At 39.9% G+C, this 72089-nt stretch overlaps 2 protein-coding genes across 11 annotated transcripts in view; one reads left to right on the forward strand and one right to left on the reverse strand.

Moving 5' to 3' along the window:
* Positions 1-3623: 3623 nt before the first annotated feature.
* On the reverse strand, positions 3624-45850 carry LOC115746582 (protein NTM1-like 9). 10 transcript variants are annotated; one of them, XM_048278880.1, is made up of 5 exons: positions 14284-14715; positions 13931-14196; positions 13383-13523; positions 13078-13265; positions 3624-3982 (listed from the first exon to the last, which is right to left on the reverse strand). In XM_048278880.1, exons 1-5 carry the CDS (start codon positions 14456-14458, stop codon positions 3907-3909), a joined length of 846 nt encoding a protein of 281 aa, XP_048134837.1. In that variant the 5' UTR covers positions 14459-14715; the 3' UTR covers positions 3624-3906. The 10 variants fall into 10 exon arrangements, 6 of the variants coding, with proteins under 6 accessions (XP_048134837.1, XP_030538267.1, XP_048134838.1 ...); XM_030682407.2 differs by lacking the exons at positions 13078-13265; positions 13383-13523; positions 13931-14196; positions 14284-14715 and adding exons at positions 4266-4397; positions 4741-5006; positions 5127-5331; positions 5427-5477 and having other exon boundaries at positions 3624-4143; XM_048278881.1 differs by lacking the exon at positions 13078-13265 and having other exon boundaries at positions 3624-4143; positions 14284-14631.
* A 25581-nt stretch (positions 45851-71431) lies between these two features.
* The window catches only part of LOC115746613 (serine/threonine-protein kinase/endoribonuclease IRE1a-like), a 6731-nt gene continuing 6073 nt past the window's right edge, over positions 71432-72089 (forward strand). The window contains exon 1 of the mRNA XM_030682445.2: positions 71432-71729. Coding sequence (XP_030538305.1) covers positions 71432-71729 — 298 coding nt within the window. The remainder of the gene's footprint in view (positions 71730-72089) is intronic.

The raw sequence follows: 72089 nt of genomic DNA on the forward strand, positions 1-72089 counted from the left end.
GCATTTACTATCGCTCACGAAATAATCTCTCCATCTCACAAAGAAATTACACAAATCTAAACATAAATTTTTTATAACTTCAAAGACTCGGGATGCAATTCAAGAGGAAACACTCATCTTGAGTGCTCACTATGAAGAAAAACCACTTCTTGTATAAAAAAGAATTTACTACAATATAAGAAATCTATTCAAATTAAGAAACCTACTGACTTTATTTTTTATTTTGGTCTACTCCCCTGAAGGTGGGGATTCAAATCCCCCCACCTCTCCCTTCTCAAATTAAGAAACCTATTGAATTAGAAAAATATCATTTTCGCTCGAACCTACACATCTTACTTTTATTGTCATATCGGGAGTTACTCCACATATTGCTTGACGCAAAACAGGATAATGGATTTGTTTATGTCTTTTATTGAATCGTTTTCATGATTCGATAGATAATTCATAAGCCAATAAGTTTTTCCCGTGTTTCGGAATACGGTTAAACAACATGTTTACTAATCTATTACGAGTGAGGTCGGCCCTTGCCCGAGGATAAAAGTTGTTGAAATATGTCTCGAGTTTAAGCCCAAAGTGAAAATCTATCTTGATTGTGAAAGTTATCTTAAAGATAATGGATATTATTTTGAAGGTGCGATCAAGATTGGATAAAGTTTGTTTGAAATTTTTTGGGCTAATTCGGATGTGGAGTGAATTAGCAAAGTCCATATTGGACTTCGTATCTTGGAGTCTGACTTTTTAGTCAAAAAGAAAATTGGCTTGTTGCAGAAGTCGGATAAGGAAAGCCAACATGCGCCGGCCAAGAAAAAGGAAAAGAAATAAAATAAAATAAAAGGGAATCTTGGACTTTGCACTTTCGTTGACCGAATTCTTTGGAGATATTGGACGTGGATTCTCTTCTGATTGAGGGGTCCAAAAAGTTAACAGTATATATATATATATATATACACACACAAGAGTCGGGTGATGTTGAACGTACGAAGGTCTTGAAGCACCGCTTATGTGAGTGCTTGTGCATGTTTTTGTGCCGTTCATCCGACGAGTGAAGTTTTTGTTCTCGGAATTACATCAAGAATTCAAGTATCGAAGTCGATTAAATCTTGAGGGTGTCGAAGTCGATTAAATCTTGAGGTTAGATTTGTGTAATTCCTTTACGAGTTTGAGAGATTGTTTCGTTAGGAATTGTGGGGCTAAACACCGTGTGCGTTCTTGAATGTAATTGTGGTTGGAAAACACCGAGAGTGTTTGAGTTACTCGAGTGTGGTTACGTAATCTCCGTGTATCGCTCGTTCTATAGTGAAATTTGTTGCTGCTCTCCCTGTGGACGTAGGTCTCTACGACCGAACCACGTACATCCGGTGTCCGATTTATTTTCTTGTTCTGTCTATTTTTCGTTCGATCGCTTGTTCCGCGCAACAAAAGTAGAGAGTGAGGCTTGTGATACAAGCAGAGGAAGAGAATAAAAACAGAGGAAACAGAGTTTACTCTTGGCCTGGCTTTGCTGGAGAATGTCCCCTCCAAACCCCTCCAAGTGGGTCACTTTATAAACACACAAAAAAACAAGTAATTTTCTTGAACCTTGCTTGAGAAGGCAAACTACTGTTCAAGTGGATCCCACCTCCAGCTTAAGACGACGGCGTTTTCACTACCAGCAGCTTTTTTTTTTTTTGTTTTTTTCAGCAGCTTATTCAAAGGCCACAAAGAGTAGTGTTTCGTCAGCAAAGATGATTCTAGAATGCCAAGTGACATTGGACAGTTTTTTGGGTAAGGAAAAATAACACAAATGATCCCTAAACTTTGATCCAATACGCAATGTGATTCCTAAATTTGTAATTTGTTCAATGTGATCTCTAAATAAATTGAAAGTTTAGATAATCACGTTGCACATTGAATGAAAGTTCAAAGACCGTTTGTGACATATCTTTTTGAAATTGAAAGTGAGAGATAACAAGATTCTTGTTAGTACGATTCCGAAGCACAATGGATTCTCTTTATATATCATTTGCTTATTACTATTCAAGAGGAGATTGAACTTTGGGGGAAAAGAAATTCAAGGGCAGACTCGTATACAGTAGCGAAACCTAGAAGCATGTTCTTGACTGTAGATTTTTCAGATTCTTATGAATATTTATAACCTTTATAAATGTAAAACTGTCCGATATAGTCGCCGTTGGATGTGATATAAGTGCAAATGTATAGTTCGGTAACTAATTCTTATGTACATACGTCGCCTTTTCAATGATCGTCACAAAAAGCCGCCACCCAGAATTCCGATGTGTTGAATCGACAAATTTGCCTCAACGGTTACTTGAAGGAATTAAGTACACCGGATCGAGTATTTTTATGACTTGCTTAAAAATTGGACAAATAGTTAGGACTTTTGGTTCAGTTTTCCCTTTATAATACGAACTACACTGGTGAAGTATATGGCATACTTATTCTTTTGCACGTATAAAATCATCATGGTAAATGACTAGCCATACTTGTTGCAAGAAATTGGTAAGTTACTCAATTAATGAGATGTTGGTAAATTCCCTATAGGAATGATATTTTACTAACCATACATGTTGATAAATCCATCATAGCGTTTGTAGTTTACTAACCACACTTGGAAAATGGGAAAGAAGTTGGTAATTGACTAATTCATTAGCAACGGAGCCATCATAGAATTTTCTAACTAGGGTGCTGGGTAAATTCGTTTTAAGGTTGGTATTTTACTAACCACATTTGAAAAATTTGCAAGAAGCTGGTAATTTTGGTAAATTCTCTATAGTGTCGGTAAGTAACTACTTGAACTTGTAACATTTCAAAGAACCGATAACTTCGTAATGGAATGTTGGTAAGTTTCTTATAACATCAATATTATACTAGAATGTCAAAGAAGTTAGTAAATTATAGAGATGTTGGTAATTTTTCTTGTACTGTTGATATTTTACTTACTGCATCCGTAAAATTCGCAAAAAGTTGGTAACTTACTAAATATTCTGATGTTGGTAAATTTTGGTAATTGGCATTTTGCTAACTACACTAGTAACAATTTGAAGTTGATAAGTTACTAAGATACTGAAATGCGGGTAAACTATTAAAGTGTTGCGTGTTTTATAACTTCATTACGGTCGAAATCATGCTTGATGTTATGGATAAGTGGCATCTAGATGCCACTTGATAGCGAGGTAGTGACTTGATTATGTTTGAAACCATGCTTTATTTTGGGAGAATTTGTTAGAAATCCTACCATCTAGATACCACCTTACCCATAATCAAATCATACGCCTAACAAACAACAAAGGCCGCATGTTTGCCTTTTTTTCCTTTTTTTTTTCTGCTGGCGGTGATGGCGTGGGGTCGCCAATTGAGGAGAGAGGAGAGTCAGAGAGAGAGAGAACTACTTTGCCATATCTGTCGTCATGGTGGGGCGGCACCACCATTGCGGAAAGATATGAGGTGGTGAGCACGTGTAAGAGGCGAGAGATCGAAAGAGACTAATGCCGCGAATGATAATTATTTTGTGCTGGAATCGATTTCTGGTCAAAAATAGATTTTTCTATCTCTAGTTTTTGAACAAAAAATAAATGCATTTGATAATCACGCAAAATTCCTGTTCTGAAATAGAAATTTGATTGATAACAGCGTAAAATTTCTAGGGTTGCCGGTAATCGGCGAATGGTGGCCATTAATCAGTACAAGATCAATATAATGGCCTAACCTGCTGTTTCTGCAAATCACTTCATACCTAAAAATCACAAGTCCTAAGACAAATACTCAAATTGTAAGGAAACAGGTAATTGTACAATATACCCGGATAGAAGATTGATTCAATGTCCTAACCTCGGACAAGCATAGTTGGTACACAACATTATCGCTGACATAGTAAGGCAAGGCGGAGATTAACATGTATAAAGGACCTCAAACACTGGCATTATCACTCTGGTTGGGCATACTATCAGTGCCCTCGTCAAAGTTCAAGAGATCCACGAGATTGATGCCGTCGCTTGGAGAATACGGGCGATGATCATCATAAGACAAGCGTTGCTCTTCGCTCGTCTGAGGCTGCTGATCAGGAGCAGGCACATTCCGGTCTGGTAAATCAAAATCCGACGTCTCGTCCGGATAGGGGAATTCAGCAGTAACTCCGGGAGATGCCTGAGCGACAAAAAAAGAAGAAAAGGAAAGAACGAACAGTAGTAACTCAGAGCTTTAGTATAGTTAGTTGTATCTCTAGATCAGATGCTGCTTTGCATCAATCTAAAGCAACATTTGCTCACCTGTGCACTGATTTCTGGCGTTTCTGAATCATCCAGATTGCAAGGGCCACTTAAATCGGTTGAAGTACTCGCTGTTGCCGACTTTGCTCTCTCGCTTTTCCGGTTTGTTATGTGACAGAGAACCAACGCCATCTGCAAAGACAGAATGGGATGAGTTCCAAGAACAAATTGGTGCTTGAAAGTACTTCGTGCACAAGATACATCACGCATCACTTATCAAAACTTAAGTAATTCTAATTTCGAAGAACAAATTGTGCCCTTTGTTGCTGCAGAATCAGTCTACTTTAAAAGTAAATCGAGCTTAAATCACGGGACAGGGGGAGGAACTAAGAGAATCATGAACTCAGAAAGCCAGAAACTTCAATAAGCTGAACGAGGAACATATGCAGAGAAATGATGCTATCAATTTTACCTGCGCTTGCAACCATGTTAGAGATGCTCAATCAGGGTAAGCAAAAGAAGAGAAGTCGAGTACCGGGTCCGGAATCGCACTGTCCGAAACATTCGACTTTAGGTGGTATTCGTACATGCTCAAGTTGGTCCTACGGGCATTTCTTTGTCTACCTGTGTGGTAAACCAAGCTCCTCCTGAGCCCTATCTCTTCGCCGGTGTCTGGTGCTTGGACAACCCGTTTGGTACACGTCTCTTTCCAAAATCCGCACTCGGTCTTCCTCTTCCTCTTATGACGATGGGGACAAAAGAAGAAACACTCACTTCCATCCGAGGGGATACTTGACAATTCTACAACCAAAGATTGGGACTACAACTTTACCAAAAAAAAAAAAGATTGGGACTACAACTTACCATCCAACCATAAGGAAATGGAGAAATAGAGAACACTAGGGACTAGATGTGAGTTACCGTTGTATCGTGCAAATAGCTCCGGAGGCTCCCAGTCGTAGATGTATAGCTCGGGAATTAGGCAGATAGCTTCCATTTCTCCTCTGAGCTTTTTCATCAAGTGATGACCGACGAGCTCGTCCTCCGTCGGCTTGAATCTGAGTCCCACCGGCCACGCCTCCACCCATTCTCCCATGCTATATGCCTGCTTGTCTCACATTCACTTCTGCAAAAGAGAAAAAAGAGGAGAAGAGTAGAGAATATGGCTATTGAGATAAGCAGAGGAAGAAGAGAAGGAAAAACATAGGAAACAGAGTTTACTCTTTGCTTGGCTTTGCTTTGAGAGTGTTGACTGCAAAACATTCCAAAGCTCATGAAATGTGTAATTTTCTTGAAGCTTGTTTGAGAAGGCAAACTACTGTTCAAGTGGATCCCGTTTCAATCTCAAAACGACTGCGTTTTCGCCAGGAGCAGCTTCTTCGAAAGTCCACAACGCGTATTCAACTCGGTTCATGGGACCCATCTGGTTGTTTTTAGCCAAAGGGAACATATGACAGATAGCTTCATGACCTCGTAGATTCATGTATAAGCAAATGATGGTATGAATTTGAGCAGTGTTTCCCCAGTGAAGAAGACTCTAGAATTCCATGTAAGTAACCATGGAGGTCAAGATGCGAAGTTGTCTCCTCAGTGAAGAAGAGTCTAGAATTCCCCGAGTGACGTCGAAAGTGAAAGAGATAAGAAGATTCCTCTTTATATATCATATGCTTATTAGTTGGGTGTGAACTATGTGGGAAAACTACGTGGGAAAACAATTAAGAGGGCAGACTCGTATACTTTAGCAAAACTTAGATGCATGTTCTTGACTGAAAAAAGTTCAGCTTCTTGTTGGAATTTAGAATTTTTATCCGTCTGAAGCTGCTCGATGTGATATAAAAAGCAAATGGTTAGTGACACAACTAATTCTCATGCATATGTGATGGGCCGAGGCATGGCACGACTGGTCAATCATCTAGCCGAAAAGAACCCAAGACTCGCTGTGTCTTGGCAAACTAGGTTTCCTAAGATTCTCTAGGACTCTCTAAAATATTCTCAAGGGGCAAGCGATACTGTAATTGTCCCTCTCTCTAGAACTTTGCTATTTATTGTCGGTGGTTAGGAAGATTGGACATGCGATCTTAGCCATCGGATCAAATATAGGTCGATGATTGTAATCCGATGCCCTTTATTATATAAAAGGGTGTCCTCCTCCTCATTTGATCAATCAATAAAGAATACAAAAGCATTCCTCCTATAGTTTCTCTCTAGAACACTCTCTCTACGCGATCCGGTCCGAGTAAATCATCAAGAAAAGGCCTAGCTTTGGTGCTCCATTGATCAAAAGAAGCCTAAGTCGCCGCATGAGTCAACCCTTAAGCTATTGACACATGACCCATAAATGCCATCTTTTGGCGGTCATTGAAATAAAAGTTTGATCATTGTCGATGGGTTTGATCCCGTACCGATTCTACTCGACATTTGATTACCAACCTATGAATTAGTAGGTGTTGTACGAAGGAACGTATTAGTAATTTTTCCGTTAAAGTGGGTAAATTTGAGATCAAGGTAATAAACTATGAATATTATATCTTTCTATAAATCATAGTTGATTAGATTACTTGTTTAAAGTTAGAAGAAGAATGATAAATGTTCAAAGAATGCATATCTATATGTGTATTGATTCAAATTGTTAAAATATGTCTCGGGTTTGACCCATTTAAATGAAAACCTAACTTAAAATATAGTTTGTGAAAGCCAAGAAGTTCGAGTTATATTTGTGTTTGGTAGAATTCTGTCGTACTATGCCGAAAATCCATGGGATATATATATATATATATATATATATATATATATATATATATATTGTTTTGGGCCCGAAATTATAGTGCCGAACTATACTGATGGCAAGATCGAGACTTGATTGCACATATTTCATAACCTACACGACTTGATTATACATTTCTAAATCTATGGACTTGTTCGCACATATCATTTGCAAGCATTAAAAACATTTTCCTACTATTTCTTGTGTCTCGTGGTTCATTATGTGTGCAACGCGGTTCACGATCAAATCAATTAGTAATGAAAATGAAAGAGAGAAGAAATCATATTACAATAATTATAGGTTACATCAACGTATATAGTGGGCATTATGGCTCACAAACATTTTGGAAAAACTCTTTCACCTGAAATGCTTTGCATTTTCTCATAAACTTTCGTCAAAGTGTTTGCAATTGGAAAAGGACCCAATGACTTCGAAAGAATTGAACGAGGAGTCGTATGAGGTAAAAATCTCAAACCTTCATGGTCCGTTTAGCCTAGGTAGCCTAATGTTAGTTTTGAAAATGAGAACCACTTTAGAAAATTTGTATTAGTTTTATTATTGATTTTTCTAGAAATCATGGGATTTTCATAAACACATATTGTTCTCTCCCCCAAAATCTTGCTGCGGATGCATATTGACTGTTTTTTGAAGTGGTAACAGCTAAAACTTCCGCAATGGATAAATGTTGACACAAACATACATACGTAACATGTATATCTTTTGAAGTTCTGATCATGCACTAAATATTATTGAAAAATAATTGCGTTTTGCTTACAGAAATGCACAAACAGATTTTCAAACTTGTGGAGACGCCGTTCATGGCTATAAATATAAATTATCATATCACTAAGATCTGAACTCGGGATCCATGAATGCGCGAATATGGTTTGCGGCTCACCGGTTTGTTGCGGTCGCAGTCCATTTAGCCTATTGAACCCATTTTTGAAACTCTGAAGCTATTTAGGATAATTCAATTAGTCATTAATTTTCAGGAATACTAAGATTTCGTCTTTTGTGTGAGATTTTTTGGGTTTAGTGCCAACCGTATTCTAAAATCTTAAGCTGTTAAATGAATGTGTAATTTGATATTATATTATTATATCACTAAGATCTGAACTTGCTCTGCTCATATGAGATTTTGTGGGATCATTACCAACTATTCTAAAAGATTAAGCTTTTAGATGAAGATGGGATTTAATGTTTAATTATTATATAGATCTCCCGCTCTAATAAAATACTTACATATTAAACCACGCCTCTATCAAAAAACTCAAATTTTTAGAGTAGTTGGTAAAGGTCCCACAAAATCTCTAGTATATGAACAGGAGGTCCACTTTAGACCAGGCTAAGTATGGGGAAATGATAAAATAATTAAATATTAAACCATGCTGAGGGTTGATCTTGATGCTATTCACTCGCGATGACCACATCGTCCAGCATATTCCAAAGTACTACAGAAAGGGAGTAGTGGAATCCTATTCGTTCTGTTCTTTTCCCCTTCCTTTTCCAAAGTGAGAGAACATTTATTAATCGAACTGATTACAAAGTTACAGACATTGCAGACCCACTATGCAACAGACAAACAAGCGCAAAGCACAAAGACTGAGGAACCACATTCATCTACATATATCATGAGTAATATAAGACATGTTCCTGGCTTACAGTGGACGAAAAGAAGGAGCGTATGACTAATTCTAGGGTTTGCAAAAAGGGGTCTTCATTTATCAATGTTTGGGCTTAGAACCCTGCGACTTATATATGCTTTTGTACACAGTCTTTGGAGGAGATGAAGCACCGATTAGCATATTGTAGGCAATCTTCAAATGAGAATGAGCCGTTGTCTACTCATACTTACTGTGTCGCAGATATGGCGTGATTCGGGCTGACAAATCGATTGATGGATAAAAAGAAAGGCAAATTTTAAATGAGGAACATGCCCTCTTGACGTGAAAGAAGGTTTCTTTGATGATATTTGAAAGGTTATTTGTGCTCCACAATAGCCGAATGAGAACTCGGTCGCATATGGCTTCACAAGCTTCTCCAATTACCTAGATCGCCTTATCTTCTACTATTTATTAGAGATACATGGACTGTAGGGTGCGCGGCCTTGCTTTGATATCACTTGTAGGTTTTGCGGAAGCGCTGTGGTGGTAACACGAGAGAATTATAATAGACCACTCAAGACACTTGTAATGCAAATTGCGATACCAGTATAACATTCAAAAAATTATCTCACACAGCTATTGGAATATGCTTGGCCACTAGCTTATACAGAGACCCTACGTTGACTCTATTTGTCTACTTAGGCTGCTTTGCCTCTTTCTCTTCGAATCTCACCTTGGCATCCGGTGACTTCCTCTATTCTGAAGCGCTCACGGCTGGAGGCCTTTTTGGAGCTCACACCTTTGCTCTTGACCTCTCACGCTGCGCCTACCTTTCTCTGAAGCTCACCTATGCTACGGTGGCTTGAGACATGTGAACACATATCTTCAATTTGGACTTTTGTTGTTTCCCTTTTTTGACCAAAAGTTAGACTTATCCGAGATGCAGTCCAAGTTCAATATCGACTTTGCAAATTGGCGCCCACTTCTTGGCTGCAAACGGAGAGGTGTTGAATCTCCAGCATGGATCACCTATTTTGAGACATCTTGACATTCTTAGAACTGTCTTGATTGAGGTATCACGTATGTCGATGCAGAATAACTATCAGCCTTCTCATCTTGTATTCCTTCCAACATGTTGAGGGCAAATTCTCTGCTCAGGGTTTAAGAACCCAACGTGGGTTAATATGAAACATTAGCAAAAGGCAGCAACAATCAAAATCCTCACAGAACTGAGGTGCACACTGATGTATCTTTAGAAACAGAGGCTCAACAGAATGCAACATCAGATTATCAGGAACTCATTGTCTAAACCTCGGCCTAGAAAGCCAACAAGTGCATAGAAATCAAGTCTTTCAGCTGTCGCTATTGTTACACATGGATCAAAATGCTCATAAACAGCAGTCATTGACAACTAATGTTGTGCACACTGATGTATCTTTAGAAACAGAGGCTCAACAGAATGCAACATCTGATTATCAGGAATTCATTGTCTAAGCCTCAGCCTAGAAAGCCAACAGGTGCATAGAAATCAAGTCTTTCGGCTGTCGCTATTGTTACACATGGATCAAAATGCTCATAAACAGCAGTCATTGACAACTAATGTTGTGTCTACCCAGCAAAGCTTAGGTGGTGAAGAATCAAGAAAAAAACTTTTGGTCTTTGGGATCTGAACAATTCAATCGTGGCGAAAACAAGCACGGGAAATGGCACCAAAAACCTACATACAGTAATCAATCTGGTATCTCAATGGCAAACAGAGATGTGCTGCACCTGTACAAGAACAGAATTAAGAATGAAGAGGAAGAAGAAATTGATTACCTGGCCTCCTCAAGCATATTAAAAGAGAACGGGTTTAGGTGATATTCGTGCATGACCCCGTCCACCATGTTCTTAGCGAACACCAGAACTGATTGGGGCACCAATACATAGCCCGTCCTTTCAACTTCAAGTAATGATTGGCGAGTACTTCCACAGCGGGCTTCTGCTCCGAACCCTGTCGGCCAAGAGTCCAAGGTTTTATGGAAAGGTTTTCCATATCTCGTGGTCTCTGCGCCTGAAACACAGTAGCGCAGAATGAAGTTTTTTGAGCTTCTCTTGTTTGAGAAGGGATGTCAATATATACTGCACTCATATGAAGTTGGAGCCATGCCTGTTTTGTCTTGACCCTCTGGTGGATTCCACCTGCTTTTCCTTAGCTGTCCTTATCTTCTTCTCTTTTTTCATTTTCTCCTTCAACGTGATTCTCAAGTGCTCACAACTTCATCAGGAAGTTGAGTTGATGGAGACCCAATTGCTGGTCCTACCAGGATGCTTCTAGTCCATGTACTCGCTTTCTTTATTTGGGTCTTTTTTCTTTTTCTTTTTTCTTTTCTATTGATAAAAAACTTAACAAGAACTTTCACTAGAGGTTACACCACTTTTCTTATGGCTTGGAAGACTTTAAACCTCCTAGCAAGACTTTTTATAGCTAAACAAGAACGTTCCTGATTTCATCTGGGGCGCGTTTGTACATTTGAAACGCATCCTCTTGCCAAAATTACAAAAAAATAAATGTTTATTCCTTTCTTGAGTTTGAATGAGATTTGTGAATATTTAATCGATGTCATTTCCTCAAGAGGAGAAAACAAGTATCTAATCTTAATTTCTGTTGATGACTCTTCCCGGAGTAAAACAATGATGTCGGTTCAATGAAATACTGAAGACGATGATTTTGGTTCTTTTCCAAGTTACATCTTACTCGAGTGGAGTTTTAGCCAGCCAGCGAGCTCGAGCTTTTATTTGTGACTAAGTTTTTCACTGTAAGGGTTTTTATTTGAGATAAGGTCGACTTTGGACCTCATTTGTGAAATTAGCCCCTCTTCAAGTCATTATTCAAATTTTTCCAACAAATGGTTGACTAGGAGAGATTAGAGAGGAAATATTTTTACCAAAACACAGAGCTAGAGGCCAATTTAATATTACAAAGCTTATACACGATTGAGAATTTTCACAAGAACATGATAAATAACACTGGAATATTTATAGAGTAGCATGACACTGGCAATCCATGGTAACGACTCATATCTACACCACAATCTCTTCCATCGTATGACTTGCAATAAGGTCACCAAGTGGCCACGCCTTTTCTATACACGGACGACGATAAGGCATGCCAGTTCGTGCTAGTCAAATCTCCAGAGAGATGAGTACCATCGACCGGAGAACAACACGGCGCATAATGTTTTTTTTTTTTTGGTAAGGTAAGGTATATATTGAATTTTCAAAAGTGATACATACAATAAAACCATATACAATCCTCGTACCTGTAGAAACACAGACATGTGTCATCAGGTGCAAAGTTGTATTGGCAAAAAAAGAGAGCTATACAAAAACAACACTGGTCGAGCCAGAGAAACAGCCTACACAAACAACTAGATACCGGAAAATATGTATCCGAATCCGAAAGGCCAAAACAGTAGCCAAATCCCAGCAAAAAAGATACGGGACCGTATATTAAGACACCACCGACTGGTCCATGAAGATGGAAGCAGCAATACCCCACTTCGACTGGATACACCTGTTGCGCGGATTGTCCTCAATGCAGTCAAAAGTGAGACCTTTATCCCTTACTACCTTTACTAGATGTTTGATGATATCCGGTATAAACAGCGTCTTCTGTCTAAAGATGATGTTGTTTCTTTCCGTCCAAATGAGATAACAAAGCGCTCCGAGAGATAATCTTGCAACGCGGTGAGGGAAAGTACGACCACCCAACCAAGGGACAATCCAACGCCAAAAATCCTGCCATGGCTGGTTGACCACGATATATTACATTTAGCAGCCCAAAATAATGCAAGTGAGGATGTAACAGAACATCCAAAGAATAGATGGTCTATGGAATCTGGAGTAAGATGGCAAAAAGCACATAAGCCTTCAGAGATTCTGTGATAACTGAGCAGCATAACTTGCATCGGCAATCAATTACGAGTTGCAAGCCATAATAGAAAGGCATGCCTCGGTGTAATGGCTTTATCCCTGATTGTCATTTTTGCATAATGTTCATTGCTAGTTCCGGCAACAAACCAATTGTCATTTTTGCGGTGATTGCAGAGTCGCCATTTGAGGAGAGAGGCGAGCAAGACAGAAAGAACTAGTTCACATTATCCATTATCATGGTGGGGCGCCATTGCCATTGCCGAAAGAGAGGCGGCGAGAACGGGTAAGAGGCGAGAGATCGAAAGAGACTGAGAAGCCCATCATCGGAAGTAATCAGGGCATTGATGAGGAACAAGTCTTTACCTTAAAATCACTTCACAAATCCAAACATAAATACACAAGTTGTAAGGAAACAGGTAATAACACAATATTACCGGGTACAAGATTAATATATTGTCCTAACCTCGGACAAGCATAGTTGGTACACAGCATCATCACTAACATAATAAGGAAGGCTGAGGTTAACATGCCTAAAGGCCCTCAAACACTGGCATTATCACTCTGGTTTGGCATGCTATCAGTGCCCATATCAAAGTTAAAGAAATCTGCAGGATCGAAGCCATTGCTTGGAGAATACGGCCAATGATCATTGCAGGAAAAACGATGCTCTTCACTCGTTTGAGACTGCTGATCAGGAATCAGCACATTCTGGTCTGGAAAATCAAAATCCGACGTCTCGTTCGGATAGGGAAATTCAACAGTAACACTGGGAGATGCCTGAGCAACAACAAATGAGGAAAGGAAAGAACGAACAGTAACTCTAGCTTCAGTATTGTTAGTTGTATCTCTAGATCAGATGCCGCTTTGAATCAATCTAAAGCAACACTTGCTCACCTGTGCACCAATTTCTAGCGTTCCTTCGTCTTGGGAATCATTCAGATCGGTAGGGCCGCTTAAATCGGTTGAAGTACTTGCCATTGCTGACTTTGCTTTCTTGCTTTTCCGGATTGCTATGTGGCAAAGAACCAACGCTGTCTGCAAAGACATAACGATACCCAGGGATGAGTTTCATGGTTACATAACCGAACCGAAACTCCATTTTGGGCGAGAGTACTTCATGCACAAGACACATCAAGCATCACTTATCAAAATCGAAGTTATTCTAATTTTCAAGAACAAATTGTCCCCTTTGTTGCTCCAGAATCACTCTACTTTTGGAAGTATATAACCTTCAGTAGTAGTCCATGAAACTAAAGCACCAGCCAAGAATCCATTCAGGGGACAGAGGGAGGAACTAGAAAATCATGAACTCAGAAAGCCAGAGACATCACGAAGCAGAATGAGGAACATATGCAGAGAACTGATGATATCAATTTTACCTGCTCTTGTAACCATGTTAGAGATGCTCAATCAGGGGAAGCAAAAGAAGAGAAGTCGAGTACCGGGTCCGAAATTTCACTGTCCGAAATGTTCGAATTTAGGTGATACTCGTACATGCCGAACTTGGTCCTGCGGGCATTTCCTTGTTGACCTTCGTGGTAAACCATGCTCCTCCTGAGCCCTATCTCTTCACCGGTGCCCGGTGCTTGTACAGGACGTATGGTACTTGTCTCTTTCCAGAATCCACACTGGGTCTTCCTCTTCCTCTTACGACCACGTGGACAAAAGAAGAAACACTCGCTTCCATCCGACGGGATGCTCGACAATTCTACAACCAAAGATTGGGACTACAACTTACCATCAAACCATAAGGAAATGGAGAAATAGAGAACACTAAGGACTAGATGTGAGTAACCGTTGTATCGTGCAAATAACTCCGGAGGCTCCCAGTCGTAGATGTATAGCTCGGGAATTAGGCAGATAGCTTCAATTTCTCCTCTGAGTTTTCTGGTCAAGTGATGACGGACGAGCTCGTACTCCGTCGGTTTGAATCTGAGTCCCACCGGCCACGCCTCTGCCCATTCTCCCATGCTATATGCCTGCTTGTCTCACATTCACTTCTGCAAAAGAGAAAAAAGAGGAGAAGAGAGGAGAATGAGGCTGTTGAGATAAGCAGAGGAAGAAGAGAAGGAAAAACAGAGGAAACAGAGTGTACTCTTTGCTTGGCTTTGCTCGAGAGTGTTGACTGCAAACACTTCCAAGTGGACCAATTTATAAGCACAGAAAAAAAGAGTAATTTTCTTGACACTTGTTTGAGAAGGCAAACTACTGTTCGAGTTGATCCCATTTCACTCTCAAAACGACGACGTTTTCGCACCGAGCAGCTTCTTCGAAGTCCCAAACGCGTATTCAACTTGGTTCATAGGACCCATCTGGTTGTTTTTTAGCCAATGGGCACATATCACAGATAGCTTCATGACCCCATATATGCATGAACAAGTAAATGATGGTATGAAAGAAGACTCTAGAATTCCATGTTTGTAACCATGGAGGTCAAGATAAGAAGTTGTCTCAAGTGTTTCCTCAGTGAAGAAGAGTCTAGAATTCCAAGTGAAATGGGTAGTGGGATCAACGACGTCGAAAGCGAAAGAGATAAGATAAAGATTCTCGTTAGTACGATGCAAAAGCACAACCAATTTCTCTTTATATATTATAATGCATATTGCTTGGATGTGAGCTGAGCAAAGCTTAGATGCATGTTCTTGACTAAGAATAGTAGAAAAGTTTAGCTTCTTATTGGAGTTCAGATTATGAGCCTAAAATTGCTTCATGAATTCGCCGTTGGATGTGATATCAGTGAAAATGTTCAGTTACGCAAATTAAAAATGACCACAAAAAAAAAAAAAATCAAATTGCTTCCTTTGTCAAAAGCACAGGTGAACAGATAGATTATCCTTCTACTTGCCAGGTCAATGAGTTATTGACATGTGTAATCCAACTCAGCAATTTTATGATTAAAATTGACTTAATCTAACAGAGGACAAAAGTGTCACGCATGAACCAATTTGGGATTTTTAGCGACCCAAAAATTATTTTGGGCTAAATTTGTCAAATGTGGTGACACCTAAATTTTGACTAACCTTTTTAGTCATTTAATTCTTACATAAAAATTAGAACTAACCTTAGTTCTTGCCAAATATAATCAAATCATTTCATTTGTCAGCATTCATGCATTGCAGTAGCATTCATTTGAATTGGCGGTGCAAAAGTGAGCTTTAGTCGACAGGCGATTTGGACAATGAGCCCCTCACAATTTTCGACAATTAAGAGGAAGGATGTACCAAAATTCTCAAGGTCATTGGGACCAATCTTAAGCTTAATTCAATTCATCTAATTATTAATTTGGGAAAAAGGCTTAATATAAATGCACATTCAATTGGAAAAAGCCTAATTAGAGCCCAAAAGTGCGCAAATAAACCCACAATGGAGAAAGAATTAGGCTAGCCCATTCCATTTAGGGTGTACTGAATTTTACTATGGTGATTGGACCTATTTTCAGATTTAATTTTGCCCATAAGGTCTTTATTTAATTATTTTTTAAATAATTAAAGCCCGATTAGAGCCCGAAATCGCACGAGATGGCCCACAAGAGGTTGGAAATTTTGGCTAACCCAGGGTATACCCTATGGCCAAAAATTACAAGGTATTTTAGAATAATTGGACTCCTCGAGGTTTAATCAAATTCTGAATTTTTCAAATTAGGAATCCTACCTTAATTAGGAAACCTACTTTGGCTAGGATTAGGGTCCTCTAATGCCTATATAAGTAACCTTATGCCTAGGGTTAATTCATTCAAGATTGGATAAAAAAAGTCATGGCAAGCTTTCGAGAATAATCAAGGAGCTCGAGAGCTTTCCCCCGAGGGTCGAAGCACTCCTCCTCCGCCGAGCACCATCCCGGAGTCCCCGAAGTCCGCGGACCAGCCCGACGTCCCAAGCTCATCTGTCTAGCTCCCAATGTCTCACAGCTCCACCATCCAGCTGCGGTGTCTCAGCTCCTAATGTTTGACAACCACCTTTTGTAAATTCGGATCAAAAGGTGGTTGTTCTAGGCAATTAACTTTGGTTGTGCAAGCGCAGATTTTTGCTCGATAAAACGTATATCTTTTGGCTTTTGATTGCAAAATATGTGGTGGCTTGATTGTGTGACATCCTGTATTCCGACTCGTTTTGAAGCCTTGAATAAATGAAAAGTCTCATTGATATATTTCAGTCTAATCTCACTCGAAATTGATCCCTCCCGAGAGTACTAACCAAATGAGAATGGCTAACTAGGAAAATCAAGTACGTGGACCTAAGAACTTGATCATGGATTGACTCTTTGGCCATGAAAATTGTTGAGGGAATATTTTGGACCAATATGGGCTAATCCTAGAATGATTCAGGAACGATTTGGGTAATATCGTATGCTTGGATCACTGGTGATTCCGTTTGAGCTCGTTTGGGTTCCAAACGTCCCTCAATTATTTTTTAACGATCGTGTCCATCGGGACTAGTGATTGACCCTCGCAATTGAATGACAACCAAAGTCGCCATGGCTTGAGAAATTCTTAAATGTGATATTAATCACGGGTCGATACGCGTAACTCCTAAAAGCCGCCCGTTAGTTTGAGATACGCTGAAATTTCAATTGATCGAGATTGATCGCGAATCGAGCTTCAGAATTTGACGTCGGACTTTCAAGGGTTTCAATAATTAAATTTTGGATGTTTCCTCATCCAATGTATAATTTCTTTGCGGTTCGCCCAAAGGGTTCAGGAAAATTAAAATTTGGACTGGAAATGGGAAAAGACCCATTTACCCTTGGAGAATACCCAATTTTTCACTTGGGCCGAAGGGCATTTTGGTCATTTCTCCCTCTTGGCCAAATTTCTTGACTAGTCTTGGTTGAGGAATTGACCATTTTGCCCCTCTTGCATTGAAGACCCAAAAATATCTACCCTTGAATTATCCAACCTTTTATTAATTAATGTTTTGGCCTTCTCCTTCTTTATTTTCAAGAATACTCTCTCTACCTCACTTTCTCTCTCTACCTCACCCCTGGCCGAATTCCCTCTCTCCCTCATTCTCCATTGCCGAAATTTTCTAAGCCACCGCCAGAGCTCCATTCTCTACCGTGAACCGTTGGAGTAGCTTGAGTTTTGGCCGATCAAGAGGAGTTGCCGGAGCAATCGGATTGGGGTCAAAACTTCTCCCGATTTCTTGTCGGAAAACTTGCTAGAATTGTGGTAAGTTGGTTCCTAACTCTAGATTATGTATCTAGGTTGCTAATAGACTTTAGATTGGATGATTTTGATAAAGAAATTGTTGGATTTGTGCTTGGATTGTGCTATGGCCAAAAATTGGATGAAGGAGGAGAGAGAAATAGAGATGTTCTTGCATGAATAGTGGAAATGCATGATTACTAATGGATGGCTAGGATTTGATCTTGCTTATTTTGCTTTAATCCAATGGTTGGTATTGAATCTTGTTTAGGAAGCTTGATCTGATGGCCGAGATTAATTCCTTATTAGTATAATTTAATTGAGTGGTGGAGATTTATTGCATGTGGGGATATTCTAATCGGACGGCCCGGATTAATCGCCACATCAGTATATTTTGATTAATTGGTACGCATTAAATGTACGTTAGTGAAATTTCGATCGGACGGGGATTAATAATTGCTACGTGGATATATTTTCGATCGTGTGGCATAGATTAATTTTTGTGGTGACAAAAATTAATCGTGTGGCTCTTTCGGTTGTATGTTTAGCCTCTTTGTCACTTCTTTTGCTTGGCTTTGCCTTGGGTACACGCGTCCTTGACGCTGCTATGTATTTTGCAACCGGTTCACCGTTGAACCCTCTCTGGCACTCATGGTGCCACTCATGGTTCATGGTTTTTGTGTCCGGTTTTTTTCTACTTGTACCTAGCTTTTTGAAAAGTTCAATACACACTTACCTTACCAAAAAAAAAAAAAAATTAATCGTGTGGCCTGATTGGCCATTGGTCTTGTGTGACCTAATAGGGTGGTCCTGATTTATTAATTCTCTAACGTGAGTGAATCACGTGGTCTCGATCGAGTATTTATTCAGTATATTTGAATTGAGCGGTCTCGATTGGGCAGTTAAGGAAAATTAGAAAGATTGCATGGTTCCGATCTTTTTTAGAGAAAAATTGGTGAGACCGGATGATCTCGATCTGCTAATTAGGAAATTTAGCGAGATCACGCGGCGAAGATTGATTGATCGGAAGGATCTGAGAGATTGTGTGGTATCATACAAGCGATCGAGGAATTATTATTCTTGTATGGTCTTAAGTGGAATATTTGAGAGGAAATGTGAAATTTTTACCCTAAGGTGTGATGATGTGGGATTCGTATTTTATAAGACCATGAATTGCCCGAGGCGTGATGACGCGGGCTCTGTTATTATTATTTTACCCCGAGGCGTTAAATGTGGGGTTGTGCTTATTATATTATCCTAAGGCGTTAAACGCAGGATAGTAACTTGAGGCGTTATTACGCGGGTCTATTCGGTTATAATATAGCCTGATGCGTTAAACGCGGGCTCCGGACCAACGCGAAATTTTATATGACAACTTGATGCATTAAACGTGGGCTTTGGATCCACGTGGACTATTTATATTATAGCCTGAGGCGTTAAACGCGGGCTCTGGTGCAACGTGGATTATTTTATTGATAGTCCGAGGCATGGAACGCCATTATGGGAGTAACGAAGAATATTTGTGAAGGTGTGGCAATTTTTGAAGAAAGAATGAAATATTTGGGAATTTATTTGTGGAATTTTTTATTCAAGGGAGAATTGTTGGAAATTGCTCACCTAGGTTGTGTCTGGAGGCACTAGCGCCCTAACCTAGGAGTAGGGACTAGCTTAGCGAGATTTTATCTCACCCCGTCGTCAGCTTTTTTTTTTTTTTTTTTCGGACCCTCCACCTCGGCCATGAGTGTTCCGCCCCCGAGGTTCGGTATTCCCCAGGACATGGATATGCAAGTTACGGAGTATCATGTTGGGGAGGATCAAGTTTACTATAGGTACGGTACTACCGCTTAGGTGGACATCGGAGAGCTCTACTAGAAGCCCCGGACGTACGTAGCGTGGACTTATCGCCACGGGGATTTGACCGTGGGACCGCTGAGTGGATTCGATGTTTCCTTCAATGGAGTTGGGGAGTACGACCCCGTGAATGCTGCACCTCTAGATGGAGTGGTGGTGAATCCCGAGGCTGCACCTGAAGTGTTGGCGCCCGACCCCGTAGCTGCGGTACCGGGAGAGGATGGAGAAGTTGTGGAGCCTTCGGATGCCGAGTAGCTACTAGAGATGGATGAGGACGAGCCGGCAGCCATAGACGAGATAGTGCCGGATAGTGAAGACGAGGCATAGGGTAGTTGGCCTCCCGACTTTTGTAGAGCGTGTTATTTTGGAAGTGTAGTGGGCTTCAACCGCGTAATCTTTCGTTGTAGGTGGTCACAGGCTTGTACAGTGGCCTCTAAAGCCCTAGGTTTGAGAGTGGTAACAATTATGTATATTGTACATAAGTTTGTTTTTACCATCCCAAGTTATCGTAGAGTTGTTGTTTTCTGTACGGAGAATTGTTTATGCTTCCGCATGTGTTTTATTTCTGTGGTCTTTGAATCCTGGAGAATCGTACATAAGCGAGGCCGGGTGGGATGCTGACGGCTCGCGGGGTTCGGGTCGTGACAGATTGGATGCTACACATGTTCATATATTTTTCTGGATTTATATGGTTTTGCAATCACATTAAAAGTTAGACCTTTTTTTGGATAGAAAGAAAAAGAAAGGACTTTTGTCATCCGTCAAAGCTCGAACTTTTTGAAACGTGCTTCATCGTATCACCTTCAATCGACCATGTATGTCGCTAGTCCCTCCTCGCCGTGCTTCAACCTAGAGTCGCTTGAATCACATTACAGCTTTGCGCATCAAAAACCGTTTGTTCTTTGATAGACGACTTGGTTCACAAGTTTGGAAAAAAAATGAAAATTGAGAGGCTTGCACTAAAAAACAAATTGATTTTTGAGAAGTTCATTCGATTGATATACTTTGCAAAATTCTATGCATATTTTCGAGAATCGATTAATTTGATTGGAACATATCTTTTCTACAAAAATTGTGAATTATTTCAAAGTACAATTATGCTTGTACGTGTGAATGATACATCAAACCCTCAATTTTGAAGGGCGGATTGATAATTTCAAAATAGAATTTCATGTTTTGCCTTGTGTATATAAAGGCGACGGTAATTCTATACTCAATTCGTTTTTCTGCCCCAATGCAAGGGCACACCGTGAATTAAATCGGAATTTTCATAATTAAAGGTGTATTATGGGCAAAATTATTTGTTTTTGTTCAGATTTTGTGTCTTTTCTCTTTTTAGTTAAATTCCTAAAAATAACAAAAATATGACACCTTTTTCTTAAGGGTAAATCACCTTTTTTCATATTTCACATGTCAAAAATAACATTTAATATAAGTTGGGACTTTGAGAAATCAAATTCTTAAACTATAACGAATGTTATTCACTTTTAGGGTAGTTTTTTTTATTTTTTTGGGTAAAGGTAAGATATATATTGAGTAAAGAGCAAATTACAAAACAAACCTCCACCGCACACCACCGGAGTGTCACTAAAAGCGTAAGGGCAGCTCGGGTAGAAAAAGTCTAACTAGACAAGAGCCACAGAGAGGCCATCAACCGAGACCAAACTGTGGGGACTATACAAGAACCTGTACAAGAGTGACGCAAGTAGCTGTATAAGATAAAGTAGACCAAGCACAGTGGTCCAAAATGATAACGGGAAGGACAAAACTTCCCAAAAATCAATCAAAAATCGCGGAGGAGATGCCCCAAGAAATCTGCATTCTTCGATTTCTGGGGATGTCGTCAACACTCCCGAAGGTGGTAGCCTTATCCTTGACCACCTTTTGAAGACATTCCTTGATGGCAGTCAAATTAAGTTGCTTGTTGCGGAATAGGATGTGATTCCATTCCGTCCAAATCACGTGGCAAAGAGCGCCAAATGAGAATCTTGCAATGCATTGATAAAAATAGGTGGCCCCGAAAGTGCTTCATCACCCACCTAAGGTTGTCTTGCCAAGAAGCATTATGCCAAGCAAAGTTGCACTTAGCCGACCAAAACAGAGCAAAGGCATTTGTAATACTACAACCAAAAAATAAATGGTCAATAGAGTTAGGGCGATAATTACAAAAACCACATAGACCTTCTGCAATACGATGATAGGCAAGGAGGATGACCTGGGTGAGTAGTCCGTTAAGGGTAATAAGCCATAGAATGAAGGAATACCGCGGAGCAAGATGACGATCCCATATGAACGGGTGCCATTGAACGACTTGTCCCTTGCGCCGAAAAAGATCCCAAGCCGAAGCTGAGGAGAAGACACCGGAGGAATGTCCGAGCCAGATTAGGATATCCTATTGGCTCTCGGGGGTCACTTTCGGGGTAGTTTTTGCCTTCATTTTTCATAAATCCGAAAAATACATGAAAATACCAAAAATATCATTCTCATTGCATAGCAAATAGTTTAGTACTACATTTGCATTATCATGCATTTGCACATCATCATTTTGCATATCATTATTTGCACGTCATTTAGGTTGGTGCAATTTTTGCATATACTATAGTTTTTGCATATCTAGGCTAGTCCATTGCATTTGCCATGTCATATAGTTGCATTAGCATGACACCTAACAAGAGAAAATCCTAAATCACCAAATCAAGGATTTTTCATGAAAATCGGTATCGAAAGGGCATTAACTAAAAAATTAATGTAACCAAGTCCTCTAACACTTAATCTCTGGTTCGGAGAAAATAAAATAGTTCTCCTGCTATTTTACTTGGGTTTCTAATCAACCTACTAAAAAATGATTACTAGTGACTCCAAGATAAATCTTTGCATGAAATTGAACCTAAGTTATGAATTGGTAGGGCTTGAGAGAGTCCGAATTAGGTTAGTCAAATAATTAAATTGATAATTTATTAGCCTAATTTTAGGTCGCGACAACATGTGTACTAGTTCGGGATCGTGGTATTAACCATATTTATTACATATTTAGGTATATTAGTATAGTTTATCATTTTATAAGATTTACATTATGCAATAATCATGGATTTATAGATGGATGTTATCTTCATTTGTGCATTTGTGGATTCTTGTGGATTGTGAGAGATTCTTATCATCTCATTTTGTGTACTTCAAGCCCATTAATATTCATATACCGTTCATTTCAAACCGTGGACATGATAGGGCATTAAGTATTTAGCTTTACTATTGTTATTCACCAAACAAGGGAAATTATACAAAAAAATCCTTAGATTCATATCATATCCTATCCTATCTAGTCTTATCATGTCTAGAAATTTAGGCGACTTAAGTCAACCTTTAGGATTTTTTAAGTAGACAAATATTGATTCTTTTTTCAATAAATCCTAGGGTTTTTATGATTACCTATTGTTTTTTCCTAGATAAAGTACCAAAAAAGTTCCAACTTGTGCGGACGCAGTTCATGGCCATAAATAATGAGAGAAACTGTGAGAAATAATAAAATTGATTTTTTGGTTGAAAAAGAAAAGTTGAACCTTGCTCTTACTGAGGCGGTGTTATGTGGCGGTGCACTTAAAGGAGTCTAGGTGAATAACTTTGATTTTGCTTCTTCATTTTTGAATTTTCAAACTCCTTGACTTGAGGAAGAAGCCAACACCCTGGCTCGGGCAAGAGACAGTCTCTTTGTCTTGGGCAAGAAACAAAGTCGTTATCTTGGGTAAGAAGCAAGGTTGAAGTGTTTCTATATATACATGAGGAAATCTTTTTGTTTCTTGTAAACTATAGAAGCATATAGAGCATAAGAGTGAGAGAGTTTGAGAGAAAATCTTGCTTGTGTTTTCTCTATTTGTAAAGTCTTTGCAAGGGAATTTTGAATACCACTCTCATCTTTATACATTTGTGTTCTCTGCACTTTAAACCCTCCAAAGATTATGTGTTCACAAGAAACGATGATAGTGACAATGATGAAATCACTGATGTAACAATGGTAAAATTTTGTTTAATCACCGAATGTGACCCCATATCCTTTGATGATGCAGTTGTAAATGAAAAATGGATCCAAGCAATGGATGAAGAAATCCACTCCATTGAAAGGAATGACATATGGTGCTAATTTATGTATCTCCTGGTAAGAAGCCCATTGGTGTCAAATGGGTGTACAAGACAAAGTACAAACCCAATGGTCAGGTAGACCATTACAAAGCCAGGCTGGTCTTGAAAGGATATAATGAAAAGCTAGGTACTAATAACTTTGAAGTATTTGCATCGGTGGCTCGAATGGATACCATTCGGGTGATTTTAGCACTAGCGGCTCGGAATCATTGGAAGATCCATTAAATGGATGTCAAATTAGAATTTCTTAATGGTTTCCTTAATGAGGAAGTCTAGATAAATTTTACGAATGGTGCTGCTACAATTGGTAGCGAACTCGGTGGAGCAACTACGGGGCTATGAGAAGAAAGGGCATGAAAATCAAGTTTACAAGCTGACGAAAGCATTGTATGGATTAAAACAGGCACCTCGAGCTTAGTACGTGAGGATCAACACATACCCGTTGAAGTATGGTTTTCAAAACTGCCGATAAGAGCATACACTATATATCAATTCAAATACCAATGGTAATCTCATCATTATATGCCGATAAATAGATGACTTGATATTTACAGGAAACTGTGAAAAGATGTTTGCTGTATCTAGGGAGGCCGTGACTAGCCAGTTTGAGATGATAGACTTGGGATTCACGTTATATTTTCTAGGCCTTGAAGTGAAGCAGAAAGACGATGGCACATTTATTTCACAGCAAAAATATGCTAATGATATTTTGAAGTGATTCAATATGGAATCGCTCAAATAAGTTCGAACTTTCATAGCAGAACAGTTTGAGCTAAAGAAAGAAGGAACCGGTGAGCTAGTAAATTCTACTTATTTTAAAAGTATTGTTGGCAATTTAAGATATTTGACCTCTACTAGGCCAAATATTATTTATGGTGTAGGAATTATGAGTCGGTTCGTGGAGAAACCATACCAATCACATTTGCAAGCAGCGAAAAGGATTCTACAATATATTAGCAGAACTTGTGATCATTGAATTTTATATTCCTACATTGACAATTTCAGTTTAGTGGGGTATACCGATAGTAATTAGGCAGGTGATATTGATATGTGGAAGAGCACGTCCGAGTTTGCGTTCTTTCTCATATCAAGAGTGATTTCTTAGTCCTTGAAAAGCAATAAGTTACTGCACTCTCAATAGCTGAAGCATAAGAACAAAAAAAGAACATAGCTAAAGTAGAATACATAGCAGTAGCTTCAGTAGCATGTTAAGGGATATGGCTTCGTAGGATGTTTTGTGAATTGATGCATGAACATAAAGGTCCTACCAAATTGATGTGTGATAACAAGTAGGCAATTGCATTAGCCAAGAATCCTATTTTCCATAGCAAGAGCAAAGACATCGACATCAAGTATCACTATACAATACGGTTGAGATTATATCGTCTGTGATGATCTTGTCGGGAAACCATTTTCCTTTTCTATAAATACATGGAGAAGTCTTTTTATTTGTTGTAAGCCATAAGAAGCACATAGGGCATAAGAGTGAGAGAGTTTGAGAGAAAATCTTGCTTGTATTTTCTCCATTTGTAAAGCCTTTACAAATGCATTTTGAATACTACTCTCATCTTTGTATATTCGTGTTCTCTCCACTTTAAACCCTCCAAATTTCCTCGTCCCTCTTGGTTCCTAGAGAAACAACAGTTGTTTTACATGTTTTTTTTCCTGATAGTGCAGGATTTATGATTATGCAAACCTGGTTTGTGGCTCACTGGTTTATTGTGCCCAACTCGAAACTCCTCGTTCACCTGTATTTGGTTGTAGTCCATTTAACCTATATAACCCATTTTGAAACTCGCAACAATTCAGGAAATTAATCCAGCTAGTTATTGATTCTCAGAAATCTGAAGATTTCATCTTTTAGTTGTTGATGCCATTCACTCACGATTGACCCTATCATCCAGCAAATTCCAAGTAATACAGAAAGTGAGTTGTCGAATCATATTGTTCTGTTCTTGTCCCCTTCGTTTTGCAACGTGAAAGATAATGCACTAATCAAACTGATTACAAAGTTGCAGACATTGCAGACTCACCATGCAACAGACAATACTTAAAAACAAGGGTAAAGCACAAAGACTGAACCATATTCATAGCTTACAGGGGATGAAAACGAGGTACTATTGCATCCTGTGGTAAAGAGCATCCAAGAACGAAGGACTGATTCTGGGGTATTGCAAAAAGGGTCCTCAATTATCAATGTTTTTGCCCGGAACCCTGTGATGTATATATGCTTTTTTATACAATCTTTGGAGGTGATGAAGTAACTGACTAGCATATTGTAGGCAATCATCGGTTAAGAATGTGCCGTTGTCTGTTCATACTTGCTGTGCTGGAGATTTGTCGTAATCCGGGTTAAAAATTGACTGTGGATGAAAAGAAAGGGAAATTGGAAGTGAGACATGGCCTCTTGACAAGAAAGAAGGTTTCTTTGGTTCTATCAGAAAGCTCATTGTGCCCTACACTAAGAGAATGAAAACTAAATTGCATATGTCTTCACAAATGTAACACCCTAAATTTTGGGCAAAGAAAATAGTGAAATCTAGTCTATGGAACGACTAGAAAATTTTAATTTGATGCTCAAAGTTTGGATGTTAAGAAATTAGAAATCGGAAATCGGAAATTTCCGGGACCGTTACTCGAATTGGAATAAATTCCGATTAAATGAGTAATTGTGTCTTAGAATTAGAAAATTTCATATTAATCCTTGCTCGGGCTAATTTGACTCAAGTTCGGATTAAATAACCCACCGTCGGGTTTCACCGTCGGGTTTCCGGACGCCCGAAATTCCTAGGGTGTGAAATTACGAAAATACCCCCGGCCAAAATGTGAAATTACGAAAATGCCCCTAGGGTTTTATGAACTAATGGACAAAGACATTAAATTAGTGGACCCCACGTGACCAGCTCAGCCCTTAGTCAGCCCTCTAGAATTCTCTCTCGTTTTCTCTTCTTCTCACACGTGCACCCCCCCTTTTTTCCACCGACTTGCTCCAGCTCTTTTTCCTTCTTTCATTTCTTCATTTCTCAGCTACAAACCTCACAGAAACCGACCACCCCACCATACTACAACATCCATAGAACCACCTCGAAGTGATCGGACCGCCGCCGCACCGCCGGATTCGCCGGAAAGCCCGCTGCAAAAGGGCTTCGCGGATTGCCCTGTTTTCGCCGAACCTGTGCTGCAGCTGCTTCTTCGCTTCTGTTTTGCACAAGTCCAGCCACCGCCACTGCCTCCGACCACCCTTGGACACCTTCAGCCATCCCAGCTCGCCCAGCCACCGCCGGACAGCCCGGCAAAGCCCCAGAACCGCCGGACTTCTCTGCTGCCCTGTTTTGACTTCTGTTACACCCGGTTCTGTTCGCAGCCCCTATCCGCCATCACGCCGCCCTTCTCCGCCCACCTCCGGCCACCATAAACTCCCCGACACACCCTCGAACCATCCCCACCAGCCCCACGACCTCCCGCCGCCGCTAGAGCCCCCGGAACAGCCCCGACCTCCTCCCCTGTCTCAGTTTCCCCTGCTCTGTTTTGCTGCTGCAGCTGCTGTTTGCTGCTGCCGGCGCCACCTCCGGCCACCGTGAGCCACCACCGGCCACCAACATCTTTCCCCCCGACCACCTTGCACCTCCACCATCAATCCCGAAGCCGATCGCCGCCCGTAGCCCACCGTAGGAGCCCAATTAGCCCCGGCCAGCTGCTGTTTCCCCTGTTTTGGGGCTGGACTAGTTTCTGTTGGGCCTGTTTATTGGGCCTGCGAGTTGGGCCTCGGCCCAATCTGCTGTGGGTTGTTCAATTGGGCTTCATATTAGGCCCGCGGACTCATTAAATCAAAAGTTGGGCCCGTAGTTCGAGGATTTTGGTTCGCGATCCGTTCGAGCCCAAAGTTCGTGCCGAGGATTTTTCCGAGGATCGCCGTTGGCCCAACCTCGCGCAATTAACAGTGAATCAACCTCTAATCCTTGGCTAAGTCGTTAATTACGTTTGGATTAGTTTAATTAGATTATTATGGTATTTTAGTAGATTAATTAGGGCCGGTTTAGGCTAGAGACTCGGGTTAGGTTAAATGGCCCTAATAAATTGGATTAATTTGACTATGGCTAGTTTGGACCGAATAATTGATTGATTGATTGGCTTTGTTTGATCGCAAGCGAATAATAGATCAAGGATGAGCGTATGACCGATTGATGATCCGAATTTAATTACGTACGATTGGATTGATTGTTTGCCATTGAATTACTTTTCTACGCTCGATTATAATTTATATGAATTAATTGATGAGATGCCTTGGTAGATCGCTAGTCAAATTAATTAATTGGTTGAGTTTTGATCGCTCGATTTATGGATGCGAGGTCGCATGGATAACATGTGCATTTGTGTGATTACTCAAGAAGTCTCGTTGTGTGAGCATATCGTGTGAACATTTGACTAAATGCAGATGATAAATTGGCTATTTGCTGAGTGTGCTTGAGTGGTCACACGATGGACTATTCCTGTCAAGTTAGTACCGTGCCGGTCGTACGGAATCATACGACTTGTCGGATGCACGTCAATTCGTGCCGTGCCGATCGTACGGATCACACGGATTGACGGATGCCGGTCGCAGCTTGTGACGGACCGAAGCCCTTACTGGGATTCCCGATAGTGCCGTGTCATGCCGGTCGTACGAGTCACACGGGCTATCGGATGCCGTCGCCGGAAGTAAGGGAGGAAGCCTGGTCCTGCCGGTAGACATTGCCGGTCGTAGTATAAAGTCACACCGGTCGTGTGCAATTGGGCCGGATGGCCGTTAATAATCGGACCACGTGTGGTGTCTGCGTGTGTGATTGACGTGACAATCATGATTGATATGTGTGGTATATTATGTCTAATATTGCATAAAGCATGATTTCCAGCAAGTGAGTTGCATGTGATTGGAATAAATATATATTATATGTGATTGATCGTTAGGACTCTTCGGACGAATCAACGCTTTAACCGGGCTTAGGCGTTGACTCACAGAGATTTTTATCTCACCCCGTGTTAACCATTTCGGGTCCCCAGTGATGCAGCGACCCTTCACCATGACTTCAAGGGTTCGTAGGCTTTTGGATAGGTACTGATGTGGATTTTGGGAGTAGATGAGAATTTAACCCCACCCGACCCTTATACCTTTTTGTTGGTCTTAGAGAGCCGCCCCGAAGAATGGAGTTATATATGTGACTATAGCTCTATAGGGTTAATGATCATCTGTTTTTAGTCTTGTATTGACAGTTGTTCTGATATATGACTGATGTTGTTGACTTTATTTCAATCCCTCTTGTTATTCTTGATTTGGGAGAATTCGCGTTTCCGCATGTGCGCTATAGTATGGACGGTCAATAACGTACCTGGGGCGTTATCTTTTATGACCGGAGGCGTTTTGGTAGGGATGCCGCGTACTCGAGAGTCGGGTCGTGACAACAAACATCTCTAGTTACCTAGATTGCCTTATTGACATATCCTTAACCATGAATTAGAGATACATGGATCGCCTCTTATGAGGCATCTTGACATTCTTCGAACTTCCTTGATTGAATCGTCACGCATGTCCACGAAGTGCGACTATCAGCATTCTCATCTTGTATTCCTTTGAAGAGACCAAGGACAAATTCTCTAATCAAGATTTAAGAACCCAACATCGGTTAATATGAGACAGTAGCAAAAGCCAGCGACAATTAAATCCTCACAGAACTGAGATGCACATGGATGTATATCTATAAACAGAGGGTCAACAGAATGCAACATCATATTATCACAAACTCATTGTCTAAACCTTGACCTAGAAAGCCAAGAAGGGCGTAGAAATCAAGTTCTTCGGCTGTCACTATTGTTACCCACGAATCAAAATTCCCACAACCACCAATCATTGACAACCAATGTTTTGTCTAACCAGTAAAGCTCAGGTGGTGAAGAATCAAGAAAAAAGCTTTGGGTCTTTGAGATCTGAACAATTCAATCATGGTGAAAACAAGTACAAATGGCGTAATCAATCTGGTATCTCAATGGCAAACAAAGATGTGCTGAACCTGCACAAGAACAGAATTAAGAACGAAGAAGAAGAAGAATTGATTACCAGGCGTCTTGAAGCATATTAAAAAGGAATGGGTTTAGGTGATATTCGTGCATGACCCATTCCATCATGTTCTTAGCGAACACTGGGACTGATCCATTCCTTTTTAATATGCTTGGTAACGAGTCATATCTACACCACAATCTCTTCCCATCTTATGACTTGCAATAAGGTGACCAAGTGGCCACACCTTTTCTATACACGGATGACGATAAGGCACGCCAGTCCGTGCTAGTCGAATCTCCAGAGAGATGAATACCATCGACCGGAGAACAACACGGCGCATAATGTTCATCGCTAGTTCCGGCAACAAACTAATTGTCATTGCACAGTGAGTTTTCCATGCCGAGCGTGTCGAGCTGCCAAGGAACAGACACACTGCTGTCCGGTATATCATAATTCAGTGTGTCACAATTCAGCATAGTGTTACCAAGCAACGATGAGTGTAAATCCTCACTGGTGCTGGTTTACTAATTTCGTCAGGGTGACATACATCGTCTTTGATAGATGAATCAGATCACTAGCATTTTAGGCGCTAAACACTATCTGCAATGGTCGTAGTAAACGTTAGTGACAAAGACAGTTTGGTAATCATCAAAATGCCATAACGATGTTTTTCAATAGACTCGTCCCCTGCAATGTGGTTAATTATCCGTTTTTCCACATTTTTACAGGAAATTTGCTTTTAATTTGCAATTGATATTTATATTCAATCCAGCCATACACATAAATAATGACAAAAGTTGCATGTTTCATAACTTGATTATGGTCGAAATCATGCTTGATGTTATGGATAAATGGCATCTAGATGCCACTTGATAGCGAGGTAGCGACTTGATCATGCTTGCAATCGTTCTCTATTTTGTGAGAAATTGTTAGAAATCCTACCATCCAGATATCACCATACCCATAATCAAATCATACGCCTAACAAACAGCGAAGGCTGCAAATTTATTTATTTATTTATTTATATATATATTTTTTATATTTTTTTTGCGGTGATGACGGAGTCGCCATTTGAAGAGAGAGACGAGCCAGCCAGAAAGAACTAGTTCGCATTATCCGTTATCATAGTGGGGGCACTGCTGCCATTGCCGAGAGATTAGAGGCGGCGAGAACGGGTAAGAGGCGAGAGATCGAAAGAGACTGCAAAGCCCATCGTCGGAAGTAATCGGGGCATTGATGAGTAACAAGTCTTTACCTCAAAATCACTACACAAATCCAAAGATAAATACACAAGTTGTAAGGAAACAGGTAATAACACAATATTACCGATTACAAGATTAATATATTGTCCTAACCTCGGACAAGCATAGTTGACACACAGCATCATCACTAACATAATAAGCAAGGCTGAGGTTAACATGCCTAAAGGACCTCAAACACTGGCATTATCACTTTGGTTTGGCATACTATCAGTGCCCATATCAAAGTTAAAGAGATCTGCGGGATCAAAGCCGTTGCTCGGAGAATACGGCCAATGATCATCGCAGGAAAAACGTTGCTCTTCACTCGTTTGAGGCTGCTGATCCGGAATTGGCACGTTCTGGTCTGGAAAATCAAAATCCGACGTCTCGTTCAGATAGGGGAATTCAACAGTAACTCCGGGAGACGCCTGAGCGACAACAAATGAGAAAAGGAAAGAACGAACACTAACTCAAGCTTCGGTATAGTTAGTTGAATCTCTAGATCAGATGCTGCTTTGAATCAATCTAAAGCAACACTTGCTCACCTGTGCACCAATTTCCAGCGTTCCTTCATCTTGGGAATCATTCGGATCGGTAGGGCCGCTTAAATCGGTTGAAGTACTCGCCGTTGCTGACTTTGCTTTCTTGCTTTTCCGGATTGCTATGTGGCAGAGAACCAACGCCGTCTGCAAAGACATAACGATACCCAGGGATGAGTTTCAAGGGTACATAACCGAACCGAAACTCCATTTTTGGGCGAGAGTACTTCATGCACAAGACACATCAAGCATCACTTATCAAAATCGAAGTTATTCTAATTTTCAAGAACAAATTGTCCCCTTTGTTGCTGCAGAATCACTGTACTTTTGGCAGTATATAACCTTCAGAAGTAGTCAATGAAACTAAAGCACCAGCCAAGAATCCATTCATGGGACAGAGGGAGGAACTAGAAAATCATGTACTCAGAAAGCCAGAGACATCAGGAAGCTGAATGAGGAACATATGCAGAGAACTGATGATATCAATTTTACCTGCGCTGGCAACCATGTTAGAGATGCTCAATCAGGGGAAGCAAAAGAAGAGAAGTCGAGTACCGGGTCTGAAATTTCACTGTCCGAAATGTTCGAATTTAGGTGATACTCGTACATGCCGAACTTGGTCCTGCGGGCATTTCCTTGTTGACCTTCGTGGTAAACCAAGCTCCTCCTGAGCCCTATCTCTTCACCGGTGCCCGGTGCTTGTACAGCACTTTTGGTACTTGTCTCTTTCCAGAATCCACACCGGGTCTTCCTCTTCCTCTTACGACCACTTGGACAAAAGAAGAAACACTCGCTTCCATCCGACGGGATACTCGACAATTCTGCAACCAAATACTGGGACTACTACTTACCATCAAACCATAAGGAAATGGAGAAATAGAGACCAGTAAGGACTAGATGTGAGTAACCGTTGTATCCTGCAAATAACTCCGGAGGCTCCCTGTCGTAGATGTATAGCTCGGGAATTAGGCGGATAGCTTCAATTTCTCCTCTGAGCTTTTTGGTCAAGTGATGACGGACGAGCTCGTTCTCCGTCGGTTTGAATCTGAGTCCCACCGGCCATTCTCCCATGCTATGTGCCTGCTTGTCTCACGTTCACTTCTGCAAAAGAGAAAAAAGAGGAGAAGAGAGGAGAATGAGGCTGTTGAGATAAGCAGAGGAAGAGGAGAAGGAAAAACAGAGGAAACAGAGTGTACTCTTTGCTTGGCTTTGCTTGAGAGTGTTGACTGCAAACATTTCCAAGTGGGTCAATTTATAAGCGCAAAAAAAGAAAAAAAAGAGTAATTTTCTTGACCCTTGTTTGAGAAGGCAAATTACTGTTCAAGTGGATCCCACCCTCAAGCTCAAGACGACGACGTTTTCGCTGCGAGCAGCTTCTTCGAAAGGCCACAACGCGTATTCAACTTGGTTCATAGGACCCGTCTGGTTGTTTTTAGCCAATGGGCACATACCACAGATAGCTTCATGACCTCGTAAATGCATGAACAAGCAAATGATGGTATGAATTTGAGCATTGTTTCCCCATTGAAGAAGACTCTAGAATTCCATGTTTGTAACCATGGAGGTCAAGATAAGAAGTTGTCTCAAGTGTTTCCTCAGTGAAGAAGACTCTAGAATTCCCAGTGAAATGGGTAGTGGGATCAACGACGTCGAAAGCAAAAGAGATAAGAAGATTCTCGTTAGTACGATGCAAAAGCACGACCAATTTCTCTTTCTATATTGTAATGCCTATTGCTTGGATGTGAGCTCAGCAAAACTTAGATGCATGTTCTTGACTAAGAATAGTAGAAAAGTTTAGCTTCTTAGTGGAGTTTAGAACCTTTATGAATATAAAATTGCTTTATAAATTCGTCGTTAGATGTAGAGTTTGGTTCACAAAGAATAATGATCGAAAGGCTATTATCCTTCCTTTGTCAGAGGCACATATGAACGGATAGATTATCCTTCTACTTGCCCGATCAAGGAGTTATTGACATGTCTGATCCAGCTTAGCAATTTTATGATTAAATTTGACGAAATCTAACAGACCACAAAAGTGTCACGTGTGAACCAATTTGGGATTTTTGGCGATCCAAAAATTATTTTTGGGTAAATTTGTCACATGTGTTGACATCTAAAGTTTGACCAACCTTTTTAGTCATTTAACTCTTACATAAAAATTAGAACTAACCTTAGTTCTTGCCAGGAATAATCAAATCATTTCATTTGTTAGCATTCATGCATTGCATTAGCATTCATTTGGACCGATGGTGTGAAAGTGAGCTTAAGTCGACAAGCGATTTGGGTCATCCATCACAATTTGTCGGCAATTAAAAGGAGGAGTGTGCCAAAATTCTCAAGGTCATTGGGACCTATTTTAAGCTTAATTCAATTCATCTGATGATTATTTTGGGAAAAGGCGCAATGCAAATGCACATTTAATTGGAAAAAGCCTAATTAGAGCCCAAAATTGTAAAAATAAACCCACAATGGAGAAAGAATTCGGCTACCCATTCCATTTAGGGTGTGCCGAATTTTACTATGGTGATTGGACTTATTTTCAAATTTAATATAGCCCATAAGGCCTTTATTTAATTAGTTTTTAATTAATTAAAGCCCTTTTAGAGCCCGAAATTGCACGAGATGGCCCACAAGAGGTTGGAAATTTCGGCTAACCCATGGTATATCCCCTATGGCCGAAAATTGCTAGGTATTTTAGGACTATTGGACTCGTCGAGTTTTAATCACATTCTGAATTTTTCAAATTAGGAATCCTACCTTAATTAGGAAAATTACTTTCACTAGGATTGGGGTCCTCTAATGCCTATATAAGGAACCTTATGTCTAGGGTTAATTCATTCACGCTTGGCTCAAAAAATTCATGGCATGCTTTCGAGAATAATCAAGGAGTTCGAGAGCTTTCCCCGGAGGGTCGAAGCTCTCCTCCTCTGCCTTGCACCATCCCAGAGTCCTGAAGTCATCCGTCCCGCTCCCAATGTCTCACAGCTCCACCATCCAGCTCCGGTACCTCAGCTCTTCCGCCCAGAGCTCTGCCGAACAGCCTGCCGTTGCGCCGAGGCTGCTCCCCGCAGCACCGCCTGTCCACCCTGTTTTTGAGCTGCTGATCAGCCCTTATTTGGTGGTTGATCAGCCCCGTTTCTCATAAATATTTAAAGTCTAACAAAGGTGTTGATTTGTGTTAAAATTTCTACGGATTCGGAGCTCAATTTGCTGCAAATTCGGATCAAAAGGTGGTTGTTCTTGGCGATTAGCTTTGGTTGTGCAAGTGCATATTTTTGCTCGATAAAAGGTATATCTTTTGGCTTTTGATTGCAAAATATGTGGTGGTTCGATTGGATGCTACACATGTTCATATATTTTTCTGGATTTATATGGTTTTGCAATCAAATTAAAAGTTAGACCTTTTTTTGCATAGAAAGGAAAAGAAAGAACTTTTGTCGTCTATCAAAGCTCGAACTTTTTGAAACGTGCTTCCTCGTTTCACCTTCAATCGATCATGTATGTCGCTAGTCGCTCCTTGCCATCCTTCAACCTGGAGTCGCTTAAATCCCGTTACGGCTTCGTGCATCAAAAACCGTTTGTTCTTTGACAGACGACTTGGTTCACAAGTTCGGAAAAAAAAAATTAAAATTGAGAGGCTTGCACAAAAAAAAAAATTGATTTTTGAGAAGTTCTTTCAATTGATAAACTTTGTAAAATTCTATGTATATTTTCGAGAATTGACTAATTTGATTGGAACATATCTTTTCTCAAAAAATTGGGAATTATTTGACCCATGTTTTTCAAGACTAATTGGACGAATTGCACCTTTGGAAAAGGATATAAATTTTTGGCTCGTGGGCTAAATTGATCTATGGATTTTCAGCGCACTCCCTTTGATTTCCGAATTTATCATGCCATGGTGATTTTTTCTTTGGTTATTGTCTTTAGCATGTCCTTGCACATCTCATGTTTATTTTAGTTATATGATTGTTTGATCTTTTGTGTTACGTTAAAGTTTGCACTTACATAAAGAATTATGCTCATAAATAAACAATTATGTTTATAATACATGTTCCCCTTTGTGCCTTGTCCCTTTGGAATGTGTGCATTAAGGTATTAATTTGACTACTATTTCAAAGTACAATTATGCTTGTACGCGTGAATTATACATCAAACCCTCAATTTTGAAGGGCGAATTGATAATTCCAAAATAGAATTTCATGGTTTGTCCTATGTTTATAGGGGTGACGGTAATTCTATACTCAATTCGTTTTCCGGTTTCCGGCCCTAATGTAAGGGGGCACTACAAATTAAATCGGAATTTTAGGAATTAAAGGTGTATTATGGGCAAAATTTTTTATTTGTGTTCAAATTTTGTGTTTTTTTCCCCTTTTAATTAAATTCCCAAGAATACCAAAAAAATGACACCTTTTTCTTAAGGTAAATCACATTTTTTTCATACTTCTCATGTCAAAAACAACATTTAATATAATTTGGGACTTTGAGAAATCAAATTTTATGTTATTCACTTTTAGGGTAGTCTTTGCTTCATTTTTCATAAATCCGAAAATGCAAGAAAAATGCCAAAAATGTCATTCTCATTGCATAGCATACAGTTTAGTATTTGCCATATCATGCATTTACCCATCATCATATTGCATAACATTATTTGCACGTCGTTTAGGTTAGTGTAATTTTTGCATATACTATAGTTTTTGAATATCTTGGCTAGTCCAAGCCTCTGCACACTTAATCTCTGGTTCGTAAAAAATAAAATAGCTCTCCCCCTATTTTTTTTTAGGGTTAATACCACGTAAAACCACAAATTGGTACACATATGACAAATTTACCCCAAACTATTTTTTTAAGCACTAAAAATTTGAAACTGGTACACTTATGACAACTTTACCCCAAACCGGTACACCTGTGACAAATTTACCCTCCATTAGTTATCGATAAATCTAACTGTCAAATTGCTGAGTTGGATGACACATGCCGGTTGATAGGTATACCATTTTGGGGTTTTTGCCCTCTGTTTGTCACAAGTTTATCAATTTGGGATTTTCCGTGATATTAACTCAATTTAATGTAGGGTAAATTTGTTACAAGTGTTTCGGTTTAGGGTATTTCGTGGTCAAAAGAATTAATGTAAGGTAAATTTATCAAAGATATACCAGTTTAGGATTTTTGATGGTCAAAAAAGTAGTTTGGGGTAAATTTATCATAGGTGTACCGGTTTAGGATTTTTCGTGATAAAAAAATAGTTTGGGATAAATTTATCACGGGTATACTAGTTTAGGGTTTTTCATGGTAATACCCTTATTTAGGTTTTTAATCAACCTACTAAAAAATAATTAGTGGTGACTCCAAGACAAATCTTTGCTCGAAATTGAACCTAAGTTACAAATTGGTAGAGTTTGAGAGTGTCCAAATTAGGTTAGTCAAATAATTAACCTAATAATTTATTAGCCTAATTTTAGATCGCGACAACATGTGTACTAGTTCGGGATCGTGGTATTAAACATTTTATTACATATTTAGGTATATTAGTATAGTTTATCATTTTATAAGGTTTTATTTAGGAATGATAGAAGGGAATAAAAGGATATAAAAGAAAATAATTTGAAAGAGGGAAAATAAAAATAAAAATAAAAGTAAAAAAAGCGGGCGAGAAAATCAAAGGATTATACTTTTCAAAATAGTGAAGGTGAATGATCATGTTTTCTCTCTTACTAAATTTAGCATCGCTAGCTTATCTACCTCGTAGATGCTGTTGTAACTCATTTGTATTTCTTGTCAAAGTGGAACTGGTAGCTCTCGAATGCTAAAATGAGCTATTTACCTATTTACCATTTAGATTATGCAATAATCATGGATTTATAGATGGATGTTATCTTCATTTGTGCATTTGTGGATTCTTGTGGATTGTGAGAGATTCTTATCATCTCATTTTGTGTATTTCAAGCCCGTTAATATTCATATACCGTTCATTTCAAACAGTGGACAAGATAAGACATGAAATATTCATCTTTACTATTGTCATTCACCAAACAAGGAGAATGATACAAAAAAATCTTTAGATTTCATATGATATCCTATCTAGTTTTATCATGTCTAGAAATTCTGGCGACTTAAGTCATCCTTTAGGATTTTTTAAGTAGACAAATATTGATTCTTTTTTCAATAAATCCTAGGGTATTTATGATTACCTATTGTTCTTTCCTGGATAAAGTACCAAAAAAGGTTCTAACTTGTGCCGATGCGGTTCATGGCCATAAATAATGAAAGAAACTATTAGAAGTAATAAAATTGATTTTTTGGTTGAAAAGGAAAAGTTGAACTTTGCTCTTACTAAGGCGATGCTATGTGGCAGTGCACTTAAAGGAGTATAGGTGAAGAGCTTGGATTTTGCTTCTTCATTACTGAATTTTCAAATTCATTGACTTGAGGAAGAACCCAACTTCTTGGCTTGGGCAAGAACAAAAGTCTTTATCTTGGGCAAGAAGCAAGGTTGTAGTGTTTCTATATATACATGAGGAAGTTTTTTTTTTTTTTTAAGCCATAGAAGCATATAGAGCATAAGAGTGCGAGAGTTTGAGAGAAAATCTTGCATGTATTTTCCCCATTTGTAAAGCCTTTGCAAAGGCATTTTGAATACTACTCTCATCTTTGTACATTTGTGTTCTCTCCACTTTAAACCCTCCAAAGAATATGTGGTCACAAGAAACGATGATAGTGATAGTGAAACTGATGAAACAATGGCAAAATTTTGTTTATTTGCCGAATGTGACCCCATATCCTTTCATGATGCAGCTGTAAATGAGAAGTGGATCCAAGCAATGGATGAAGAAATCCACTCCATCAAAAAGATTGACAAATGGGTGCTAACTTATTTACCTCCTGGTAAGAAGCCCATTAGTATCAAGTGGGTGCGCAAGGAAAATTACAAATCCGACAGTCAAGTGGACCATTACAAAGCCAGGCTAGTCGTGAAAGGATATAAACAAAAGCCATGTATTGACAACGTTGAAGTATTTGCACCAGTGGCTCGAATGGATACCATTCGGATGATTTTAGCACTAGCGGCTCATCTCAATGGTTTCTTTGAGGAGGAAGTCTATGTGGAGCAACTATGGGGCTATGAGAAGAAAGGGCATGAAAATCAAATTTACAAGCTGACAAAAGCATTGTATGGATTAAAACAGGTACCTCAAGCTTGGTACACATGAATCAACACATACCCATTAAAGCATGGTTTTCTAAAGTGCCTTCATGAGCATACACGGTATATCAAGTCAAATACTAATGGTGATCTCATCATTGTACGATTTTAAATAGATGAGTTGATATTTACAAAAAACTGTGAAAAGATGATTGTTGAATTCAAGAAGGCCCCGACTAGCCAGTTCGAGATGACAGACTTGGGATTCATGTCATATTTTCTAGGCCTTGAAGTGAAGCAAACAAACGATGGCATATTTGTTTCATAGCAAAATATGCCAATGATATTTTGAAGCGATTCAATATGGAATCACTCAATCTAGTTCGAACTCTCATAGCAGAACGGTTGGAGCTAAAGAAAGAAGGAACCGGTCGGGTAGTAAATTCCACTTATTTTAAAAGTATTGTTGGCGGTTTAAGATATTTGACCTCTACTAGGCTAGATATTACTTATGATGTAGGAATTATTAGTCGGTTCATGAAGAAACCATACCAATCACATTTGAAGACAGCAAAAAGAATTCTACGGTATGTTAGTGGAACTCGTGATCATGGAATTTTATATTCCTATATTGACAATTTCAGTTTAGTGGGGTCTACCGATAGTGATTGGACATGTGATATTGAAATGCGGAAGAGCACATCGAGGTATGTGTTCTTTCTCGGATCAGGATTAATTTCTTGGTCCTCAAAATAACAAGAAGTAATTGCACACTCAAAAGCTATGAAGCACCGACACGCCAAACCCTCCGGCGTGTCGGTGTCGGACACGTGTCGGACACCGACACGCGTCCGACACGCCCCGACACGCGTTCGACACGCGGTCAACGCGTGTCGAAGATCCGACACCCGGTCAACGCCAGCGACACGCCGGGGACACGCGAGTCGGTGGGGAGAGAGGGCGGGGAAAAGCAGATCCGAAGGGCAGAGAACGGTAGGGGAGGGGGAAGAAGAGCGTCTCGGGCCATGAGAGAGATGAGGGAGGAAGCCGGCGACGCGCGGCCGGTGCCTGAGCAGGGAATGGCCTTCGTGTGCGCCGGAGCGGAGAGAGCGAACGAGCCGAAGGACAGAGGGAGAGAGCGCCGGAGGAGAGACGAGCAGCAAAAATCATAGTGGTCGACGTTGGGGTTGGTTTAGCGGGACAGAGAGGAGTGACACAGAGGAAGGGGTGTGAGATTTTTTAAGGAAGTAAAGAGACGGGTGGGGGGATATTTTCTCGCAGAGAGGAGAGAGAGATGAGAAGTGTGAGATGTTTTCGGTGATGTTTTCAAAAAGTAAAGAGAGAGAAGGGGGGGAGAGAGAAGAGAGAGGGAGAGAGAGAGGAGGAGAGAGGTGAGGCGCGTGTCAGAGATTTTTTCAAAAGTAAAGAGAGGAGGGGAGGAAACGTGAGAGAGGAGGGAAAGCGGGTAGACCGCATATTACAGGATTTTTTTATTGTTTATTTATTTTCTAGGCTGATTGAGATCAAATTACGAGAGTATTCATGGCATTAGCTTTGTTTTTATTATAAGAACTATTTCTGTAAATTTTTCATTTTATAAAAAATTATAGAAATAATAATATATCATACATATATACAAATATATTTAATATACAACGTGTCCCCAACGTGTCGAAAATTTCTATTTTTTAGAAATGACGTGTCGACGTGTCGTGTCGTGTCGTATCGCGTGTCCCGTATCGGTGTCGGTGCTACTTAGCTCAAAAGCTAAAGCATAAGATTAAAAAAAAACAGGTGAAGCGAGAATATATAGCAGTAGCTTTAGTAGCATATCAAGGGATACATATTTGTAGGATGCTTTGTGAATTGATGCATAAACATAAAGGTCCTACCAAATTGATGTGTGATAACAACTAGGCAATTGCATTAACGAATAATCTTGTTTTCCATGGCGGGAGCAAACACATCGACATCAAGTATCACTATATCTATGAGCTGGTCAAAGAAGGTGGGATTAAGCTTGATTTCTATAGGTCCGAAAACCAGATTGCATATATCCTAACAAAACCATTGAAGGCAGATTTGTTCGAAAAATTGAAGATGATACTTCGTGTTGTGTATTTCCAAAATCAATTTTAAGGGAGGCCGTTAGAAATAATTAAATTGATTTGTTGGTTGAAAAGGAAAAGTTGAAGTTTGCTTTTACTGAGGCAATGTTATGTGACGATGCGCTTAAAGGAGTCTAGGTGGAGAATTTGGATTTTACTTCTTCATTTTTTACTTTTCAAACTCCTTGACTTGGGGAAGAAGCCAACTCATTGGCTTGGGCAAGAAGCAAAGTCCTTATCTTAGGCTAGAAGCAAGGTTGAAGTTTCTCTATAGGAAACTGCTAACCTAACGATCGATAATCTTGTAAGTTATTTGTTACCACACAATCTCTCAATCAATGAGTACTTTATGCAAAACACATAGTGATGGTGTGTAAATCTAGGATTAAGATTGTACCATTTTCGACGATACTATCATGCAAGCATTTTCCTTTTCTATAAATACATTAGGAAATCTTTTTAATTGTTGTAGAAGCATATAGAGCATAAGAGTGAGAGAGTTTGAGAGAAATTCTTGCTTGTATTTTATCCATTTGTAAAACCCTTGCAAAGGCATTTTGAATACTACTCTCATCTTTGTATATTCGTGTTCTCTCCACTTTAAACCCTCCAAATTTTCTCGTCCCTTTTGGTTCCTAGAGAAACAACAGTTATTTTACATTTTTTTTTTCCTGATGGCGTAGGATTTATGATTGTGCGAACCTGGTTTGTGGCTCACTGGTTTATTGTGCCCAGCTCGAAACTCCTCGATCACCTGTATTTGGTTGTAGTCCATTTAACCTATATAACCCGTTTTGAAACTCGCAACAATTTAGGAAATTAATCCAGCTAGTTATTGATCCTCAGAAATCCGAAGATTTCATCTTTCAGTTGTTGATGCTATTCACTCACGATGACCACATCATCTAGCAAATTCCAAAGTAATACAGAAAGTGAGTTGTGGAATCATATTCGTTCTGTTCTTTTCCCCTTCCTTTTGCAAAGTGGAAGCTAATCCACTAATCAAACTGATTACAAAGTTACAGACATTGCAGACTCACCATGTAACAGACGATACTTAAACAAGTGCAAAGCACAAAGACTGAACCATATTCATGGCTTACAGGGGATGAAAACGAGGTACTATTGCATCCTGTGGTAAAGAGCATCCAAGAACGAAGGACTGACTCTGGGTTATTGCAAAAAGGGTCCTCAATTATCAATGTTTTTGCTCAGAACCCTGAGATGTATATATGCCTTTTTTATACAATCTTTGGAGGTGATAAAGTTACTGATTAGCATATTGTAGGCAATCAGCGGTTGAGAATGTGGCATTGTCTGTTCATACTTGCTGTGCCGGAGATATGTCATAATTCGGGTTAAAATTCGACAGTGGATGAAAAGAAAGGGAATTTGAAGTGAGACGTGGCCTCTTGACAAGAAAGAATGTTTCTTTGGTTCTATCAGGAAGCTCATTGTGCCCCACAATAAGAGAATGAAAACTAAGTTGCATGTCTTCACAAGAATCTCCAGTTACCTAGATCGCCTTATTGACATATCTTTAACCATGTATTAGAGATGCATGGATCGCCTCTTATGAGGCATCTTCACATTCTTCAAACTGCCTTGATTGAGTTGTCACGCATGTCCACGAAAAGCGATTATCAGCCTTCTCATCTTGTATTCCTTTCAAGAGATCGAGGACGAATTCTCTGATCAAGATTTAAGAACCCAACACCGGTTAATATGAGACAGTAGCAAAAGCCAGCAACAATCAAAAACCTCACAGAACTGAGGTGTACACTGATGTATCTTTAGAAACAAAGGCTCAACAGAATGCGACATCAGATTATCACAAACTCATTGTCTAAGCCTCAGCCTAGAAAGTCAAGAAGGGCGTAGAAATCAAGTCTTTCTGCTGTCACTATTGTTACCCACGAATCAAAATGCTCATAAACACCAGTCATTGACAACCAATGTTTTGTCTACCTAGTAAAGCTCAGGTGGTGAAGAATCAAGAAAAAAGCTTTTGGTCTTTGGGATCTGAACAATTCAATCATGGTGAAAACAAGTAAGGGAAAAGGCACCAAAAACCTAGATGCAGTAATCAATCTGGTATCTCAATGGCAAACAAAGATGTGCTGTACCTGTACAAGAACAGAATGAAGAAGAAGAAGAATTGATTACCTCGCCTCCTGAAGCATAATAAAAAGGAACGGGTTTAGGTGATATTCGTGCATGACCCCCTCCACCATGTTCTTAGCGAACACCGGGACTGATTGGGGCGCCAAAATGTAGCCCGTTCTTTCAACTTCAAGTAATGATTGGCGAGTACTTCCACAGCAGGCTTCCACTCCGAACCCCGTCGGCTAAGACTCCAAAGCTTTATGGAAAGGTTTTCCATATCCCCGTGTTCTCTGCACCAGAAACTCAGCAGCGGAGGATGAAGTTTCTGAGCTTCTCTTGTTTGAGAAGGGATGGAAATATATACCGCACTCTTATGGATTTGGAGCCATGCCTGATTTGTCTGACTCTTTGGTGAGATTCCACCTACTTTTCCTTCGTCGTCCTTATCTTCTTCTCTTCTGTTACTTTTTTCCTTCAACTTGATTCTCAAGTGCTCGCAACTTCCGCCGGAAGTTGAGTTGATGGAGACCCAACTGCTGGTCCTACCAGGATGCTTCTAGTCCATGTATTCGCTTTAGTTTTTCTTTCTCTTCTTCTTTTTATGGATGAAAAGCTAAGCAATAACTTTCACTAGAGTTTACACCTCCTAGCACTACTTTTTACAGCTAAACAAGAAGGTTCTTGATTTAATCTAGGTCGTGTTTGTATATTTGAAATGCATCATTTCACCAAAACTACGAAAAATATTTTGTTCCTTTCTTGAGTTCGAATGAGATTTGTGAATATTTAATCGATGTCATTTTCTTGAGAGGAGAAAACATATCTAATCCCGACTTCTGTTGATGACTCTTCCCGAAGTAAAATGATAATATCAATTTGATGAAATTCCAAAGACCATGATTTTTCTTTCTTTTCCAGGTATCATACTTCTTACTCGAGCGAAGATTTGGCCAGCCGGTGAGCTGGAGCTTTTATTTGAGACTAAAGTTCGGCACTTCAGAATTTTATTCAATATAAGGTCCACTTTGGACCTCATTTGAGAAAATAGCCCCACGTTGGGCCCTTGTTTGAATTTTTCCGAAATAATTATTGAGTAAGAGAGATTAGATAGGAAATATTTGAAGCAATACTAGTGTCTGAAAGATCAAGATCATACACAGAGTGAGAGGCCAAGTTAATAATGAAAAGCTTACACTGCACAAGAACATGATAAATAACACTGGAACATTTATAGAGTAGCATAACACTGGCAATCCATAGTAACGACTAATATCTACACCATAATCTCTTCCCCTAGTATGACTTGCAATAAGGCCACCAGTCCGTGCTAGTCGAAGCTCCAAAGATCAGAGAAATAAATACCATCATTCGGAGAATACTGCGCATAATGTTCATCGCTAGTTCCGTCAACAAGCCAATTATCATCGCAGAACGATCTTTCCATCCCGAGCATGTGGGGCTGCTGAGGAACCGACACACTGCTGTCCGGCATGTCATGATTCAGCGTAGTATGGGTCGAACTTTTGGGTTCAACAGTCTCTGCTGGAGATGTCTGAGGGAGACGAAGGAAAGAAAACAACTCAAATTCAGGCTTTGCTTGTGCTTCATCATGTCTAAAGCAATCTAAAGCAACCTTTGCTCACCTGTGCACTAATTTCTGGCGTCCCTTCATCTTGGGAATTATTCAGATTACTAGGGCCGCTTAAATCGGTTGAAGTACTCACTGTTGCGGACTTTGCTTTCTCACTTTTCTTGTTTGTTATGTGACAGAGGACCAACGCCGTCTACAAAGACAGAGTGATGCCAGGGATGAGTTTCAGGGTTACATAACGGAAACTCCATTGGTGCGCGAAAGTACTTTGTGCGCAAGATACATCACACGTTATCAAAATTGAACTAGTTCTTATTTCAAGAACAAATTATCCCCTTTGTTGCAGCAGAATCACTGTCCTTTTGGCAGTATAAGCTAAAGTAGTCACTGGAACTAAAGCATTAGTCATGGATCCATCACTTAAAATGATTATCTGTAGGTTTTGTTTCTCCATCTTCCTCGTGAAATTCTATGAAACACTGTAGAAAATGTTCTGACTCGCATATACTACTGTTGGAAGTTCAACTGGAATTAAAGGGAAATCACGCTTAAATTATCTTCGGACATAGGGAGGAACTAGAAAATCATGAAACCAGAAAACCGGAAACATCAAGAAGATGAATGAGGAACATATGTACAGAAATGGTGATATCAATTTTACCTGCACTTGTAACCATGTTAGAGACGCTCAATTAGGGGAAGCAAAAGAAGAGAAGTCGAATACCGGGTCCGAAATTTCACTATCCGAAACATTCGAATTTAGGTGATACTCGTACATGCCAATGTTGGTCCTATGGGCATTTCTTTGCGGACCTTTGTGGTAAACCAAGCTCCTCCTGAGCCCTATCTCTTCACCGGTGTCCGGTGCTCGTACAAAACGTTTGGTACTTGTCTCTTTCCAAAATCCGAACCGTGTCTTCCTCTTTTGACCACCATCACGGGGACAAAAGAAGAAACACTCGCTTCTATCCGACGGTATACTTGACAATTCTACAACCAAAGATTGGTTAAATGTTAATTCAACAAAGGTCTGATAGGTAACTCTCAATTACCATCAAAAGATTAGAAAATAGAGAAATAGAGAACGCTAAGGACTAAATGTAAGTAACCATTGTATCGTGTGAATAACTCCGGAGGCTCACAGTTGTAGATGTCTAGCTCGGGAATTACGCAAATGGCTTCCATTCCTCCTCTGAGCTTTTTCGTCAAGTGATGACCGATGAGCTCATCTTCGGTCGGTTTGAATCTAAGTCCCACCGGCCACACATCCGTCGATTCTTCCATGCTAAATGCTTGCTGTCTCACATTCGATTCTGCAATAGGAAAAAGAGGGGAAGAGTAGAGAATGAGACTAGTGAAGTGAGCAGAGGAATGGAAGCAAAACAGAGGAAACAGAGTTCACTCTTGGCTTGGCTTTGGCTCTGCTTGAGTGTGTTTGACTCCAAGTCCAGGCACTTCCAAGTGGGTCAATTTATAACCACAAAAACACAAGTAATTTTCTTGACCCTTGTTTGAGAAGGCAAACTACTGTTCAAGTGGGTCCCAACCCAAGCTCAAGACGATGACGTTTTCTGTAAAAGCAGCTTCTCCGAAGTCCCGCCACGCTGTTTCAGCCAATAGGAACATATGGAGTTTGAGTAGTGTTTTCTCAGTGAAGAAGACTCTAGAATTTTATGCATGTGACCATGGAGATCATTACATGAAGTGGTCTCAAGAGATTCCTCAGTGAAGAACATTCTAGAATTCCAAGTGAGATGCATAGTGGGAGCAACGCCGTTGAAAGTGAAAGAGATGGGAAGATTCTCGTTAGCATGACGCCAAAGGACAACCGATTTCTCTTTATACATTATATGCATAGTAATATGTTCTTGATTAAAGAAAGTTTAGCTTTTCATTGGAATTTAGAACATTTACGTAGTAATTCTCATGTACACATTTTGTCTTTCCGGCGATTATCGCTGTCAAAGTTTGTTCGTTATCGGTTCGATAATTTACCGATTCTACCCAGCATTTGAATACCAACCTTGTACAAATTAGTAATTGTTGTATGAAGGAACGTATTCGTAAATTTTCCATTAAAGCGGGTAAATTCGACATCGAGGTAGTAAACTTTGAATCTTATATATTTCCGTAAATCACATTAGATTAGATTATGCCTTTAAAGTTAGTAGAAGAACGATAAATGTTCAAACAAAGTTAGTGTATACATATGTGTATTGCTTTAAGTTGTTAAAATATATATCTCAAGTTTAAGCTTATCGAACGGAACTTTGACAAAATGTTATCGTTCTATGCCCAAAATGTAGGGGATTTACTTCTTGGCCCGAAAGTCTAATGCCGTACTCCACCAATGGCAAGATCAAGACTTGATTACACAACTTTCAAAACCTTTATGACTTGATTCACTTTGTTAAATATTTAGGATTTGGTCGCGTTTTCTACGAAACGTTTAGGACAATGCAATTTTCACCAGAAGAAATTCAAACCTTGCACATGTCATCTGCGAACATAGTTCATCGTCTAAAAACATTTTCCTACCGTTTCTCGTGCAACCAACTCGATCCGTAGGGCCAACTCGTTGCTCGTTAATCAAATGTGCTTCAGTCATGGTCCATTTAGCCAAGGTAGCCCAATTTTATTTTTGAAAACGTGAACCCCTTTATGGCTACGTTTTGTAGCCTAGATAAAATTTAGGATAGGATCAAATTAATCATATCATGTACTTGGTTCCTACTCATAGGAGACATATAGTGTGGATAAAAATATCCCATAGGAGAGGTGGGATAAAGGTGGATAAGATTTCTTCTATTCATAGTCTAAAAGTGTTTTTTTTTTCTCGAATAACGAACTTCTTAAATTAATAACGTTAAATAATTTTTGAAATAGAAATTTAAAAATAACCACAATTTTCATTTCTATCTACTCCCATTTTCATTTCTATACATACATTTAGCCTCAAACTTGTACACCTATCACAAATTCAGCCCAAACTAATTTTTGGGTCAAGAAAAATCTCAAACCGGCACACTTATAACAAATTCATCCCAAACTAATTTTTGGATCACCAAAAATCCCAAACCGGTAAAGCGTAACACATTTAAGATATGTTAGCTTTAGTCAATTTTATCGTGAAATTGCTGAGCTGGATGGCATATCGTAATAACTAAGTTGACCTAGCAAGTCCATGTGGAAATTCGAGAGATGAACAGATAGATTTCTGAGCATATCCGAGCGGACATTCTACTAGTGGTGGAGTTTGGTTCTTAATAATAGAAAAACTATTACCTTTACTTTGTCAAAATCACATATGAACATATTGATTCACCCTTCCACTTGCTAGATTAACCGAGTTATTTTTATGTATCATCAAGCTCAACAATTTTAGGATAAAATTTGACAAAAGTTAACAAAGGGTAAACATGTCATGTGCATACCAATTTGAAGCTTTTGATGACCAAAGAGGTTAATTTGGTGTAAATTTGTCATAGATATATCATGTAGAATGGTTAGTGTCCATATTAGTGATTTCCGATCAAAATTAGCTGGATTAACTGTAGTAGCACAAATGTAAAAAGGGTTTTGGACTAAATTAGTACCAATGCAATAGGCTTAAAGCTTTTTTTGGTACTTTTCCCATTCTCTCCCTCAAAATTTCGCGGTAGATGTAGATTGAATTTTTTTGAACTGAGGACACCTAAAACTTTCATTATATATAGATGTTGACATTTAAGTTCATAAGTAATATTTATATTTTAAGTTCGGATCATATATTAAGTTTTAGCGAAAAATAATTGCTTTTTGCATTCTGAAAAGCATAAGGGATTTTCTAACTTGTGGGGACACCGTTCATGGCCATAAATAATGAGAGAAACAACAGTTGTTTTACATTTTCTTTCCGAAAACGCAGGATCTATGATTGTGCGAACGTATTTTTCAGCTCACCAGTTTATTGTGCCCAGCTCGAAACTCCTCGATCACCTGTACTTTGGTCATAGCCCATTTAGCCTATTTAACTCGTTTTGAAACTCGCAACTATTTAGGAAATTAATCCAGTTAGTTCTCTGAAATCCTAAGATTTCATCTTTTAGTTGGTGATGCTATTCACTCTCGATGATCACATCATCCAACATATCCAAAAGTAATGCAGAAAGTGAGTTGTGGAATCGCATTCGGTTTTGCTCTTTTCCCCTTCCTTTTCCAAAGATGAAAGAAAATATATTATTCAAACTGATTACAAAGTTGCAGACATTGCAGACCCGCCATGCAACAGACTAACAAGCGCAAAGCACAAAGACTGAACCATATTCGTTTTGAGAATGTGCCATTGTCTATTCATACTTGCTGTGTTGGACATATGTCGTAATCCGGGTTGAAAAATCGATTATGGATAAAAAGAAAAGGAAATTTCAAATGAGGAGCATGCCGTCCTGACAAGAAAGAAGGTTTCTTTGACGCTGTCAGAAAGCTCATTGTGCTCCACAATAAGCAAATGAAAACTAGGTAGCATATGGCTTTAGAAGCGTCTCCAGTTACCGAGATCGCCTTGTTGACATATCTTCAACTGTTTATTTGAGATACATGGGTCGCCTCTTTTGAGGCATCAAGAAATTTTTCGAACTGCCTTGGTTGAGGTGTCATGTATGTCGATGAAAAACGACTATCAGCCTTCTCATCTTGTATTTCTTTCAACTAGGAGTGAGCAAATTGGACCGACCTAGTCCGATTCATGGTTCCAGAGGCCGACAATCCGTTTCCAAGTTCCAGGAGGTATAGGACTAAACAGGACCAAACCAAAAGATTTTAATTGCTGAAACAACATTTTCCACGAATTACAATGTAAAAAATACACACAGATGGAGATACAAGAGGAAATAGATAAAGCACCCATGAGCATATGAATACTCTTATTATGAGCATGAAAATATTCTTTGCTAGAAGCTGATCGACCCAGGCCGAAGTCAATCCTCGTCTGTTTCATATGGCACCCCTCCCTGTGCAACGAGTAAAAGCTTTCGTAATTTACCAACAAAAGATAAACATGATTGAAGGAGATGAACTTAGAAAACTCCAGTATGCAACATCCATGAGATTTTCATGCGTTGTTTACCTTGTAAACATCAATTCCTCCGATTGGGAGGTGGATTGTGACATCCTGTAATCTGGCTCGTTTTGAAGCCTTGAATAAATGAAAAGTCTCATCGATGTACTTCAGTTGAATCTCACTCGGAACTGATCCCTCTCGAGTAGACTAACCAAATGGGAATGGCTAGCTAGGAAAATCAAGTACGTGGACCTAAGAACTTGGTCATGGACTGACTCTTTGGCCATGAAAATTGTCGAGGGAATATTTTGGACCAATATAGGCCGATCCTAGGATAATTAAGGAACGAGTTGGGTAATACCCTACGCTTGGATCATGGGTGATTCCGTTCGACCTCGTATGGGTTCCGAACGTCCCTGAATTATTTTCTAACGATCGTGTCCATCGGGACTAGTGATTGACCCTCGCAATTGAATGACAACCAAGGTCGCCAAGGCTCGAGTAATTCTTAAACGTGATTTTAATCACGGGTCGATACGCGTAGCTCCTAAAAGCCGCCCGTTAGTTTGAGATACGCCGACAATTCTATTGATCGAGATTGATCGCGAATCGAGCTTCAGAATTTGACGTCGGACATTCGGGGGTTTCAATAAATAAAATTTTGGACGTTTCCTCATCCTGTGTGAAATTCCTTCGCGGTTCGCCCCAAAGAGGTTCGGGAAAAGTATATTTGGACTGGATATGGGAAAGGACCCATTTGCCCTCGAAAAATACCCCATTTTTCACTTGGAACTAAGGGTATTTTGGCCATTTTTCCTTTTGGCCGAGATTGACTAGTCAATGAGGGGAGATAATTATTTTTCTCTTGACTTTGGGAGCATAATTAATTATTATTAACCTATATTAGTTATTATATTGGCATCTTCTTCTTCATTATCCAAAGACTCTCTCTCTCTCTCTAGCTCACTTTCTCTCTACCTCACTCTCCCTCTCCCTCACTTGGCCAAACACCCTCTCTCTCACCCTCCATTGCCGAAAATTCTTCAAGCCTTCTTTGGTGTCGCTTTGGAGCGCTTGGAGTCGCTAGAACGTCGCCGAGTCGCCGGCCGTACAAGGACCGCCGGAATCGCCACTCGATTCAAGCTTTTCCTCAACCGTTCAACGGAGGTTTTTGCGAGTTTTTGAGGTAGGATTGTTTCTAAACCTAAATTAGGTGGTTAGGTTGCTAAAAGACCATGAAATTATGAATTTTTGATGAAGAAAAGTGTTGGTTTTGAGCATGTGGAGGGGCTGGACGAAAATTGCAGAAATGGAGGTGAGATATGCTTGTTCTTGAGGTGAATAGTAATTGCAAGAGGATATTTGTTTGGTCAAAGTTTGACCATGGTCACCCTACCAACCCTAGTTACTTTATGCCCTAACTAGAGTTACTTTATGCTATAGTTTAATCATGGTTAGGTTAGTATTTGACTCTAGTTAGTTTTTGAACCATGGTTAGTTTAAATATTAACTAGGGTTACTTTTATGTGACATAAAATCGTTATGCCACGGTGCTAATTAAATGTGACATTGTTATAGTATAGTACTATGGTCGTGAATTAATTATATATTAGAAAATTATTATTGTTCGGCCGTGATATATTTCCACGTTAGTATAATTATAATGGCACGTGATTTATAAATTGCTACGTTAGCGTAATATGGTCGCATGGCGTGGATTGGATACTTTGGTAGCATAAATTGATCGGGTAGTCTGGATTAATTCTTGGAGTAGTGTGAATTGATCGGGTGATCCCGAATTATTAATTCTCTAACGTGAGTGAATCACGTGATCCCGATCTATTCCGAGAAAATATGAGGGTCGTATTCAATCAAGTCGTCCGAGGCCAAAGTGAGCCGTATTCGTCCGATTGTCTGAGACCGAGGAAATGTGATGGTCGTATTCAATCAAGTCGTCTGAGGCCAAAGTGAGCCGTATTCGTCTGATTGTCCGAGACCGAGAAAGTAAGAAAGTCGTGTTCAATTAAGTCGTCCGAGACCAAAGTGAGTCGTGTTCGACTAATTGTCCGAGACTTGATCCGGTCGTGTTCCTATGTGTCCGAGACCGAGATCCGTGGGTCGTATTCCTATGTGTCTGAGACCCGGGTATATGTATAGAGCCGTGTTCCATAAAGGTCCGAGGCTCAATTTCATGAATGTATGATGTCGGTGGAGTGACGTGGAATATGTTTGGAGTAACGTGGAATATTCTGGAGTAACGTGGAATATTCTAGAGTGACGTGGAATATGTTTGGAGTAACGTGGAATATTCTGGAGTAACGTGGAATATTCTGGAGTGACGTGGAATATTTTTGGAGTAACGTGGAATATTCTGGAGTGACGTGGAATATTTTCGGAGTAATGTGGATATTTATATTATGGCTGGATGTGTTAAAAATGGGCCCCGGAGTACGTAGAATATTTTATTGTTGGACTGAGGCGTGGAACGCCGAGACGGGAGTAACGTAGAATATTTGAGAAGGTGTGAGAATTTTCGGAGAAAGAATGGAATTTTCTGGAATTTAATTGGGGAATTTTTGGGTAAGAAAGAAAGAGTTGTTGGAAATTGTTGCTCGCCTAGATTGTGTCTGGAGGCACTAGCGACCTGATCTAGGGTTAGAGATTTTCCTATCGAGATTTTATCTCACCCCGTCGTGGGTTCGTTGTTTTTCGGACCATCCGCCTCGGCCATGAATGACCCGCCTCAAAGGTTCGGGATCCCGCGGGACATGGAAACCGTGGTGACAGAGTACCCGGTAGGAGAGGACAAGGTGTACTATAGGCATATTACTACTATTTGGGTGGACACCGGAGAACCCTTTTGGAAGACCCATACGTACGAAGCATGGACGTACCGCTATGGGGACTTGACAGTGGGACCACCGACCGGCTTCGACATTCCCTATGACGGTGTTGGGGAGTGGGACCCTACTAGTACTCCCCCTCCAGATGGCGTTGTAGAGTACCCGGATATTGGTCCCGATGATGTGGAGCCTAGTCCAGAGGTCGTGGCACCTGAAGAAGACGGAGAGGTTGTGGAGCCTTCGGACGCCGAGTAGTCGCCTGAAATAGCGAGGATGAGGCTTAGAGTAGTCGGCCTCTCAGGTTTTGTGGAGTGTTGTATTTTGGTAGTGTAGCGGGCTTCGACCACGTGTCTTTTGTTATAGGTGGTCACGGGCTTGTACGGTGGCCCCTGAAGCCCAGGTTTGACAGTTTGTAACAACTATGTATATATGTACATATGTGTGTTTTTACCATCCCAAGTTATCGTAGATTTATTGGTTTTCTGTACGGAGATTTTGTTGCTTCCGCATGTGTTGTATAATATTGTTGGCCCGAGGATCCTGGAGAACCGTACTCAAGTGAGGCCGGGTGGGATGTCGACGATTCGTAGGGTTCGGGTCGTGACATGGATCCTACGAGTGAAGATAAAATGCATATCAACATCCAAGTGATAAATACAATACTATTAAAGCACATCTATGTATAGATTAAAAGCAATTCCGTTTATCAAAATCTATAAATGAACTACATTTACCGGTTCCATTGGATGGCTAGGGAACCAAACCGGACTGGTCGGTCCGGTCCGGTCCTCGGTTCTCGGTTCTTGAGGGAAACCAGGCTGGACCAGAAACCGATCACCCCTACTCTCTACAGACCGAGGACAAATTCTCTGTTTGTAGAGTGTGCAACCTTGCTATGATATAACTTGTAGAGTGTATGGAAGCGTTATGACCATAACAGAGAGAATTGTAGTACAGAACTCAAGATACCAAACTGCAGTACAAGTATAACACTTAAATAGTATATCAAAAAACTGTTACAATCTACTTTCTCTCACCACATTTAAAACACTCAAAGCAATACTTGCTTATACAGAGTTACACTGTCACTATAAAGCTATTTATCTCTCACTCATTGAGAGCAACTCTCTCTATGACTACTTAAGCTGGGATGCCTCTCTCTCTTGAAGCCCACCCCTTAATTACCGACTTCATTTTCTTTGTTTTCATATTAGAAGTTGACTCCTACACCGTTCAGGGTTTATGAGCAGTGAGCACAACATCGATACATTGAGACAGTAGCAAAAGGCAGCAACAATCAAAATCTTCACAGAACTGAGATGCACACTGATGTATATTTGGAAACAGAGGCTCAATAGAATTCAACGTCTGATTATCACAAACTCATTGTCTAAACCTCAGCCTGGAAAGCCAACAAGTGAATAGAAATCAAGTCTTTCGGCTTTCGTTATTGTTACCCACGAACCGAAATGCTCATAGACACCAATCATTGACAACTAAAGTTTTGTCTACCCAGTAGAGCTCAGGTGGGGAAGAATCAAGAAAACCACTTTTGGCATTTGGGATCTGAACAATTCAATTGTGGTGAAAACAGAAACACGGAAAATGGCACCAAAAACCTATATAGACTAATTTAATTATGAATCTGGTATCTCAATGGCAAACCTGTGCAAGAACGGAATTAAGAATGAAGAAGAAGCAGAAATTGATTACCCACTCTCTTGAAGCAAACTAAAGTGGAACGGCTTTAGGTGATATTCGTGCATGACCCCTTCCAACGCTGATTGGGGCACCGATACATAGCCCCCTCTTTCAATTTCAAGTAATGATTCACGAGCACTTCCACAGCGGGCTTCGACTCCGAACCCTGTCGACGAAGACTCCACAGCTCTATTGGAAGGTTTTCCATATCTCGTGTTCTCTGCGCCTGAAACGCAGCAGCGGAGGATGAAGTCTCTGACCTTCCGTTGGCGATTCCTTATATGAAGACTTGTTTGAGATGCTTTGTCTGACCCTTTGGTGGTTTCCACTTACTTTCCCTTTGTTGTCCTTAACTTCTTCTTGTCCTTTTCTCCTTCAGACTTGATTCTCAAGTGCTGGCAACTTCCACCGGAAATTGAGTTGATGGAGACACCAATTGCTGGTCCTACCAGGATGCTTCTTGTCCATGTATTCGCTTTCTTTATTTGGTTTTCTTTCTCTTTTTCCTTTTGTTATGTTTCTTTTGTTTTCTCTCCCTTCCCTTTCTTCGAAATTTCCCTATCCTTTTTTTTAGTGGCATTACATTCCAACGACCGTTGACGCAAGTGCCACCAAAGCAAGCAGATTTTCTCTTTCTTTTTTTATGGGTTTTTACGTAAGCAAGAACTTTCACCGGAGGTTACGCCTCTTTTCTTATGGCTAGGAAGACGTTAAACATCCTTGCCCTACTTTTTAGGGTTAGTACTGCAAAACATCCCAAATTATAGACTCATTATAAACTTAGACTTGTGCCAAATTTACTTCGAGTTGATGCACTCATCCCACATCTACCACAAACTAAATTTTTGTCGCAAAAAGTCTTGAACTGGTTCACATGTGCCACATTTACCCCAAGCTAGTGCAGTCGTGCCACATTAACTCCAAAAAATCTCATATTCACCATAATTTTAGGTAAATGTGACACGAGTATATCAAATTGAGGTAGATGTGGCATGGGTGTACTATTTTTTTATTATTTTTGTGATACAAAAATTAGTTTGGGATAAATGTGACATAAATGTACCGGTTTGGGAGTTTGGTGGCGTTAAAATTAATTTGGTGTAACTATGGCACAAATGTATCAATTTGGAGTTTTTGGTGGTACTAGCACCTTCTTTTTGTAGCCAAACAAAGATGTTTTTCATTTCATCTTGGCCGTGTTTTAAATTTTATTTATATCAAAATGAAAAAGAAAATCATTATTTTCTTGAGTTTGAACGAGATTTGTGAATATTTATTCATTGGTATTTCCTACAGAGGAGAAAATACATATATAACCATGACTTTTGATGACTCTTCCCGGAGAAAAACAACGATGTCGGGTTGATGAAATACCAAAGACTGATGATTTTGTTTCTTTTCCAACTATCATCCATATTGGAGTTGCAAGATTTGAGAAGTAATCCTTCACTGGTGCGATTTCATTCCCTCTTAAAAACATGCATCTTAGTCGAGCAAAAAATTGGCCGGCCGGTGAGTTTGGACTCTTATTTGAGACTTAATTGGTCAATCCAGAGTTTTATTTGAGATAAGGTCCACCCTGAACCCTCATGTGGACCCTCATCAGACAAAATTTTCCCAAAAATAATTGAGTAGGAGTGATTAGAGGGAAAATATCCATACCAATATCAATGTCTAAAAGATCGAGATAATACACAGAGTGAGAGACCAAGTTGAAAATGGAAATCTCATTCCACCTTCCATCCCTGTTCTTGCCTCTGGAAACCTTCTAATGGTTGGAATGCCTATTTCAACTTTTGAAGGAATAGGCATTCCTTAAGCAGACCTATGGACTGACCAAGCAAAAAAAAAAAAAAAAACAAAAGTAGACCTATGGAATGCCCATATCTTTCCCTCCCCTTATTAAAATAATATAATGTTAGTATATTGAATTACTGAGTTGGAATAATAAAATATTAATTTTTTATCATAATACGATATTATGGTATTGTACTTGATTAATATGTGTTGATAAGTAGTATTTATATATGAACTAAGCCAAGTACATCACTCCTTTATTTACATTGATTACTCTGGGAGGATTACTAAGAAGGTCGAACTACTCCTGAGTACTAGACGCAAACATCATAAGAGTGTGTAGCCTGAATTCCCTGCTATCATCCATGTTCTCCATCTCACTGTCCCTGTCAAACTAGTGAGGTGCGATAAAACCTATCCATCCTGTTAAGCCCCGACGGTACACTGCTTTGAACTCGAAAGAGACCATTCCGACTGGTGGTCCTTCGTTCTCATGAACTCGAGAATGGATCATTTTATAACGAATCCGTAAAGGATTGTTGGGTCGGGATTCTGTATACTCTTCTACACACCGACTAATTCATAAAGGTTCATCGTCGAAGCATTGTTGCACAGGAATTAGTGGATCCGGCATTCTAATATACTTAAAAATGTTTCAACCAACGGAGTGAGTATAAACCCAACAAGTACGATCATTAGGCCGAATGACTAAACTGTAGCATCCCATATCGCTGACACACCGATGAGAAGGCTTTCCAAAACCCGCGTTCTTTCTTTAGTTAATCCTTCCTTAACGGAGTAATCGGCGCATGCGGAAACTCTAAAAATTAAAAAATCAGGCAAGGCAGCCATACGGCACAAGTGCATGGAATACAAAACATCCAATGGCAAGCACGCCTATACAAGGGTATCGCCTTTCATAGTTTCACCGACCATATAACACACATCTCGGATAATAAGATTATTCAGTAATCAACTCACAGATTTCCTATTCACATCTCAATTAAGCCATTTACATTACTCCTTAGTCAAACAGATTAAATGGGAGGATTTGCAAAGGAAGCTAATCTACTCTAGATTTCGACCATCATCCATAGCCTCCAGCTATCTTTGCTCATCCGAAAGGTGTTATCAAAGGGGGTGAGCTGAAGGCTCCGCAAGTAAATTCCTAGCTGAATGACTAGACCAGCTATAGAATCGTATGATTGTAATCAAAGTCACCACGACAGAATCCAAGGTATCCAAAATGATAGAATCTCAAAGTCAAACCAGAATCTAAGGTTAGAATCAATCAGAATCCAAGATAAACTTAATCAGAGTCATAAATAGCACAAATCGAGAACTATCGAACTAGAATCTAGGATACTTAAGGATAGGATTTCGGAATCTCGGAATATCTAAATCAAGTTATCATAGCCAAAACAAGTAGGCAACCAATGCCCACAAAACCATAGTTGATAAAGTAATAAGGACTAGAAATCCACTTGCCTCGATAAATCGAGAAGAAAGATTACGAAACAACGACGAGGGCCGACGAGGGCCTACAACATAAAGAACATTTTTGTCTAAAGACAATTAGATAATTTTTTTTATTTTTTCTTTCTTTTCTCACATTTCCTTTTTTTTCTACGGTTGGCCAATGAGGGCCTACAAGCCCTTGCTAGATTTAGGTTGGGGTCGCCTCACCCGTGCGCTCGCCAACCATGCCTAGGCGAGGCGACTCTCCCTAGATCCGGCAAGGGTTGGCCTCACTTGTGTCCAGCAAGGGTAGTCTCGCTAGATCGGGTGAGGATGCCCTTACTTGTGGCTAGCAAGGGTGGCTTTCGTCAAATCGGGCGAGGGCGAAGAAAAGAAAAAGGGAAAAAAAGGAAAAAAGAAAAAGAAAACAAATTCAAAAACATAATGGATGAAAATTCCCTTGACCAACCGAAAGGTCGGACCTTTATTTGAGACTATCATAGCCACTTTAGGCCCGTATTTGAAATAAGGTATACTTCATCCCCTTATTTGAGATAATGATGATACTTTAAGTCCTTATTTAAGAAAATGATGACATTTCATGCCCTTATTTGAAATTTTTCCAAAATTTAGACAAAAAAAAAACTTCAAAACTTTATATATGAGTTTAAGTGTCAACATTTACAAATCATGAAAGTTTCGAATGTTTGAGAATGAAAAAAAAAATCTAATTTGTGCATTGTAAGATTTGAAAGGGAAAATCTTAAAACTGAAAGAAACTCCAAACAAACCCCAATTCAGTCCACATATGGCACTTTGACTAAATTGCCTATCTCTAACTCTCATATCTCCGACTTTGTGGAAATCGAACGCCACACTTGTAATGCTAGCATCCCCAACCTCCAATCACTTTACTAGTAGGACCATATTCCTATTAGTACTAAATTACCAATTCAATCATAAACGCATGTTACAAATTCCAATGTAATTCTTAACATTTTAATGTTGTCGATTTAGTCTAAACCTTAATCTAAAACTTCAATGTAATCATTTGGGATACTTCTGCTTAAAATTATTGATGTAGTGGTCCAATTGGCTATGTTATGTGCACATCGGCCATCTGAAATGAACAAATTTACTCAAAACGATGTCATTTTGCTTAGCTTTTTGGGAATTTTTTTTCGTTCCGCGTTACCGTTCTTCTTCTTCCTTGAGTTTCCTTGTTATCTTCATCCTACCATTGTCGCTGTCTCCACTGCTGCCACCAAGCCCTGCATCTCGCCATTACTCGACTTCAGCCCTCGCCACAACGAGTTGCTCCAAGATTTGGATGGCTCGAATTTGATCAAGAACTGGGCCACGGTCACATGGGGATCCTGAGGAAGCAGAGGACTTTGTAGGCAACTCATTTCGATGTACTCCGGTATAACAGCAGACTCTGCAACCAGTCTCCCTCCATGGATGAGCACAGGGATCTTTTTGTTAACTGGATTGCACCCGCTCTTGTTGCCGAGATCATCCTCCACCTACTCATAATTCACTCCCTTGAGCTTGAGTACCCATATGCCTCTGTAGCCGAAGGGACTAGGCCAAGCTCTTAGCAGCTTCATTCCCTCCATAAATCCTAACTTAATTGGAACAATTTCCTAACTTAATTCTAAGCAAATCAAATACCATAAAGTCCACATTCGCTATGGCGACCAAGCTAGAACTCATCCAGATCTCGGGGCAACTCGTCTTATTAGGCGTGGCGGGCATTGAAGTCGAGCAGTGGGAAGATGTAAAGAGCTTGACGGTGATGGCAGAGACGACGACAATGGTGTCAAGGAAGAAGATGAACAGTAAAGAAAGTAAAAAAATAAAAGAAAGAAGAGAAAAAAAGGAAAAAATGTGGAAAAGTTATAATATATATATATATATATATGTAACATGACATTGTTTTGAGTGAATTTTTCGGTGTCGATTGCCGAGGCGAGCTAGTAGGTTGGTCAGCAATGATTAGACCTCCATGTCAACAATTTCAGTCGAAATTTGGCCAACGTGACTAAATTAAAATTTCAAGCAAAGATTAGGATTATATTGAAATAATTAAAAAAGTTTAAGAGTATATTGAAATTTGAACAATATATTTAGGGTTGAAATGGTAATTTTCCCCCATTTTTCTACTAAAGTTTGTAGATTTGACATCAAGGTAGTGAAATTTAGGCTAAACTTTTAATGCATTCCGCTAACTTTCCATAGGATATATAGTGGATTAGATTAAACAAAATTTCAAATAAGAGATTGAAGTGCTAACAATTTCTCAATTAAGGGCTTGAAGCGGATTTTGTTTCAAATAACGGCTTGAAGTGGCCACAACAATTTCAAATAAGGGCCTGAAATGACCATGTTTGTCTTAAAAAATGGCTTGCCTCATTGAATGGTAAATGGTATTTTCATCCTTCTATTTTTTTATGAGAAAAAAGAAAAAGAAAAAGGCCCCCCGCCTGTGGCTGCCGCCCCATTGTTAGGGGGCATCGACGATGGTTGGAGGGGTCATTGGCGCCTCGGCGAGGGCCCGCTAGCCCTCACCAAAACCGGGAGAGGTCGTCGGCCATCGTCGAGGTCTCGGGAAGGGCCGCGGCCCTCGACCAAACCCGGGAGACGAGCAACAACCCTCGCTAAGGTTTGGGAGAAGGTTGTAGAACTCTCGGTGCTGGCCTTAGCCAAGGCATCGATGACCCCGCCGACCATCGCTAACGCCCTATCGGCATGAGGCAACGACCACGGGTAGGGCTAGCGGTTCCAAGTTCTACAAAAGCTCCACATGAAACCTACCCTACACAACCTTGGAACCCGGAACCTTGCTTATCATAGATTCTGAGGTCAATCCAGCTTCCACATATATTCTTAATTGAATAATTGCAGTGAATCATCACTTTTAATGACTACCACTTGCTACCGCAATCCACCACAACTCATATTTAGGTACGCGAATAAATATGAAACATTAGCAAAGTAAAAGTCTCAATCATAAATATCATCGGAAATGGAAGCTTAGAGTAATGGTTCCAGATTGTGCACTTATCATCGGATGTCATTGTGTATTGCGGGATAGCACAAAAATATATACCAAGAAAAACACAAAACTTTTTTCGGGTTCCACCTACTTAGAATCTAGAACTTACCCATCAAAATAGATTCCTAAGTTTTGGAACTTAGAACTTACTTTGCATACCCCGAAACCTCGAATCGGACCGGTGAGGGTTCCAAATTTTACCTTGGAACCATCCTCACCCCTAACCACAAATAGAGGGCTGACCTCCCCTTGGTTTTTTAAGCCTTTTTTTCACTTTTGAAAAAAGGAAAAAAAAATAAATGATGAAAATGTCCTTGACCAGCCAGTAAAGTCAGGTCCTTGTTTTAGACCGACATGGCCACTTCAAGGCTTTATTTGAGATAATGTCTACTTTAAGCCCTTATTTACGAAATTGATGGCACTTTATGCCCTTATTTGAAACAAGATCCACTTCATGCACTTATTTGAGAAAATGATTACACTTTAGGCCCTTATTTGGAATTTCCCTGGTAGATTATTATTTTGAAGTTAGAACCGGACTAAGAAATGTTCTACCAAAGATTAGTATACTCATAGTTTACTAGTAATTATTATTGAATTAATTACGTTTACTAAAGTATATTATGATTCCATATAAAATCATAAAAATACAATGAAAACTCATGCTTGACTAGAATATTATCATTTGTCAATTTAAAATAGAATCAAAACTAAGGCATGACACGAGTTATATTCAAGCATTATAATTAGGTGAAGTTATTGTAAGGATATTAGATGGGAATTAAAGTTACAATAAGCAGTGTCCACTCGGATGGCAATTTCTTGTTTCATATCATAATTATGTCGCGTCATATTCATTTCATGTCAGATTCATGCTCAACACAATTTGTTCACAAATCTTGTCGTGAATTTGAATTTGACCAAGGCTTGATCATCAAACACTTTAGAAGATACAACATTATCATATAAAATTTAAACGTGCCATGCTAATAGGTTTAACTTGAAAGTTAATCTACACGCGACACATTTATAGTTTGGATATAAAGCAGATTGGTTAAGCTTAGCTCGAACGAGCTCAATACATGTTAGAGAGTTGGGTCCGATCCTTTTAGATGCACTAAAGACTAATATCATTTGAAAAAGAAAATTAATTTGCTGACTTTATGTTGGATAAGAAGAGCTATAGTAGTAGCATTTCTATTTCTTTCATGTTCTACTGGGCTCAGGTGGTCTAGGCTTGTTATAAATGCGAATTCCTGAATCCATTACAATTTGGATTTTCTGTGACTTTAGAATGGAGAGATTGTGGTGACAAAAATTTAGTGGAGTCAAACGGTTCCCTACTAATTCAGAAGCATGAAATAAAATGCATAACAAGAAATATTTTGAAAATTTGCAATTACCCGCCGCCCCTGAATTCAAACCAACATGACTATAACATAGTCCGACATGGAACGCCGGTTGACTTAGATGAAAGGTCTGGTGTTGAATCGAACTTATACATACAACATAGTTCCGACATGGATCGCCGCAAAATGCCCAAACCATTGGACATGGAAGGCCGGTATCGCAATCATCATATTCATTTGTCAACTGAAGTTCCATATTCACAATTTCGTCCAACTATTTGGTTGGCACAAGTAGAATACGGAATACGCAGTACAATACCTCTCAAAATATTTTTATATGGGTACACAAAAAACACACAGCACACAAAACCCGCTCGCGGTACGTGAAATTTTTTTCGAACGCATGATCCTACAATGCCACATTGTTGAAGAGCTAATGGTGGTACTCTCCGCGTTCCAAGGCTAACCAAAAATCATAGCCCTCTACCAAACATAGTGATCATCAGTTTAATTAGCAATTACTGAATGATCCATTTGTTCCGCCTGGTGATCAAAACAATTGGCGCCTGTGCACCTTACCTGGCTGCCGTCGGACACCAAGGGCTACGGATCGAAAGATCGATACGAGCTGTAGCTCGGTAGGTGGTTGCCAAGCGCCTGAAATTGAGGGAGTGATTCCACGGTTTCTTGGAACGATGACTAACGTCGCACCAAAAATTTCATGTTAGAAAACTCTCGAACTACACCGAGATTTTTGGTAAACATTATTTCGGTCGAAACCGGTGAGACTAGGGAAGCCAAATCCAGAAAACAGGTTCGGTCCTTTCATCTATTTACCTCCTGATCTGTGCCCTCATGTTGAGAAGCCACTTGAGTGTCATCAGTTGCACAGGAACCTCCATCAAAACTTGGGGAAATTTCCAAGCTTTCACTTGGTTTCCTCTTCAAGCGACAAAGGATGTATGGTATCTGTAAATATTCAGAACTCGTCAATGTAAGAAAGATTAGAGAATCTGAAAGTTGCACTTTGAATACAATGAGGAACTTAAATGAAAGACAGGACCTGAAAAGTATATGCCACGTGGTCGAAACAAAAAGAAAAATCATAATGACATGATAAAAGAGTGTAATTGGGTCATTCTTTCCTTTTTTATAATCCAGGGCACCGACAATAAGGTCCCGGATAAGCTCGTGGAACGTCGTACAACTCCCCGCAAACTAGTTAAGTGTACGCTTTTTGCCTACGCAAGTGATCCTAATTCAGAGCAGTTTACCCATAGTTTGTGGGGTTTGAATGAAGGACTTCTAGTTATTAGACTAGGAATCCCTCACACCACAACAAATTGTGCCAACCCTTAGTATTTACTTTAGCTCATTCTCTTGAAAGCCATTGATATTATGTTATAGATCAAAAGAACCATCATCCTACTTTCTTCAGCATGGCCTAATGCACTTTTTAATTTCATTCCGGACTAATTCATTTGACAATAAGGGAAATCTTGGATAGATCAAAATGGGGAACCTGGAAGGTTGAGGAGTATCCATCAAGAAGTTTCGGATTCAAATGATACTCATGCATGACCCATCCCGTCTTGGCGCGACCCTTGTTAAAGACCAAAATCCTCTTGGTGCCTATTAAAGCCTTGGCGTCTCGAGTCTTTATGTCATCCTTTTGGCAGGTGATCTTCCATTTACCGCTTCTTGTCTGCCTTTTGATGCGATCGCTGCCCTGGGCTAGGTAAGGAGAAGGGCAGAAGAAGTACCAATCCCATCCGACGGAATATTCGATATCCCTACATGCACACACAGGGCAAAAGATTTAGGACAACTTATCGGAACATTATGAGTGTAAACAACGTATGAACAACTTTTCAATGCGTGATTACTAAAAGATTTAGGACAACTTATCATAACATTATGAGTGCAAACTGTTGAGTCCCTCACAATTAGAGAGGACAATGTAAAATATGTGTAGTAGATAACGTAAAAGAAAAAGAAAAAAAAGAGGAGAAAAAAAATCAGGGAATATCGGGATGAAAATCAAAGCAATCTCCCAAGTCGTACACAATCAAGAGATATCGGGAGATAATTAGAAGTGATCTTCTAAGTGATACAAATTCAGGGAAACTTGGGAGAGAAAATGATCTTCCAAAATCTTACGGAATCGGAAAATCATCAAAGCAATCTTCCAGATTGTACAATTGAGATTGCATCTGCTCCTATAAATAGGAGTCGTTCTCAATAGAGAATATTGCAACAAGAAGTTCAGAGTGTAGCAGAAGAAACAGTTCTTACTCTTCCAAGAGAGTTTTTCTTTGAGCGAGTTATCTAATTTGTGAGAGATATGGATCCACAAATTAAAGTGAGAGATCCACCTTCGGGTGAAGTTGTAATCCCATTATTTGCTATAGTGGAAGCTTGGGTTTGGAGTGGACTACCGTCCCGTGGTTTTTCCCTTCACATTGGAGGGGATTCCACGTTAAAATTATAGTGTTCTTTATTCTTTATCTTTACAACTTTATATCGATACTTTTATCCTATTTAATTCTCACAGAAGCAGTAGTGGGAAAATTATCCGGGGCTTTCTCCGCAAATATAATTTTTTTCCCTACAAGTGGTATCAGAGCCAAGTTCTTCTATATATCCTTTTTTTTTTGTGCAAAATTAAATGGAAGAGAATACTGGCAATATGATAAAATTGACCGCATTCAATTATACGATCTAGAAACCGAAGATGGAGGATCTGCTCTATATTAAAGATCTCGGGAAGCCGATCGTGATGTCAATGGAGAAACCAGCACCGGGGATCAAGATATCTGTTACCAAAGCGGAAGACAAATCGGTAGCATCGGATGATAGCAAAACAACAACCATGTCCGAAGATGAGTGGATGGTGCTAAATCGAAAATGCATTGCTCAAATTCGATAATGGATTGACAAAAGCATTTTTCAAAATTTTGCTAATGAACATGATGCTAGTGCTCTTTGGCAAAAATTGGAGAAAATGTACACAATGAGAACAACACAAAATAAAGCAAATCATATACAATGACTCGTGAATCTGAAGTATAAGGATGGGAGTAATGTCTCGAAACACACGAGCGAGTTCCAAGGTATAATAGATCAACTCAACTCTATGAAGATGACATTAGATGATGAATTGCCGGCGTTGTTGCCGCTTAGCTCTTTGCCAAATAGCTGGGACACACTTGTTGTGTCGGCCAAGAACTCCGCTCCCGATGGCAAACTTACCATAGGTATGGTAAAAGATAGAATGTAAATGAAGAATCCCGATGGAAAGAGAGTGGATTAAAACTTGAGTCCGAGGCTCTTGTTATCAGCCAACAAGATAATAAAGAACGTAGAGGGAGGAGCAAAAGCCGGAACTTCCAAAACCAATAAAGAGGAAGGTCACAATCCAATTTTAGACGTGACAAAAAGTGCCATCATTGTGGCAAATTGGGGCACTTTATTCGAGAATGCAGAAAGCTAGAGGCAGAAAGATCCAGGAATCATAGTATCAACAAAAGTGATGAGAATCGGACGAATGATTCTGCAAATGTTGCAGATGAGGTAATTATTATTCAAAGTGATGATTCCATTAATCTTGCATCCCAAGATTCGACATGAGTAGTCGACACCGGCGCATCCTACCATGTTATGGCCTGTCAAGATCTTTTTACATCTTACACCAAAGGAGACTTCGGCTTTGTAAAGATGGGAAATGACGGTACGTCCAAAATTACTGGTATTGGTAATATTTGTTTGGAAACTAATATTGGATGCAAGCTATTACTCAAAGACGTGAGACATGTTCTGAACATACGTCTCAATCTTATATCTACCGGCAAGCTTGATGATGAAGGTTACAGTAATTACTTTAGTAATGGAAAGTGGAAACTCACTAAAGGTAATTTGGTGGTGGTCAAAGGAGAAAAGGCTAGCTCCCTCTATATCACACAAGCCAAGCTGTGTAGAGGAGAGGTTAATGTAACGAGAAAAGGAATCACCATCGACTTATGGCATAGACGACTTGGACACATGAGTGAGAAAGGACTCAATATTCTTATTGGAAAGCAACTTCTACCCGGAATTAAAGGTACGCTGTTAAATACTTGTGTTGACTGCATTATGAGAAAGCAACACGGGTGGCATTTTGTACTTCCCCACCATCTAGAAAAGCGGAAATTCTAGATTTGATATACACTGATGTATGTACAATTGCAAACTAGATCACTTGGAGGTGCTCTCTATTTTATAACATTTATTGATGATCACTCTATAAAGGTGTGGGCATTTGCTTTGAAAACTAAAGATCAAGTACAGGAAACTTTCAAGCAATTTCATATGAAGGTTGAAAGGGAAACAGGCAGGAAATTGAAGTGCGTACGCTCGGATAACAGTGGCAAGTATTGAGGACCGTTCGAGGATTATTGTAAAAATTTCGGAATTAGATTGGAAAAATCCGTGCCAAAAACACCTCAACACAATGGTGTTGCGGAGCGGATAAATAGAACCATCTCGTGAGAGAGTCGATGCATGCTCTCTAATGCAAACCTGTCTAACCATTTTTGGAGTGAGGCAATGAGGACGGCGGTTGACTTAATCAATCTATCACCTTCAGCTCCACTCCACGATAATGTGCCACAAAGTGTTTGGATCGGTAGCATGTTTCTTACAATCACTTGAAGGTATTTGGCTGTAGAGCATTTGTTCACATTCCCAAGGATGAGAGATCAAAGCTTGACGGGAAATCGAAGCAATGCATCTTCTTGGGCTATGCTCATGAAGAGTTCGGCTACAGACTTTGGGATCCTGTCAATCGGAAGATAATTAGAAGCAGAGACATGGTGTTTCTTGAAGATCAAACAATTCAAGATTTTGAGAAACACGAAAAATCTCAATCAACAAACGAATATCCTATTGATCTTCGTCCAAATAATTCTCCCAGTCATTCTAAAAAGGAGCAAACTGAATGCATCATTCAAGGTGAGCATTCAAGGTGAGACTACTTCAATTGAACCCGAACAAATTGATGAACAAGTTCCACCGGAACCTCAATTGAGGAGATCAACCCCATGAACGACAATTTAGTTGTAGACATTCTCCCAATGAGTATGTAATGCTCACCGACGGGGGAGAACCGGAGAGCTACAAAGAAGTCATGACCCACGAGCACAAAGAAGAGTGGTTTAAAGCTATGCAAGAGGAGATGAAATCCTTAGACGAAAATCATACTTATGATTTAGTCAAATTACCACAAGGAAGAAAAGCACTCAAGAATAAGTGGGTGTTCAAACTAAAGAATGAATAAGGGAATTCACAACCGCGATATAAAGCTAGACTGGTGGTGAAAGGATTCGCTCGTAAAGAAGATATCGACTTCAAAGAGATATTTTCACCTGTGGTTAAAATGTCATCAATTCGTGTTGTTCTTGGATTAGCAGCAAGCTTAAAACTTGCAAATCGAGCAACTTGATGTGAAGACTGCATTTTTACATGGAGACCTTGACAAGGAGATTTACATGGATCAGCCGGAAGGTTTCAAAATCAAAGGCAAAGAAAATCTTGTATGTAGACCGAGGAAGAGTCTTTACGGGCTCAAGCAAGCACCAAGACAGTGATATAAAAAGTTTGATACATTCATGGAAGAAAATGGGTTCAACAAAACCACTGCCAATCACTGCGTGTTCGTCAAGAAATTTACCGACGGTAATATCCTTATTCTCCTACTTTATGTTGATGACATGCTCACTTGTTGGTCGAATAAAAGCAAGATCAACAGCCTAAAGAAAGAGCTGAGCAAGGCCTTTGCAATGAAGGAGTTGGGACCCGCGAAACAAATTCTTGGCATGGAAATATTTCAAGACAGGCAGAATCGTAAACTTTGGTTATCTCAAGGACGGTATGTTAATAAAGTTCTTAAAAGATTCAACATGAATAACTCCAAAGCAATTAATTCTCCACTTGCAAACCACTTCAAGTTAAGTGTATAACAATGCCCAAAAGGTGAGATGGAAAAGAAGGAAATGGAAAAGGTTCCTTATGCATCGACGGTTGGCGGTTTAATGTACGTGATGGTATGCACGAGGCCCGATACCGCTTATGCGGTTGGTGTAGTAAGCGGGTTCCTATGCAATCTTGGTAAGAAACATTGGGCAATTGTCAAATGTATACTCGGGTATCTCAAAGGCACTTTTAATAGCTGTATATGTTTTGGTAATGGTAAAACCGTGCTAAAAGGTTTTTTAGATGCAGACATGGCTGGGGATTTGGATTCAAGAAAGTCTATGTCGGGATATCTAATGACTTTTGCAGGGGGAGCAATTTCTAGGCAATCTCGATCGCAAAAATGTGTTGCGCTTTTTACCGCTGAAGCGGAATATATTTCTATAATCGAAGCATGTAAAGAGCTCTTGTGGATGAAGAAATTTCTGCAAGAAGTGGGCCACAATCAAGAGAAGTACATTTTGTATTCGGATAGTCAAAGCGCAATTCACCTCAGCAAAAATGCGGCTTTTCACTCCGGATCCAAACGCATCAACGTCGGATATCATTGGATACGTGATGTGTTGGAAGAAAAAGCCCTACTATTGAAGAAAGTACACACTGATGACAACGGCTCAGACATGATGACAAAAACTCTATCTATAGTGAAGATGCAAGTTTGTCGAACTTTCGCAGGTTTGACGTCCTCTTCTAATTGCTCGTGAGGGGGAGATTTGTTGAGTCCCTCACAATTAGAGAGGATAATGTAAAATATATGTAGTAGATGACGTAAAAGAAAAGGAAAAAAAAAAGAGGAGAAAAAAATCAGGGCATATCGGGAGGAAAATCAAAGCAATCTCCCAAGTCGTACAAAATCAAGAGATATCGAAAGATGATCGGATGTGATCTTCCAAGTGATATGAATTCAGGGAAACTTGGGAGATAAAATGATCTTCCAAAATCTTACGGAATCGGAAGATTATTAAAGCGATCTTCCAGATTGTGTAATTGAGATTGCATCTACTTCTATAAATAGGAGTCGTTATCAATAGAGAATATTGCGGCAAGAAGTTCAGAGTGTAACGGAAGAAACAATTCTTACTCTTTCAAAAGAGTTTTTCTTTGAGCGAATTATCTAATTTGTGAGAGATCCGGATCCACAAATTAAAGTGAGAGATCCACCTTCGGGTAAAGTTGTAATCCCATTATTTGCTATAGTGGAAGCTTGGGTTTGGAGTGGACTACCTACCGTCCCGTGGTTTTTCCCTTCACATTGGAGGGGATTCCACGTTAAAATTCTAGTGTTCTTTATTCTTTATTTTTAGAACTTTCTATCGATACTTTTATCCTATTTAATTCTCATAAAAGCAGTAGTAGGAAAATTATCCGGGGCTTTCTCTCGCAAATATAATTTTTTTCCCTATAAGTATGTGTTAGATGGTCTTGGGCCTCTCTCATCCCAAAAGCTAGCTTAAAGGACAAGGCTTTCCCTCACACTTATAAGTCGACCATCAGCCCCTTCCACAACCAATGTGGGATAACCCCAACAATCTCCCCCTCACACATCCCCCTTCCATAACCGATGTGGAATAACCCCAACAATCTCCCCCTCACACATCGGGCCCCGGGTCGAAGGCAACGACAACCCGTATCTCTCCATATGACTATTGGGTCCAGATTTATTGGTAACCCGTGCTCTGATACCGGTATTGGGTGAGCTTGGGCCTCTTTTATCCTAAAAGCTAGCTCAAAGGACAAGACTTTCCCTCACACTTATAAGCCAACCGCCATCCCCTTCCACAACCGATGTGAGATAACCTCAACACAAATAATGTATGAATAACTTTTCAATATGTGATTACTTATATGATATAACAAATTCATACTACAACCAAAGTCAAAGGACAAGGCTTTCCCTCACATTTATAAGCCGACCACTATCCCCTTCCACAATCGATGTGAGATAACCCCAACACAAACAATGTATGAATAACTTTTCAATATGTGATTACTTATATAATATAACAAATTCATACTACAACCAAAGTAAAAGGGCAAGGGAGTAGGCACATGAAACTCACTTTGATACAAACTAGGTAAATCCCAAGAAAGTAAAAAAAATTAAGATGGCTTGTGCGCCTCTCATGTCCTAAATCAGTAAAAAAATTTTAAAAAACACTTAAATTGATAATTTCTTTTTTATCATTCTTTTGAAAAAAGGCCAATTCACGGTAGGGCTTCACTCAGACCAATTTGGTCCACATCAATCCAATGAAGGGTACTCTGAACAACTTATATCGAGTAATCACAAAGTGCAATCCCACTAAATATCTTTACGAGTCTACGCCATTCCTTACTAAAAAAGAAAGACTAAATCAAACAACTGGACATGGGCATTGGAGGGCTCGGAGACGAACAGGACTACACGTCAAATAGATGAAGTATTCGTAAGGTGGTATTGTCTTATTACTTTTTTTTTTTTTAACTAACTAATAGGATTATCAGATTAGCAGCCTCTAAAAAAAACGAATATATTCACTAGAAGTTTTAAAACTTGTCAAATTGGTACAATGAAATTCTTTAGTTAACACCATCAATTTTTCTAATGGAAAATACTGATGTGATATCATTTAAATTATTTTTTTAATTATTATTTAAATCAAATTAAAGAAACTAAAAAAGGAAAAAAAATTAAATTTAAAAAACTAAAATAGAAAGGGAAAAAAAAGAGGAGGGCAGGCAAGGCAAGGCAGAGCCTCGCCAGTAAGGCGTGGCCGCCGCCCATCGTCGGAGGGGCTGGCAGAGGTCGCCGGCCTTGGGCGAGGGCGGCCTGCCCTTGCCAGCCCCGGGTGAGCCAGCGAGGCTAACGCAGATCTGGGCGACGCGTTTCAATCCAGATCTGGAAGTGGTCTAAGAGGTAGAGCTGGCTGTGGTGTTGAGGAAGCCGAAGAAGGAACGGAACGTCGCAGGCTGAAACGCCTCGCCACCAAAGCCAAATCCACCTCTGCTCCCAATGTCACTGGAAATGCCCAGACGAGAGAAGCATCCGGTGCAGTTTTGAAGCTGTGAGACTCAGTCTAGAAAAATGCGCAGGGTCAGCAAACGTGATTGGACTAATCACAGAATTAGTCCAACTCAAGTTTGGCCTTTGACGCACAACACAGGTTTTAAATCTGCGACGTTCTTTCTTCGGCTTCCTCAACACCACAGCCACCTCTGCTTCTCAGACCACTTCCAGATCTGGGTGGAAACGCGTCGCCCAGATCTGGGCGAGCCGCGCTGGCACGAGGACGGCGAGGCCTCGCCCGGGGCTGGCAAGCGGCGGCCACTCTCGCCCAGGGCCGGCGACCTCTGCCGGCACCTCCGGCGATGGGCAGCGGCAGCGGCCACCGCGCCTCACCGGCGGGGCTCTGCCTTGCCCTGCTCCTCTCCTCTCTTTTATCAACAGAAGGATTCGATTGCACGTATTTGATAAATTTTAAGATTTAATTATATATTTTGTAAATTTGAGAATTTAATTATATATTCGTGATAAATTTTACAGTTTTTAGTGAACATATCTTAAAAAATAAATAAGCATTTCTCTAATAAGGGAGTGTGCTTATACAGAGGAAACCCGATGACGAACCCCTCCCATTTCGGAACCCCTATATTCCTCTTCAGTCTTCCCTCGAGCCAAAGCCCCTCTCGCTTTTGGCAAATTCCGGTCTCTCCCAAAATCGTCCTCTTAGCTCACTTGCATCATCGCTATCACCTCCAAACCTTTTGTCCTCGCAACTAGTGCTGATTCCCGTGTCGTCACCTAGTCCATGTGTTGATGTATCTTAAGAGGAAGCAGCACGATCTGCCATCGGCCATCCCAAAAGCTCACGAAAAGGTGGATCGGAGACATGGAAAGCGGTCGCTTCCTCCTGAAGCATCATTGCAGGAAACGGAGAGGGAGGACGATTTCGCCTTCTACGAGTCCTCCTTCTCCGTGACCGACGTCTCGGCGATGGTCGCGGCTCTGAGCCAGGTCGTTTCCCCCATCGACGATTCCCCGAGCTCGACCGACCACCCGGCAGCGCCGGTACAAGAGGAGCATGGGGACCCTCCTCAGCAAGCTCCGGATCAAGGTCAGATTGTCGCGAAAACCCTAAACTCCAGTTGACCCTCTCTGGGGGTGTGTTTGAAATTGAATCGTTCGTTTTTTTGCTTCTTTCGTGCTATGAGTCCACTATCAAATCTATTTTGAAAGCTGAGTGCAACTATTAAATGATGGTTAGAGGGTTTCTTCGATTGGTTGTCGCGTATATCATTTGTTTTCCTTTGCTAAATCTGGTAATAAAAGGGAAGATCTGCTGTAAATTTGTCGTTTGGTCTCTCTCTCCATGTTGCTTAGGTTATTTAACTTAATTTTTTCCCCGAAGAAGAAAAAGAAGAGGCTAAGCTTGAATGTTCACTCCTAGTTCGGCGAAACTCGATGGGCTGAGAGT

This window comes from Rhodamnia argentea, chromosome 5 (assembly GCF_020921035.1).
Source record: "Rhodamnia argentea isolate NSW1041297 chromosome 5, ASM2092103v1, whole genome shotgun sequence".
NCBI lineage: Eukaryota > Viridiplantae > Streptophyta > Magnoliopsida > Myrtales > Myrtaceae > Rhodamnia > Rhodamnia argentea.

Bases quoted from the DNA above. Each gene is read 5' to 3' on its own strand.
- LOC115746582 (XM_048278880.1), bottom strand. From the start codon at position 14,458: ATGGGAGAATGGGCAGAGGCGTGGCCGGTGGGACTCAGATTCAAACCG. The intron at 14,197-14,283 runs GTTACTCACATC...CTTTGGTTGTAG, and splicing joins GTTATTTGCACGATACAACG to AATTGTCGAGCATCCCGTCG. The intron at 13,266-13,382 runs GTGAGCAAGTGT...GTTGTTGCTCAG, and splicing joins CGCTAGAAATTGGTGCACAG to GCATCTCCCAGTGTTACTGT.